Source organism: Aulonocara stuartgranti (assembly GCF_965226115.1).
Source record: "Aulonocara stuartgranti genome assembly, chromosome: 3".
NCBI lineage: Eukaryota > Metazoa > Chordata > Actinopteri > Cichliformes > Cichlidae > Aulonocara > Aulonocara stuartgranti.
The window spans coordinates 63,803,217-63,875,305 of NC_138941.1; the positions used below are offsets into that span (position 1 = coordinate 63,803,217).

Genomic DNA, 72,089 nt, shown 5'->3' on the forward strand with positions numbered 1-72,089 from the left:
ATTAAAATCTTTTTTGTCATCTTTAGAATTACTGAGGGATTCATGTAAAGAGGCTGCTTTGATATGCGACAATGGGACTCAATCTCTATCCTTTTAATGATTGTGTTTTTGGTGTACTAAGTAAGCCACATGTATGTTAAAGTGTTCGCAGAAAGGAAACTGTTATATGTCATAAAAATGGCCTTCATATATTTATGTATATGTATATATGTGTTTTTGTTTTTCTTTGTTTTGTTTTGTTTTGTTTTGTTTGTTTGTTTTTTTTCGTTTGATTTCTTATTCAACCTTTTCAAGATGTTGTTGCATAAATGTTGTCTCCCAACGAGAGATTGTAATATGTGCATAAATTTAATTAAAGTATTAAAAAACAAAACAAAAAAAAAACAAAAACTCACGGGCAGCAGCTGGCCCGCCCCCTCGCTCAGTCGCTTAGCGCCTGAGCTCGGATCATACCAATATCAGGGGGGATTCACACACAGTCGTAAATTCCCACAGTGTGCACTATGTGCTTCGAATATTGTGTGTACTTTTTGTTTTATACAGTTGTCAGCCAGGCATCTAACTATGAAAAAATTACACTCCAAAATACCCCGGGCTTCTGACAAAACAACCCGGGCTTAAGCCCAGTAAGCCACCCCCACGCTCCGCCCCTAGCTGAGTGGCAGTAAAAACAAATACGTGAGACAGAAGTGTTATTTTCCATGAAGACGGCACAGAGTGCAGTTGTTCGGCTGTGGTAAGTATTCGTCTTCATTTTGTTAAACATTGGGGAACAGGGGTTTTATGCGAATGTATATTTATTTCAGGTTGACGGTGTCCGTGTGAAAAATGTTTAAAAGAAGAAGAGACCTGGTTAAAACTCCGAATTTTAACCATCCCCAGCTGCCGACTTATTACGCCTTTTTGGTGGCTTCATAATCTGTTTAAGCCGTGATGATCCTCAGAATCACCTTAGACCCAGTTAACACAAAAACAAAGCCACATAACGAGTCAGTGGCGTCATTTCACAGAAACTGGTCCTCGTTTATCACGTTTGGTCACGCGGTATTCTGAAGAACGACACGAGCTTTGTTTGGATACGCCCCCTTTGCTCAACGCATGCTTCGTTGCTCATTGTGATCGAGCTGGAACAAAGGATATCCACGCTATACCAAATCCAGGGGGCTGAATGCGAACTTGACACGATCCTCCTTGGCAAAGCTCAAACCACCGCTACTAGCGCTGAGCTAGCCGACACAGTGCACCATCCAGCTGCTGTGTCCCAAGATCCCGCCAACAGTCAACACAGGCTCTCAACTTGCGTCGCTGGTGCTTCTGCCAAGGACGAGAACTACAGGTTTCAGCTAGGGGCCAGACCCAAGGCTCTGGTCAGCTCCACTCCACTCCAACCAGCGCCATGGACCGTGGTTGAGACGCGTGGTGGCTGCAGAGGGGGCAGGAGGATCCGTCTCTCGCACCCTCACCCCTCTGGTGCGGTAGTATTGGAGAATAAATTCAATGTCCTGGATCCTGTGGACTTTCCTCCTCTGACCGCTAGCCCTCGCGATCCCGCTGTGTCGCTGAGGTCTGCGCCATCTCCACCACTACGCCCCCGGAGCCGCAGCGGGCAACCCGACGCTGTGGTGCAAACTCACCGCGAAGAGCTATGCTTTACCCTGGCTCCTCGGAGAAGAGGACCCACGGCGCGGCTACCTGGGAGTCACTCACGCAGTCCGGCTGGTGCATCTCCATCTGAACACCCCCGGTGTCGCGGCGCGGGCGTCTCAGATGGCCAGCAGCCCCCGGTGGCACCTCCTCTCTCCACGCTGGTCCTCGGGGATTCCATCGTCAGGAACGTGCGGATGAGGGTGGCGCTCACGCTGTCGTTCCCGGGAGCCACTGTTGTTGACATAGTGGACAGAATTCCCAACATTCTGGCATCCCACCCACAGGTTAACCAGCTCATCATCCACATCGGCACCAATGACATCCCCAAACAGCAATCTGAGCTGTCGAAGTTGGACTTCCTCCAACTCTTCAGCCTCCTTGGTCAGTTGCAGGTGAGTGTTTTTATCTCTGGGCCCACCCCCACCTGTGGCAGAGGGATAGGCCGTTTCAGCCGGCTGCTCAGCCTTAACACCTGGCTTTCCTCCGCCTGTGTCTCCCACGGCATGGGTTTTATTAACAACTTTGATGCCTTCTGGGAGAGGAGGCATCTTTTTGGGGCAGACGGGCTCCACCTCAACGCCTGGGGACGCCGTTTGCTGTCCGCCAATTTGGCATTTGGCATACAGCACTCCCGCACATCGCCCTGTCACTACCCCAAACTGACATTACCTGCTGATCCGTCTGCCACTGACTGATGTTCCCCTGGTCCCAGCTCCTATATTTGTTCCACTTTTAACAGTAATACACAAAACTCTGGACTAGGACCTCTCTTTCCCACAGTCAACACAATACCCGTCATAATCACAAACAGAGAGCAACAGAATTATCATAAATCCAGTAACTCCAAAAACATTAATAATCTTTAGCCAACAACACACTCACCACCAAACAAATTTTATTTGATCATTTTACCACTTTTGAATTCCATGCTATTGTTTTCAGCAGCCCTCCAGTTTTATCTGTCACAGTTTATAGACCACCTAAAGACAGCGCTGCTTTTATCAAGGAATTCTCAGAATTTTTAACAAACATACATTCAAACTATAATATGATAATTTTAACCGGTGATTTTAACCTGCACATAGATAATCCTTCTGACCCTGCAACAAAAGAATTCTTAAACATTCTTCACTGTTTGGATTTTATCCAGCACGTCACGCAGCCGACTCACAACAGAGGACACACTCTGGACCTGGTCATCACCCATGGGCTGTCCACCAGCGTCGTCTCTGTTGTTGACTTGGCTGTCTCTGACCACTACTGTGTGTTTTTTAACATCACCGGTTTTATTCAGCGGGAGACCTCGGTGCGAACTGTGAGGAGGCGCTATCTAACCTCTGAAGTGGCTGCAAATTTTACCAGGGTTTTAGACGAATACCCCCCTGTGATTTTACCTGCACCCTGCGATTTGATTTTTAATTATTTCAACAGCAAACTGAAGAAAAGCCTTGACTCCGTTGCTCCACTCACCACCAAAAAGATTAACGTAAAACATGCATCACCCTGGAGAAACGAAGAAGTCAAAAAACTCAAAAGAAATTGCAGGGCAGCAGAAAGGAGATGGAGGAAAAATAAAAACACTATCAATCATCAAATATTTTGCGAGCAACTTAAAATGTACAATAATACATTAAGGAACTCAAGAAATTCATACTTCGCCAAAATAATCAGTATTAACAAAAATAATCCCAAGGTCCTCTTTTCCACCATAGATCATTTATTTAACCCTGATTTTAAAAGCTCCAAAAGAACCCCCACAGACTCGCTCTGTGAGCAGTTTGCAGAAAACTTCAGGGGAAAGATCAGCGCCATCAGATCTGATATTTTATCTAATCGCGATATGATTTTAAACACATCTGAGGGCTCGATTGTACCTGAGGAGACACTGGACAGCTTTGTCCTGGTTAATGCTGAGAACCTTCAGAAAGTTTTCTCCACAGTGAGACCCACCACATGTCTTTTAGATCCAATCCCTTCTTCACTCTTTAAAACACTTTATGGATTTTTTGAGGCTGAGCTTTTATACATGATGAATTGCTCTCTTCAGTTGGGTGTCTTCCCTGCTGCCTTTAAAACGGCGGTGGTGAGGCCCCTTCTGAAGAAGAGCAATTTGGATTGTAATGATTTTAATAACTACAGACCTGTATCCAACTTAACATTTTTAAGTAAAGTCTTAGAAAAACTTGTTTTTACTCAGATTACTGATTTTCTCAATGATAGACAGATCCTGGAGATATTCCAGTCTGGTTTTAGGGTGAACCACAGCACAGAGACTGCTCTCCTAAAGGTTTTAAATGATCTTAGATGTAACTGGGACTCCCAAAAGCTCTCAGTCCTGGTGCTACTGGATCTAAGCGCAGCCTTTGATACAGTAGACCACGCTATTCTTTTAAACAGACTGAAACACATGGTGGGCCTCTCTGGTGCTGTACACAACTGGTTCACTTCCTATCTCTCTGACAGATCTTTTATGGTGAGTATGGATACATGCTCCTCTAAGATCCATGAAATGACATGTGGTGAGCCTCAAGGGTCGGTTCTAGGCCCTGTACTTTTTAATTTGTATATGCTCCCTCTCGGCAGTGTCATCAGGAGGCATGGAGTGAACTTCCACAGTTACGCTGATGACACGCAGCTGTACATCTCCGTGTCTCCTGATGACACCAGACCAATGGATGCCCTTTTTAACTGTATCTTGGATGGCAGAAAACTTTTTACAGCTTAACCAGGACAAGACTGAAGTTTTAATCATCGGTCCTGAGGCTCAGAGAGAGAAACTCTTGTCTAAATTAGAGGCATTTTCACTATGTCCTTCGCTACAAGTGAAAAACCTGGGTGTTATTTTTGACTCTGAGCTTGGTTTTATCCCACATGTTAAACATGTAACCAAAATTGGATTTTATCATCTAAAAAATATAGCCAGAGTCCGCCCTATTCTCTCTCGGGCCAACACGGAGATGCTGATGCATGCTTTTATTACCAGTCGCATTGATTACTGTAATGCCCTGCTCTCTGGTCTTCCTAACAAGAATATTTCAACTTTACAACTTTTGCAAAACTCGGCAGCTCGTGTGCTGACGAAGACCAGAGGGCGGGCCCACATTACACCGGTTTTAGAATCGCTGCACTGGCTCCCCGTGTGTTTCAGGATCGATTTTAAAGTTCTTTTATTGGTTTTTAAATGTCTTAATGGTCTTGGGCCTTCTTATCTCTCAGATCTGCTTTTACCATACGAACCCTCGCGGACCCTGAGGTCCTCTGGTACTGGCCTTTTGATTGTCCCTAAAGTCAGGACACATACTCACGGAGAGGCAGCTTTTCAGTGGTATGGTCCTCGTCTGTGGAACAGCCTGCCGGAGGAGCTCAGGGCCGCAGAGAACGTACCGTATTTCCCGGACTACAAAGCGCACCTAAATATTAGCCGCACAAGCTAAAATCAGGGGAAAATCCTGTTTTGTACATACATTAGCCGCACCTGACCAAAAGCCGCAGGTGTTTCAATGTTGACTCATCATATGTAAGAGAATATGCACAAAGGGAATTGTCAGGAAAGAGATGGCTGTTTGGAGAATCACTTTTATTAATATTTTGAAAAACAAGTTATGGGTACATATTTGCACATGTAGTACATAACAGTAGCCTACAGCACACCAGAAAAATAGATTCGGCCTACCTTTTAGGCTCAGGTGCAGTGACACAGCTTTAACAAGAAGAAAAGTCAGTCATTCACCACCATCTTTCTCTTCTTCCTGCGCACTAAAACCACCAAAGTCCTCTTCTCCAGTGTCGGATACAAACAGGCTCATGATGGCTTCGTCATCCACTCTTCTTCTCTCCTTCGTTGTCACTTTCAAAACCAAAGAAATCCTCATTGTCAGTGTCAGAGTCGAACACCCTCAGAAGGGCCGTGGCGGTGTCCTCCTCTCCATCATGCAGCAGTCCAGCCCTTCAAAATCCGTTGGTGATCGTGGATGTTTTCACACTTTTCCACGCTGTCAGAATCCACCGGTGGAGTTGGGCATAACTTGCTTTTTGGGCATAACTTGCAAGTTTATCGCCGCTCATCATCCACGACTCCCGCTGAACGTGTAGCGCTACTTTGAAGTTTGTTTTTCGCGCTACTTCGTACGGCACTACGTTGCCTGGCGGACGGACATGTGACTAACATACCACTCTTGAACCCCGATCCTTCCGCCAGGCAACGTAGTGCCGTACAACAGCGGAACACACAAAACAAATCGTCTTACGATATGACAAAAATCACGGACAATCCATAGAAAAGCCGCACCTGACTAAAAGCCGCAGGGTTCAAAGCTTGTGCAAAAAGTAGCGGCTTATAGCCCGACATTTACGGTACATGTTTTTAAGAACAGGCTCAAGACCACCTTTTTAATTTATCTTTCACCTAACGTTTATTTATTTTATGCTTATTTATTCTATCCTGTTCTATTATTAATTTAGGCTTTACCTAATATTTATTGATTTTATTCTTATTCATTTTTTAATCTTCTTACTCTATTTATATTTATATTGTATCCTGTTCTTATTTATTTTATCATTTTACCCTGTATATATCGTATTGTGTCATATCTCCAGTGTTTCCTCGGAGGGCGCTCTCTGCACCGGGGCTGTGATTGACCGTGGCTGCTGGGTCTCTGGGGGTCCTCTCAGCCTGGCTGGGGGGGCTCCTTGGCCTCCCTCCTGCTGTGTGCCCAGCCTGGAGGCTGCGGTCTGTGACCGGCTCCCGGTGCAGACGGCTCCCTGTTATAGTGTTTCCTCACTTGGCTCATGCGAGCCCAGCCCAATTTTTACTCTCTAAGTGTGCGCGTATGTGTGTGTGTGTGTGTGTGTGTGTGTGTGTGGGTGGGGGGGATATATGTGTATTGAGAGTGTGGGGAGTGAGTTGGAGGGTGGGGTGGGCTGCTTTTAACTATGTAAAGCACTTTGTGCTACCTTTTTTTTTTTTTTTTTTTTTTTTTTGGTATGAAAAGTGCTTTATAAATAAAGATTGATTGATTGATCGTTGCACAGCATGCGTGACCTACGTGATGTGAACATGGGACAGAAAAAGAAAGACAACAAAGATCCAGGTTCATCAAAGTCTTATTATTAAAAGATAGAACATTTAAAGGGTTCCCACGCTTCTCAAATATTCTCAGAAAAGATTTTAAAAAAAATGGGTAACAATAAATAAAACTTGTTCAGGGGTAACTGACCTCCAACATGAAATTTTACAGAGACAAACTCCAGGCTTGAGTGTTACATTTCAATAATGAGGAACGCCTATGTAAAGATTATATTTAAATACAGCTTTATGTCAAAAGTTAAATATTTCTTACAAAATTTTAAACGTACTTTCTAAAAAGATTATTATTAATGTAGGATTATTTGATTATTATTTGATTATTTTCAAATGGTTTGTTCTTTTTGCTGTTTCTATGGTTAAACTCAGATTACCATTTGTTTTTCTCTTTTAAAAGTAGTTTTTTTTTAATTTGAAAGCTTTGAAGTTAAACATTAAAAAATAATTTTATGTTATGGCTGTATAAATGTGTCAGTGCATCAGTAAAGGTTTGAAATATTAATCAAAAGCTGCTTCTAATGATTCAAATTTCATTTTGCAGGTGACAGAGAACTAAAATGGCAACAACATCTGTAATGCTCGACAGCGGGTAAGAACCAGTTTCCCCACTCTGTAATCTCACTAAGTTTTGTTCTAGTGAGTCATGTAAATAGTTTTAGATCTCAGGTTGGAACCTGCTCAGCACCAGTAGCGGTTTTTGATAGGGCGACATGGGGGGTTGCCCAGGGAAGCATCATGGTAGGGGTGGCATCACGGGCATCTCCAAAAAAAAGTTGCTCGTACTCATGCATACATCAGCCAGCGCAATTTGGAGATGTCATAGGCACTGATCGGTCTTCTGCCACCCATTTGCTGGGAGTAAGGGCGCCCTCCGTTTGCAAGGTGCGCCTGCTGCTTGCGGCAGAGTAAGGAGAGCGCGGGGCGGTGGGGGATTCTCTGGCTGGCTGGAGCAGCATCTAATATCCAACCCGCAAAATGAAACAAAATAAAAACAAACCAACAAACATGAAAACACTGGACATTATGATACAGACTTATAATTTGTACCTATGTGTGGCGGAGGCGTGGCCCCGGGCGCAGCTGCAGGGGAGGAGTGGAGCGGAAGGCTCAACGGGGCGGCGCCGCGAGGCTGGTAAGAACAGCTGATATTGTTTATGGACTAATGATGGTCTCCTCCGCTGTGTTTATAGTGAGACGAGGAGGAGCGGCCAGAGAAGATCAGCTGGGCTCGAGCTGTCAGACGGTGCGACTGAGTCAGCTGTCAAAATACAAATATATCAATAAACGAGGAAGTTGGCTATACCTGCCTGTGTGTGCGTGTGTCTGTGCTGGGTGTACTCTACAAGTGGTGCCGAAACCCAGGAAGAGTGCCGGTGGGGACATGTCCGACCCACAGGCCACGCCACCCGCCCAGCCTCTGCAATTCTTGGCGCAGATGCTGGCGGAGATGGCGACGATGAGCCGGGATCAGGCGGCCGACCAGCGTGCCCACCTGGCCGCGCTGCGGGAGCAGACGGACCGACAGACGCAAGTTCTGGAACGGCTGGTCGGGGCCGCTGCCGCGCCGAAGCCCTTGCCGCTGTCGGTGTCGGTGCCCCGGATGGGGGACGGGGACGACCCACAAGTTTTTTTGGAGACCTTCCGGGCCACGGCGGAGGCTTGCCAATGGCCGCGGGAGGAGTGGGCTCCGCGGCTGCTCCCCCTGCTGTCTGGGGAGGCACAAACAGCGGCCCTGAGTCTGCCTCCGGCGTCGAGGAGCAGCTTCCCGGACGTGAGCCGGGCGGTGGTGGACAGGCTGGGGCTCACCGCCGAAGACCATCGCCGGCGGTTCCGGGCCTGTCGGCTGGCCACAACAGACCGACCATTCGCCTGGGCCCGGCAGCTGCGCGACGCGGCGGTTCGCTGGCTGCAACCGGGAAAATCGGAGGGCGAGACGAAGCTGGTGGACAAGGTGGTGCTGGAACAGTTCACGGAGGGATTGCCAGCGGAGACGGCGAGATGGGTCCGGTGCCACCGGCCCGCAAGCCTGGAGGTAGCGGTGACGCTAGCGGAAGACCACCTTGCCGCTGGAGCAGGGGAACCCGGGGACGCCGGACGGAGGCCGAACAAACAGGCCCCAGTGCCGGCCCCGAGACGCCGTGTGCCGGCACCAGGGCAGGCAGAGCGGCTGCCGGCGCTGAGCCCCACTAACCCTTTCGCGGCGTTGGTGCCGTCCAGGGCAGCCGAGCCAAGTGGAGCCGCCCCCGAGCCACGGAGAGCAGCACAGACGCCGGGGCCGGAGTGCTGGAAGTGCGGGCAGCCGGGGCACCTGAGGAGGGATTGTCCGCTTATGGAAGTGGGGCAGGTGTTTCGTGTTGCTGGCGCCCCAGCACCCTCCCCCGGTCCAGGAGGGACATACAGTATTCCGGTAAGGACTCGAGGGGGTATACGCCAGGCGTTGGTGGACACGGGCTGCACGCAGACCCTCGTACACCAAAGCTTGGTTCGCCCCGGGGCATTGCTGGAGGCAGAATGGGTGGAGGTGAGGTGTGTGCATGGTGACGTTCACAGGTATCCCATTGTGCCGCTGTTATTAAAGTATAAGGGCAAAACGCATAGAGTAACGGCGGCGGTTAGCCCGCGCCTGTCGCACCCCCTGATTCTGGGTACCAATTGGCCGGGGTTTCATCAGCTACTGGGGCAGTACGCGGGGGTGCGATCACGACCGGAAGCGGGGTGTAGCGTGTGCGCGGCATTCAGCGGTGACGCGGGGTCGTCCGACACCGACTCCGGGGGGGAGGAGCTGGCGGGTCCCTCACGGGACGTCCCGCCGGCCCCGGAAGTGTCCCCCATGGGCGATTTCCCACTGGAGCAGTCTCGTGACGGCACCCTACGCTCAGCCTTTGACCAAGTGATGGCTATTGATGGTCACGTGGTGCGCCCTGAGGCCGCGCAGACCTACCCGCGTTTCGTCGTATTAAACGACCGATTATATCGAGTGAGTCGTGACACTCAGACAGAGGAAACACACACCCAGTTGTTGGTGCCGCAGGGCCGCCGGGAAACGCTTTTCCAGGCGGCCCACTATAACCCCATGGCAGGGCATATGGGCTATGAGAAAACTCTGGAGCGAATAACGGCCCGATTTTATTGGCCGGGCATCCGAGCGGATGTGCGCCGCTGGTGCGCGTCCTGCCCGGACTGCCAACTTGTTAACCAGCCGGCCATACCGAAGGCGCCGCTGCGCCCTCTCCCCCTCATTGAGGTCCCGTTTGAGCGCATCGGCATGGACCTCATCGGGCCGTTTCACCGGAGTGCACGCGGCTACCGCTTTGTGTTAGTCCTGGTGGATTACGCAACGCGGTACCCGGAAGCAGTTCCGCTGCGCACCATCTCTGCAAAGAGTGTGGCGCAGGCACTGTTTCAGGTCATCTCCCGAGTCGGAATCCCGAAAGAGATACTGACTGACCAGGGCACGTCGTTTATGTCTCGTACACTGCGGGAACTGTACGACTTACTGGGCATTAAATCTATTCGGACCAGCGTCTACCACCCGCAGACTGATGGGCTGGTGGAGCGGCTGAATAAGACTTTAAAGTCCATGATTCGGAAGTTCATTAACGAGGATGAACGCAATTGGGATCACTGGCTAGACCCTCTGTTATTCGCAGTGCGGGAGGTGCCCCAGGCCTCCACGGGATTTTCTCCCTTTGAACTGCTGTTCGGCAGGAGGCCACGTGGGGTGCTCGACCTGATTAAAGAAAGCTGGGAGGACGGTCCGAGCCCCGCCAAAAATGAGATTCAGTACGTGTTGGACCTGAGAGCAAAACTCCACACTTTGGGGAGGTTGTCATGGGAGAATTTGCTCCAGGCTCAGCAGCGTCAGCAACGCCTGTATGACAGAGGGGCTAGGCTCAGGCAATTTTCACCGGGAGATAAAGTGCTTGTGTTACTCCCTACCTCCAGCTCGAAGTTGCTCGCCAAGTGGCAAGGACCCTTTGTGGTCACACGGCGAGTCGGGGACGTGGACTATGAGGTCGCTCGGTCGGACAGGGGAGGAGCCACGCAGATTTATCACCTCAATCTCCTCAAACTGTGGCGAGAGGTTGAAACCGCTTCTCTGGTGAGCTTGGTGAAGGAGAGAGATGAGTTGGGGCCGGAGGTGCCAAATTCTATCGTTCCCGCCTCCCTCCCTTGTGATGACCATCTCACACAGGCCCAGAGAGCGGATGTTGTCGCGTTGCAACAGCGTTTTGCGGACGTGTTCTCCCCCCTGCCCGGCCGGACGTCCCTCATCGAGCACCATTTCGTGACGCAGCCTGGCGTGACGGTGCGTTCACGGCCCTACAGGCTCCCGGAGCACAAGCGAAAAATCGTGCAGAGGGAATTGGCGGAAATGCTGAGGATGGGAGTAATAGAAGAGTCGCACAGCGCCTGGTGTAGCCCCATCGTTCTGGTGGCGAAGAAGGATGGGTCTATCCGGTTCTGTGTCGACTATCGCAGGGTGAACGGAGTGTCACGCTTTGATGCCTACCCCATGCCTCGGGTCGACGAGCTCCTGGACCGGTTAGGCACGGCCCGCTTTTTCACGACACTGGACTTGACCAAGGGCTATTGGCAGATTCCCTTGTCTGCCGAGGCCAGGGAGAAAACGGCCTTCTCCACTCCGTACGGTTTGTACCAGTTCGTGACACTTCCGTTCGGCCTGTTCGGGGCCCCGGCCACTTTCCAGCGTCTCATGGACCGGGTACTGCGTCCGCACGCAGCGTATGCTGCCGCCTACCTGGATGACGTGATCATCCACAGCGACACCTGGGCGGAGCATGTGCTGCGGGTGGCCGCGGTCCTGGAGTCCCTGAGGGGGGCGGGGCTCACGGCCAATCCGAAGAAGTGCGCGGTTGGACGGAGGGAGGTGCAGTATCTGGGGTACCACCTGGGGGGCGGGCAGGTGCGTCCACAGGTGGAGAAGACGGCGGCTATCGCATCCTGCCCGCGCCCCAGGACGAAAAAGGAGGTGAGACGGTTCTTGGGGTTGGCGGGTTACTATCGTCGCTTTGTGCCGGGGTTTGCGCAGCTAACCAGCCCCCTGACCGATCTCACTCGAAAGGGTGCCCCGGATCTGGTCCAGTGGACGGGGCCGTGCCAGGCGGCGTTTGTGCAGGCGAAAAAGGCTCTCTGTGGGGAGCCGCTGCTTCACACTCCTAACTTTTCCCTCCCTTTTGTTCTGCAGACTGACGCCTCGGACAGAGGGCTGGGAGCCGTTTTGTCCCAGCAGGTAAGGGGGGCCGACCGCCCTGTCCTATACATCAGCCGGAAGCTGGCAGAGCGCGAGCGCCGGTACAGCACCGTGGAGAAGGAGTGCCTGGCCATCCGGTGGGCGGTCGGCTCCCTGCGCTATTACCTCCTGGGACGCTCATTCACCCTCTGTTCGGACCACGCCCCGCTGCAGTGGCTCCACCGCATGAAGGATGCCAACGCCCGGATCACCCGGTGGTATCTGGCGTTGCAGCCCTTTAAGTTCAAGGTGATCCATAGGCCGGGGGCGCAGATGGCAGTGGCCGATTTCCTCTCTCGCTCGCGGGGGGGGGGAGTTGGCTCGGCCGGACGGCTCCCCGGCCTCGAACGGGCGGTGGGGGTGTGTGGCGGAGGCGTGGCCCCGGGCGCAGCTGCAGGGGAGGAGTGGAGCGGAAGGCTCAACGGGGCGGCGCCGCGAGGCTGGTAAGAACAGCTGATATTGTTTATGGACTAATGATGGTCTCCTCCGCTGTGTTTATAGTGAGACGAGGAGGAGCGGCCAGAGAAGATCAGCTGGGCTCGAGCTGTCAGACGGTGCGACTGAGTCAGCTGTCAAAATACAAATATATCAATAAACGAGGAAGTTGGCTATACCTGCCTGTGTGTGCGTGTGTCTGTGCTGGGTGTACTCTACACTATGTTTTTTCGAAATTCTATAAAGTGAGTGCGAGAGCCCTCGGTGAGCCTGCTTGCTGCTGTGCTAAAGTCAAAGTAAACTTTATTGTCATCTCCACTGCATACAGTACATTATATAGAGAGACGAGACGACGAGGCTCCAGTCACAGCAGTGCAAGTAAACAAACAATAAATATAAGAAGAATATATAAGGAAAATAAATATACACTTTAGGACTAGGGGTAAGAGGGATCAATAACTATTTAAAATTTACAGTTTGATGATTTAATATCTCACACACAACCTGTCGACAGGGGAGGGGGGTGCCGGCTTTGGGTTGGGGGATGGGTGTTCTGGAGCGCAAAATTAAAAACAATGGAAGATGTTCAAGAACAGTTCAAAGCCATCAGGTGCTCAATTTAGAAAAAAGAGAAAAGAAGAGGAGAGAAAAGAAGAGGAGGAGAAACGAGCAAAAGATACCGGAAAGCAGATGTGTCATTGGATAATGGCAGGTCATGTATCCTGAAACAATCAGAATCATATTCAGAATACTTTATTAATCCCTAAGGAAAGTATGTGTGTTACAGTTGGTACAGGAAGAAATTCTAAAAAAAGTAACAGTGACAGAGTAAACTCCAAACAATACATTGCGTTACAGATTTTGCACATTTAAGAAATAGCACTAATATATACAGATCACTCAGTTATAAATATCAAGGATTAACAGAGGTGATGATAAATAAATATCAAGATTTTGGGGCAATCAATTGTATGATATTGTGAGAACGAAGGCTGCATTGGTTGTGGTTTTTACACATATAAACACATAAATAAGTTGGAACCAGCCCAAGGAGATAAATAGATAAAGATCAACCAATAGGAGAGTCTGCGGATATGTAAAGATGGACATTTAGCAGCAGCATACAAAGAACAATGATGTACACGATTTCCATAGCCAGTGATAAAATGTAAAGCAAAATGGTACACAGTATCCAACCTCTTTAGGTAGTGAGCAGGTGCATTCATAAAAAGCAGGTCACCATAATCCAATAAAGGTAAAAAAAGTTGCACGAATCAAGTGTTTTCTCACTTGGAGGGAGAAACAGGACTGATTTCTAAAAAAGTAACTTAGTTTTAGTTTTAACTTCGACACAAGCCTTTGAATGTGAGTATTTCCGATATCAGTACCAATAATTTTAAGTTTTTCAGGTCTAAAACCAGTCCTCGCTGTTTCAGAGACCCATCCGTGTAAACAAAGCAAAACCACAGATCTTTTATCTTTAACTTGTCACAAGAGAAGCCCGGCCAGGATCTTGCAGAGAGTTATTCACTCGTCACCTGAGCTCAGCCAACTCCGAACCTGATTCCCCTTGCAGCTCCTTTTATTTGAGTGAAAACAGTCATACATTCAAGGCAAGCATATGCGAGCAACGTGTGTGTGTGTGTGTGTGTGTGTGTGTGTGTGTGTGTGTGTCATTTCCTGACACCATATATGGCTTGGCCCTTCACAACATCTCCAGTCGGTCCATATAGGGCATGACCTTTTAACGAATCAACATGTGTACTAAGCATGTAAAAAGCAGAAGTGAGCAGCCCAGTTAAACTTATAAAAACAGGAACTTGTTGAAATGACAATCTTAAAATAATCAACTCTATCAGGAAGAGTTTCTGTTTCCAGCTGTGTCCAGAAATCCAGCTGTGGATGCTCAGTATCTGAGCTACGTGAGCTGCAGCACAAGAAAAGTGGAGTTTGTGCTGCTCAAACATAAACAAAAATTACATTAAATATTCTTGATGGAAAATTAAAGGTCCAAATGTCAAAGAAAGGTGACATTTCTGAGTGCACCAGAGAGCATGTAGCACACTTTCCAGGGGCTGCCATGTATTGGCTGGACGTGGACACAACGCCTCTTATTAAATGCCGCCTTTAGCTCAGAGGGAGAAGAGACGAGAAGGAACGGGATAAAACGAGTCATTCTCGACATTATATCTGTATAACGCAATAACATTTACTCACAGTAACAAACATGGGGTGGCTGAGGATAAGAACCTAACTCACTCTGAGATGTGAAAATGAATACAGAGTGAAGCCTCAAACCAAACTGCCACACAGCACAGGATGTATGGACCCAGGATGGTTGATGGTTCAGTGCAGAGACAGCAGCTTGTAACCCCAAGCTCAAAGCTGTTGAACACACACACCAAACTACTGTGGTGCCATGACTTCAGGAGGACAGACATGAAATGTCATGATTTTGGCATTAAGCTCTATACAGTGAGGCTCACAGGCTGACTGAGCACTTGGGTAAAGGGAAGGCTGTTGTCACAAACTCTGTTAACATCATTATGTTTTCTGTCTTAGTTTGGGACATAAGGAGTCTAATGTGTCTCTTGACTCTCTGTCCAAAGGAAGGAAAGGTATGCTACAATCATCTTTGGCTCATTTAAAACAAGTCATGTGTTTTCCATCTTTCAAACACCTTTCAAATGTCTGCCTTGTGTTGCAGATGAGGACTTACCAGCAGCTGTTTCACAGTTTGAATCTGCAAACAAAGGCAAGTGTTTCCCCTTAGAGAAGCCAGCTGGTGCAATTTTGAGGAAAGCAGAGCTTGAGGACACCGTTTACAAAGATTATCCTGCTGATGTGAATGGCTGGGGAAAATTCTACCTTCCAACGACTGTAACCATGCAAATTATTGGCGTGGTGGAGGGCATCTCATGTCTGTGCGACCAGCTCGTTCTGATGACCTGCAAGGACAAACAGGTGTATGGCTATGATGGAGAGGAGCTTCATCTGGTGGCTTCAAGCATCAAGCAGCTACTTGATGAAGGAATGGAGTATCCAGCATCCAAGACCTACTACAAGGGGGAGGCCTTCAAAGACATGGTGAGAAATTACATTTGTTTGCTGGGAATAACTAAGATTTCATGGTTGATTATCCTTATTAGTCTGTTAACTTTCTGTGCTTTTCTTGTTTGTTTGTGTTTAGACCAAGAAGGACTGGGAACAGGTGTGGAAGAGCCCTGTGGGGAGGAGGTTGGATGAAGAGCATAAAAAACTTGTGGCAACAAGAAAGCCCAGATTACTGGACTTCATGAAACGCAATCAGATACTTAAAGGCTGTTGATTGTGCTTCCCTAACCCTGTGATGATTAGGGCTCCCTACACTGAAAAAATGGGAATTGGGAGGCTTTTGAATTTGCACAAATGTTTCATGTTTCTCGTATTTAAATGATTAAATAAAGTACTATTTACTTGATTATAAACAATACTGAGACTACTCATTTTTCTTGCATTGATTTAAAGTGACTAAATTACACTCAACAAAAATATAAACGCAACACCTTTGTTACTGCTCCCATTCCCCATGGGATGGACATAGAGACCTAAAATTCATTCCAGATACACAATATAACCATCCCTCCCAAACAGTGGTCACAAATCAGTCCAAATGTGTGGTAGTGGGCACATCTGCTATATTGAGATAATCCATCCCACCTCACAGGTGTGCCACATCAGGATGCTGATCTGACATCATGAGTAGTGCACAGGTGTACCTCAGACTGCCCACAACAAAAGGCCACCCTGGAATGTGCAGTTTTTTGCGCTATTGGGGGTCTGGGGACCCAGAACCGGTCAGTATCTGGTGTGACCACCATTTGCCTCATGCAGTGCAACACATCGTCGCATGGAGTCTATCAGATTCTATCACACGTGAGAAGTGAAACAAAAATCATACATCATTCCAAACATTTTTTACAAACAAATAACTGAAAAGTGGGGTGTGCGTAATTATTCAGCACAGGAGAGATGTTGCACTTTCAGTGTAAGTAAAGTAAGTAAGACAAGCACTTTATCACCTACTCTGTGTCTTTTGAGAGAAGCCTTATCCTTAGTGCATTTCAATATGAAGCTGTGTGTAAATGGATGAAAGGACGATCTGATATCCTCGTGTTGGCGTTGTTCCCACATCATCATAATTAATGTTTTTCCAGGGTCCACATTACAAGTGACCAATCACCTTCTTGTGACGTCATACTTTTGCGACTTCGAAAAATACCCGCCTTCAAAAACAAATGTTCTTCCAGAAACCGCCTTTTGTCCGCCGATCCGCCGATCGTGCGTTATAATAAGTAGCCTTGTTGTGCAGGGAGTCACTGTTTTACAGAACAGCATTATTACGATGTGGCCAAATTGGCCAGCAGGTGTCACCCTGGTGATGCGCTTCAGATTGTTCCGAAGCTTCAATACATTTCAGGTGTCAGGCCAAGGTTATTGTTTCCCTGCAGGGGGACCAACTATGTCCTGTCCGATAACAAGTGAGAGCAATAAATAGATAATTTTCTGTTGTAACCCACAAACTGAATGGTAATGGTGTAACGACACTCATCTTTCACTTTTCAGTGAAGCATAACGTCACTATCATTAATCTGAATTTACTCCTCACCAAATAACACATCCATAAATGTAAGTTCTCAAGAAACCACACTCTTTCACTTTCAGGAAAGAAACATGTGAATACAATTTTTTCCTGTCACAGCAAAAAAGCTTTAAAAACCATCAATATTTGTAATATGTCCTTGTTTTATGTCACTGCATCTCTCATTTTTTAAGCTAAACTTTTCTGTTTTTGTTTTCTCCCTTTTAATCGTACTTTCTATTTTATTTGGTTAATTTTACACACTCTTACACTGTATTATTCTGTATGAATAAAGTATACATTATTATTATTATTATTATTATTATTATGCAGTACAATTGTACATTGTCTCCTCCATGTATTACATTTGTTGTTATTGTTCCGCCTGAGATAAAGTTAGAGGAGAAAAAAAACGTCGCTACTTCCACGTCGAGTTTGTTAGACTGGAGGCGGAGTCAAGTGGATTTGCTTTTTCTGCGGTGCGCGCTCCCGACGTTAGGGAAAAATTCAGTGGTGTAGGCGGTGTCACTCCCGATCCGTACCGCGCATGCACAAATCTTACGTCACCTCGTAGCTTTGCCTTTTTTTTTGTTTAGCTTTATTGAGGAACAGTATACAGAAAATGTATACAAGTTTGAACAAAATTAACATATGCCATGGGGTTTAATATAAAAAGTTACATACATTCAAATAATTTGTAATTAGTACAAAAAGTAATAGTTTTCATATCCTTTTAATTAAGTGATTCATGAATCAATTTTATGTAAGATAAAGTATCATTATAGTAGTGTTTACAATTAGGCTTTTGGCTACCGTATTTGCATTTGTGACAATAAAATTAAGCTAAGATAACTAACAGGTTTATAATAAAGTAAACATCTTCTTCTTTTTTTGCCTTTGAAAAAAACACAATACAACATTTTCCCATTTCAAAGCAAAGTCCTCGTAGAGCTGTCCAGTAATGAATCTACTGAAGTCTTTCCAGAATGTTCTAGCTTGTGAACAGATCCAGAAGAGGTGCCGCACAGTCTCAGGATGGCTTCCACAAAATCCACAGTTCACATTTGTGTCCCTTTTTTAATTTTGTCATATAATGATTAGCAGGATAATATTTATGAAGTATTTTAAATGAAACTTCTTTCACTTTATTCGTTACCAGATACTTGTTAGGAATTGTACATACTCTTTTGCAGTTAATGTCACTGACAAAGGAATCCAATAAGACATCACATGTGGAACAGTTAGATATTCTCTCTGGAACAAAGCACAAATATTCTTATTACCTTTACTGTGGTTTGTTAGACAGATTCTTCCTATGTGTGAATCCACAGGGTTGGGGAGAGAAAGAGGTGATATGCAAGGTTGAATACCTTTAAATAGCATTATAATACCCGTAGGTATCGCATTAAATATTATGGCATATTCTTTGGATGTGGCTGGAAATTTCTAAGCGTTTAAGAATTCTGGATAAGACAAAAGCTGCCCATAGGATTAAACAACTCTTCACTAAAACAATTTGTTTCTCAACACAACTGGAGAAAAATAATGATTTATTTTTATGCATTATGTTCCCATTATTCCAAATTAAATATGTTTGAGGTGTAAAGTTGTGTTTATATACTAGGGAACAAGTTAATAGAACTTGTTTATGAAACATCAAGATGTTTTCTGGAAGCTTATCTATATTATAATCACAACCTAAGATAAAACTTAGACCACCAAACTTAGAGAAAACGTAGTGAGGAATAACATTTCAATGGGGTCAAGTTTTGCCGTCCACATGCAGAGAAATTGCTGCATAAGTCAGTCGAGACAGACCTTCTGCTTTTGAGAGCAATATCCTCCATCTTAAGCTTAAATCTCTCTGCAACCACTGATTTAATTTGGTTTGAGGTTTTTAATAATTGGGAGAAATTTTAGTGAGATTCTATTTTTTTGATCTCTGCAGACAATCAGACCTAAATAAGTTGCTTTGTTTTTAACTGTTATATTACAAATACTCTGATCATTACACTCTTTGACAGGTAATAACTGACATTTATTTAAGTTTAGCATCAATCCAGACCCTTTTGAGAAATCATCTATAACTTGTAAAGCAATTGGCACCTGGCTGGCATTTTTAAGAAAGATTGTGATATCATCTCTGTCTGCTATGTTTATACTTTTACATGGCTATTTGAGCTATGAGAGGCAAGAATTTGAGTGCAAAGAAAAAAAAGATAAGGGCTACTCGGGCCTCCCTGACGTACACCTCGATTAAGACTAAATTGAGAAGTGGTGCCATTTTTCATTCTAATAGCGCTATTTGCATTGGAATACAGAGTTTTGATAGCTTTGCAGAAGATATCACCAAAACCAAATCTCTGAAGTGTGAGAGACATAAATTCATGCTCAATTGAGTCAAAGGCTTTATAGAGTGCCCCTTTCAATATAAACCTGCAACAAAAAGCGTGCAAGCTGAGAAGAAAATGGTTTATAAAATTCAGCCACCAGCCCATCTGTGCTTGGAGATTTGTTGTTTTTAAGAAATTCAATAGACATTTCAACATTATTTACAGGGTCGATAAATTGGGTAGCGACCTTTGCGTTATAATTGGATTCATACAACTTTGAGTAGAAATTACAACAAAATTGAGAGACAATTATTGCATCATCAGTGACCGTACCATTTATATTCAATTTATGAATAGTATTGGCTTTAGATCTATGTTTTTCTAAGCGGAAAAAATAATCAGAATTCTGCTCTCCCTCCTCTATCTATCTTTTTCTTAAATGAACAAAAGCTCCTTCAGCTTTCTGGCGGTAAATCTCAACATATTAGATCTTCTTCTTCTGCTGCCCTCGACTTAGCTATTTTTGCCCCATACTGTCTCAACCTTTTACTCGTCTGAAATTTAAAAATTTCCCAGTTTGTACTATAGGAATTCTCAATATTAGCCTTGTGTATAAAGGGTTTTAACATTCGTGTAATTTCAGATTTTACAGCTGTATGGCTCAAAAGCGAACTATTTAATTTCCAATATGAAGAGCTATTAATGGTAATAGTAAGAAAGAGTTGCAGGTTAATATATGTGGTCTATGGTCAGTAAGTGGAGTTGTAAGGATATTGACCGTAACGCTGTCCTTTGATAGTCTACTTGATATTAACCAGAAATCAATACGTCATTTTCTTGAACCAGAACGGTTACTCCAGGTAAATGATATATCATCAGGAAATTTGTCTCTCCAAATATCAGTTACATTAAATTTATCCATAAATGTTTCCAATCTCAAATTATTGCTAAAATGTTGTGCTGGGGGCCATCTATCTATAGTGTCATTTAATGAAACATTAACATCTCCTCCAATTAATAAGTTTGAACTGGGATATTTAGAGAGCCCAAAACTAATCCTTGTATGTAAAGAGTCAATTAATTTATCATTTTCAGGTTTAGTATATTGGGCAGGACTAATGCTCCACTGCACTCTGCTTGTATGTCTTTTTTTGCGCCTGCTCTACGTGTACTAGATGCGCCTGCTCCTTGTCGTTTCAAAACATATCTCTCTCTGACTTTATATCCTCTACGAGAGTTTGTGTTGTATTATGTTCAACAACCCAACAAACTGCTTTCCTCCCGAGGTCCTTGTAGAGAAATCCACAAGCTTCCAGCTACTTGTATCCCTCCTCCTGCATGTTTATATGTGAGTTTCCGCTGTTGGTAAGTGCATCTATCAAATGTTGCATAAACGTGACTACAAATAAGGAGTCGGAATATAGAAGTTATGAACGGAAGAGGCCTCCGCAAAAAACTTATTTTTTTGTATTCATATCTTGTATGAGTTCTCTAAAATTTATCAGACTTTCTGTCCTTCATAGTTTGTGTGTGATTAACAAAGGTGATATCTGATAACAACCTAAAGTTCATCATGAAGATGACACTGCAACCTTTTGCTGCTGCAATTTCTAATCTTTTCCTCATGTTTTCTGTGGATCTAAGCTGAAGTGGTTTGTTGTGATCTCCCTGGAACAGCATCACCAGGTTTTTAGCAAGATTAGATCACCTGCTACCAACACCTATCTGATTGACTTGTACAGAAAATAGTGGCAAAGACAATGACTAATGACAAAGAAACTGCTTCAAAAATAAACACAAAACAGAAGCACTAAATAATGATTTTAATTCTTTGTATAGTGCATAAAAGACAAAAGAATTCAAGCATGTTTAACAGATTCAAGAAGAGCCATGATACAGTTTATAAAAAGTGGTTGGATGATGTTGGTGGTTGCTGTTGTAAAACCAGTTGCAATGAAACTGCAATGAAAGCCTCCTTTGGTCACTGGCAGGTTGTAGTGGTTACCAGCAAATTCCATGAAGGACGCAGATTTGTCTGCAAACACTCACCAACTACTCAAACACGCTCGACATCTGGTTTGAGTCACATTATCCACTTTTTCACTAATAGTTTCTTCGACAAGTAGCAAGTAGCTGAAGTAAGTAGCATCAAACCTTTAAAAAAAAAAGAAGGAGAAAATAGCAAGTATTTGCAGACAAACTGTCTTCCATGCAAAATGTAGTCAGTGGCCAAGGAGTTTGGGTACCCACAACACCTCCATTATCCATGATCAAAAATACAGAAATGGCCAAAAACATCCACAAAAATACATGAAGAACTAGCAAAAAAACACAACATCCACATACATGTGCATCTGTGGTTGTAAACATGACAGTAAAACTAATGTTTAAGCCATTATAATTAAAATAATAAAAAAAAAATCCTAACCTTTCCTTTTCAAAAAAACCACCTTTATTTCAGGAGCTAGAACATCAGCCAACATCTGTACTGACATCTCTGCTGACCTCCTGGCACTGTCGAACCACATATTTCATCTTAGTACCTTTTATACTCATCTCTGTTCAATATTCAATCCGATGTTTTACCATTATCATTACTGTTATTCTTAGTATTGTATTTAATTAGTTTGATGTATTTAAGTATGTAAATGATTGTCCTGTACTTCACCTGGTTTGATTCTGTTTAAAAAGCTACTTTGTGATTCAGGATTAAAGCTCAGTTCTTCATGAGGACATTTTGTGAGTTAAGTATCATTTGAAAACAGTTAAGGGTTAAAAGTATATTTTTGGTTAACTATGGAACTTGTGAACACCTACAAGTGAATGCTAAATAATGTTTACACTATACGCATATATGGCTTATAAAAGGAAGCATAATATATGAATATTATTGATCAGGTTTAAGAATACTGTCAGTCTGCAAAGCCAAATATTCAATCCACTTGTTCCAGACTCAAAGTGATGCATAATCAGACTGAAACAACAGACTGAAACTTGAAACAACAAGATTTCCAATTTCTTTATATTTAACTGACATCACATAATGTTTACTTTCAGGTTTTGTTTATTCTCATACAATAAGCCAACAATTAGAGTGTATATTACTCCCTTTTCTATTAGTACCTACCTGGATCAACTCGCCATGACTCGACTTGACTGGTGTTCCCTTACAATTTAGTACCTCTTAATGTGTGTGGTGTTGTCATAGCAATGTGTCCGAGTGTCCTTTGACATAATTAATAGGCATATAGTACCCAGGACTTTGACCTAATAGAAAACCCTGAACTGTGCCAAGTCGATCCGAGTAGGTACTAATGAAAAAGCGTTCTTCAAAGACACCCCTTAATCAGCAGAATCCTAAATCTGATGTTCACGTCTTCTGTAAATCAGAAAACCAGCAACAGCAGCAACCAGAAGCACAGCTGAAACTGACAGACCAACAATCAGTCCAACAGATCCATCCTCCTTCCCTCCATCCTCTGTGTCTCCTCCTGTCTGACCTGCTGGTGAGAAACAGGTGTGAGGTGTTGGTAGACATGATCAGACATGATCAGAGAGAGTCACTAAAGCACAGCCCCCAGACCGCCAGAAGGATGAAGCCCACTTGCTGGCTAGCCATGAGTATCACACAGGTAGGCACTTATTTACCTAATTGCCTACATAGTGTTTAAAAAAATGTTTTTAAACACTTGCCAACCCATTTTATTTGCCTTTTCTCTACAGTCCTCAGGGGAGCGCAGTTGTTTCACCCTCTTGTGTTGTTCCATTAAAAGACTTCGGTGAATTCCAAATATAACCGAGAACTTTAATCTCTGAATCTAACTTTGTGGTGTTTTTACTAAACATATATAAAAGAAGCACCGACGCTGCTGGGAGCTGTTACACTGTCGGAGAAACTTCAACTGCTTGAGTAGTTGCATAAATTGCAATTCAACAAAGTCTAGAGTGATATATGAAATATTTTTGCACATGTACAGTCTGTGGCAGGGATAACATATAGACAACCATTCACACTCACATTCACACCTATGGGCAATTTAGAATCAACAGTTAACCTAACCCCACTAACTGCATATTTTTGGACTGTTGAAAGAAGCCAGAGCACCCAGAAAGAATCCACACAAACACTAAAGGAACATGCAAACTTAACACAGAAAGATTCTTTAGAGTAGAAATGTGCTTTTTCTTTCTTTTTTCCCCCTCACAATTCTTTGTTTATTATGTTTAAAGAGAAGAACTGTCCCTATCTCCTCAATAAAGTGAATGCACCTTGGGGTGAGTCACACTGTAAAGTGTTTTGTATAAATGCAGCCAGCAGGTAGCAGCACAAGCTCTTCAGTTTGTCCCATAGAACATGGTGGCTTCCACTCTTAACTTTTGAGAAAATAAAAAAAAACACGTCTCTGCTACCGAATACTCAATTTATGTTTTTGTGTTAAGACATAGTACAAAACGACAGAAAGAACACCAATATTGATTTTGGTTTCAAGATTTCTTTCTTTCTTTTATTCTTAGTGGAGACTCTTCACATGTGACAACCGTTGGCTGTACTTCACTAAAATGCTTTGCTTTTACAACACAAAGAAAGTCAGACATTAGTGAGTTTGGACTGTGGGAATATTATCATTATCACAGCTACACATGAGAAGTGAAAGCCGGGACTTCCCAGGTTATTTTATGTTTCCACACAGCAGGTGCTGCATTAGGCTAGATGAAAAGTTTGTCTTATTTTCTCTGTATAAAACATGACGGTAAAGGAGAACTGCTCTGATGTCTTTTGAAACCATGGTGAAGGTTTTGCAGACATCAGAATAGCTTCAAACTACAGATACTCCTGTATAAACCTTCAGTTTTGTCGTCTTTGCTGTGTTAGAGGAACAAACACTTTGGCTCTTATTTAATTGTTTGAATCTAAACTGTCATAGTTCAATAAATATTTTACTTTTCTTGGTTATTTGTAAGTCAGCACATAACTAATAAGAAGTCTGATTTACAAGCCTGTCTTTACTGAGTTTACATGAAACAGATCACATTTTTGTGACTGTGCGCTCCAATAATAACTCATTGTAGTTTTCCTGTGTGCTCTTTCCCACTCATTCAGCAGGATTACAGAAAGTTTACTCTTACTCGCTGTGGGGAGGAGGAAGAAAAAAAAGGCTGTTAAACAGTCGACAGTCTGGTTTTTCTTCCTGTTCCTCTTCAAAGCAGTGCGGTACTGCACCATGACGACTGGCCAGACGAACCAATGAAAAATCAAACTAAGTAAAATAAGTAAACCAGAGAACAAAATAAGAAAGACTATGTATGTCCAGCTTAAATATTTCAATCTACAACTAAATCTAACAAATAAGGAAATAGTTCTGCAGTTAGTCCCACCCAACACCCCTTATGTGTGTATATCTCAGTGACTCTTTCTGCTTCAGGAAATAACAAGTGCGCATCAAATAAACATAAAATGAACTCACAGCAGTGATCAGTGTTTCACTCAAACACAATAGACAGAATGTAGCTGCTCTCTAAATGCTTAAAATAAACACATCAGGTAAAAACAAAAAGTCGCATTTGTCACATCTCTCCCTCCAGTGTGGGAGGTAAAAAAAAAAAAAAAAGGAAGTAACGTCTCTTTCAGTTCTAAGGTTACACATATCAGGATATAGTTAAAAACATCTGGTCCTTAGCAGGTCTTAAAATTATGTCCATACAACCTCTGATGAAGACAAACACACAGCCAGTGTTGGTCAAGTTACTTGAAAAAAGTAATCAGTAACTAATTACTGATTACTCCCCCAAAAAAGTAATCCCGTTACTTTACTGATTACTTATTTTCAAAAGTAATTAATTACTTAGTTACTTAGTTACTTAGTTACTTTTTAAAAACACGATTTACAACCTGAAGAGGTGATAAAGTGATAGATCTTTCAGCCCAATTCTACTTTTTCTACATAATCCATCATACAAAATGTAATCAAATGGAAAAGTCTCTTTTTAAAACTTGTTTTATCAGTTTTAATCTTTTAACTTTATGCATCAAGCAAAACATTTAATTATATGCAACATTCTCTGACTTGAATAAATTAGTTTAACATTTAAACCTATTTTCTACACATTCCAGCACATAAAATAAAATATTTTTTGTGTTTTCACTCACTCTTTCAAACAGATGCAAGTAAAACACAGCAGAAAATAAATAAAGTCAAAGACTCAGCGGTCCTTTTGCTCTATTTTCACCTGTAAAGCAGGAGCAGGGTAGGCGGAGGGTTACCCTGGTGCAGGTGTGCTGCGGTCAGTTGAAGAATCCGCGCGAGTGTCTCTGTGAGTTTCCCATCACGTCGTAGCTACTCGGTGCTTGCTCGGAAGTTTAGGGGTTTTTTCGCTGTAAAAAGAAGTTTTCTTCCCACGCACGATGGACGCTAATGTTTTTGTCACTTTTTATGGAATCAAACTCAAAGTAAGGTCAGTACTTCCACGCTTTAAACGCTGCACGCTCATACTCTCTCTGCACTCGATATATTATCCATTGTTGATCTGCACACAGCTGCTGTCACCAACGTCGCACTTGCTTACGTCACTGTCATGAGACATTCTCGCAAAAAAAATCACGGTTTTAGTAACGCAGTAACGCAGCGTTCCTACGGGAAAGTAACGGTAATCTAATTACCGATTTTGCAATAGTAATCCCTTACTTTACTCGTTACTTGAAAAAAGTAATCAGATTACAGTAACGCGTTACTTGTAACGCGTTACTGCCCATCTCTGCACACAGCTGTGCAGCAACAGTCTTTCAGCTGCTCTCTAGCTGATTATAATCAACACATCAGGCAAACTCCACCGCATACCACTCTTGGTACTTTCCCAGCATAAATCTTTAACCCCGAAACGTCAGCGCTGCTCTAGGGGATTTCTTTGTCTTTTTTTTTTCTTTTATTCTATTCATGTAAAACAGAGCGAAGTAAAATCCACCACAGCTGTGTCGACAAAGTACATGTCCGTGTGCACAACTGTGCATCAGCAGTCTGTCAGCTGTCTACACTCAGATAAAAAGTCTACACTCAGATATTCATCAACTTTCAAACTGCCGAAGTTACTGCTGAGACTTGCACAACTGTCAGCCAAGACTAAAAACTGTTTCGCAATACAGCCTGCAGCAGGCATGTTGGTAATATTCATGGATACAGAGTTGACGTATGTTCATGATGCCAATAAATATGATCCCTGCTCAGATTAGCACCAATGTCACGTGTTGTTTTAGTACTCTGAACCTACAGGGGTAAATGTGACACTCATACTTTGTGTCAGCAATAAAGAGGCAACAGTTTCTGTGGTCTGAGCAGCAACACAACTCTGAGCTGTTCTTGTTACACAGAAAATTCAGTGGGAGGTGCAGCAAAGTATGAAACCGCTACGAACCACAAACTTCTCATTTTGTTTTCTGAGCTGTCTTAAACAGGAAAACCCAAGTATTTAATTTCTGATTCTTAATCACAAAGTTAAAGATGTTTGGTTTAGTTTTATTGTTTTAATCTGTGAGTCAGCAGATTCAAATCAACTCATTTTTATTTTAGTATTTATCCCAGAAAACCTTCAGCAAAGCTCCACTTTCTGCTTCCTTACACACAGTCGGTCTTAGAAAAACGATGAACCAAATTTAAACAGACTCACTGAGTTTCTGTTTAACAGTCGAACAGAGTCTGTTAATGAGTCACACAGAGGCCACAAATATCACATGACATTCAGATTTAACTCCTTCAGGCAGGTTACATCTACTCTGAATCTCTCTGAGACCTTTTCAGTTCAGATGCTTCATCTTCTGTGAACTAACAACAAGCCGCTCATCTAGACAGCACTCGTGCAGATTAATCAGGACTTTGTTCACTGATATGAAGCCTGATTTATATGTTTCTGTTTCTGCTGCATTTTAACATGAAATACAGTTTCACCTCGTTTACAAGTTAAATCAAATGTAAGAGACTCTTTCACAAACCAAAAGTGATAAATCAGTCAAATATGAGCAGATTTACATAAATCTATAAGTAAATAACTCGTGTTTAAGTCAGACTCTTGAGCTCCAGCGCGTCCTGAAGCCCATCAAAAGCTGTGTTTAGTGCAAACAAAGATCCAGGTTATCGTTCTGACAGACTAACCCTCTCACATCCTGCTAGCTAACAGCAGTAGTAGTAGTCCCGAAGTAACCCAATTTAAAAAACATCAGTGGAAAACTTCTTAACTTCAGGTAAGGATCAGAGATGTGATATGTGTGGACGTGTTTACTCTGAAAGTCAAAAACAGAAATGTAAAATTCACCTCTGATTCATAAAGTCCTACACAGAACAGTGAGCGTCAGACACACTAAGACCCACAGAGACACAAATATCTGCATGAGTACACACACACACACACACACACACACACACACACACACACACACACACAGAGGAGGGGGGTCAAGAAACTTTAAGTTTAACTTAAAATCCAGACCTCTACATTTGAGTAACTCCTATAGCACATGCGGAAAAACAGTGCATCATGCTGAGACCTTTGGAGGACTCCAACCTTTGTGTTGTCTGAGCTGCTTGTTATCTCCAACTAAAATTGATGATGGACAGATAATCTAATACGGTTTTATGCATATGTGTAAGACAGAATAGAGACAAAAGCTGTGTCCCAAAACGTCGCCTGCATCCTTCGGAGGCCGCATTTGAAGGCTGATTACATCTCAGCCAGGCGACGTATTCAGTTCAGCCAATTTCAGTTTCCAACAATGGCGGCCACTACTAAGTTTTAAAATTACTCTTATTAATCTTTCTGGGTCACAAAATAAACGTTTAACATATTTTCAGGCAAGAAAGTAGCTGTTTAAATTTCAAATATCTGCTTGGTTTATCAAGACATCGCATATTTGCAAAAGTGCTCCGACGTTTTTGGAGACGTCTGTTACCCACCCGCTCGATAGCAAGCCGGGGGGTTCAATGGTCACTCGAGCCGGTGAGAGCAGTGGACTATGTGGACTGTTTGGCATTATTTGAATACAGATTTAAAAGAATAGAAACACTAAAGTTTCAGTGTTTTTGATTTAGTTGCTGAACTGAACAAGAGAAGTAATTCTGCTCCACCTCCACCGTGTTATTCCTGTTCGGTTGGATGAGCTCCAAACAATGACAGTCATTGGCTCCAACAAACCACTGAGAGTCAGTGTGTGAGGGAGACTTGTAGCAGAAAATGAAAGCAGCCTGTGAGTGGGACCACATGTACACCTGCTCGTGTTAGTTGCTCTGATGTTAATACAGTACCCAGTGATTGCCAGTGTATGACTATATAGGTTGAGAGAAACACAATTTTTAATACATTTTTTTTCCAGTGTGCTTTTTTCAAGTTAGTTCAGCATTTTTGAGTAAAGTCTGATTAACCAAGTTAGGTGTAATTATTTGGCATAAGTTGAAATAAGTAAATTCAACAATGCATTTTAGTGCACTTGACAGTAAAACATTAAGCTCTGTATAACTTAGATTATATAAAAGCTGTTTAACAGTAAACTATTCACCTTACACTAGTTTTAAAATGTTAATTTAATCCCTGGAACTGAGTAGCAAGCAGTGAGTGAGTTGGAAATAATTCTTTTTTTTTTTTTTTTTTTTTTTCTAAATGACATCAGAAACAGCAGTATGCGACATTACGTGATGGCAGAGCTTCAGTTCATCCTTTGTCATTTTTTTTTTTTTTTTAATAAATAGGACAGGGGGAATGAATGAGAGAAAGAGGGGGAGAGAAAGAAAGAAAACCAAAGAGGAGAAGAGACGGTGAGAAGGGGGGGGAGAGAGAGAAAAAAAAAAAGAACTCCTGGGTCACCTGTATGGAGAAAAAAACAAACAAAAAAAACAAACAAAAAAAACAAACAGAGGAGACAGCAAACAACAAAGAGCAACATAATAATAGAGAAAACAAAGCACCATCACAATAAACTAGCTAGTCATAGATATCAATATTTACTAAATAATAAACGATATTGTGCAGCACGCAAGATAGACAGCGCACAGTGTGCTTTGAGGCAGCAGCCAAGAAAGCTTTAGTCCGCGTCTGTGAATACCCATGTGTGCATACCTGTGTGGATCAGCATGTTTGCATTCCAAAGGTTTCTCCATGTAATGATCTGCTAGGGAGTGTGGGGGGGCCACAGCCCCGTCCTCCAGGGTGTGAAGCGGGTATGGAGGAGATCAAAACTCCAGACATCCAGAGGCCCCCAGAACACAAGAGACCATGGAAGACCAACAGAGGGGCAGCCGCGCCACTGTCCCAGTAAGAGCTGAGGAGAGTCCCACATGAGGGCTCGAGTTGGAAATAATTCAACACTGAAGTACTTACACGAATTCTCCACTGACTCAGCCCCTGCACTTTGTTTTCTCCACTGTGTAACAGGAACAGGACGTTTAACACTCAGTTCAAATCTATAAAACACAAAAATGTAAACTTTTTTTGTTTTGTTTGTGTTGAATATAATTATCAGTAAATCATTTTGAACTTCCAAAAGTGAGTATTCATCAGGGTCACAAAAATCTCTGAATTCCCACCTCTGACACACAATCCTGTCACCGCACTATATTTGTTGGTGCTACACTTTACTAAATCTGGCTCTTAGAGTCAAGCATATTATATTTTTCATTTTTTTGCCACACAGATAAAGAAGGTCTTTTAAAAAGAAGTTTAGCAATGAGGAAATACTAAATGAATAGCTTAGTGGTGAAACTAAAAAGTCAAAGTCAAAAAGTCAAAAAAAATTATCTTACCAACTTTAGTTTTAGTTTTGTTTTTTAGGTTAAAAACGGCAACTCATTATTTATATGTTGTAGTTTAATTCTCCGCCTCTCACCAGCTTAAGAAGCAGTTGTGTGATCATCCACATTAGAAACAGAAATAAAACGTCTTTTATTGTCACTAAACACATGAACAATGAGAACAATGGAGCATCTCCTACTCCCTGCAGACTGAAGAGAAAAGGGGTGGTGAGGTGTACAGTTCTGCGGCACTATATACATATCAACAGTAAATGTACAAGTATACAATATCAGAGAAAAAAATAATAGTGATATATATTTACAGTAACGGTTATTGCACGCAAGTTAAATAGTTCACAGTCAGCTCTTCCCATTCACACACATGGCAGGTGGGAGTTCCTGCTTCAAGTAGAAAATTTTAGTCAGACAATCGGGTGCCGATTGAAGCTTCGGGTGCCATTAAATTCACGACTATGAACGAAACCTCGCAGTTTCTTCTGACGCGTTTCCGTTTCGCATGCGGGGAAACTGGCTGCATCAGGTTACAAGTTGTCTCTACCGATGTATGACAGAATGGGAGGAGCGAAAACACATCCGGCTGTCGGGCGTACTTGGCTGGATGCCTACTTTGAATTTGAACAGTGTGACTCACAGACTTTGAGTCTAGTACAGTCAACAAGGACTTAAGTACATACAGGTCCGCAGCTTCAAACGGACCATGGCTAGGCGACACAGACTCAGTGCTTGTTTCGAATATTTTATTAAACTTTTCGGTTTTATTGGAATTATAAAATATTTGGAACACTTCATAATGGACAAGGTGGGTAAAACAACTGCGCCACGTTAAGGACGATGGAGAGGGATTAATCATGAGGTATGTTGCTTTTCCCCCATCTGTTTTCATTCGTTATTAGCATTTTACTTTTTGGCTAACTCGATTAAGAGCGTACTTCCATGTGACTAAAAACTAAAAACCACTACGTTCGGAGACAAAAACAAACTTGTGACTGCGTCAACAACCGACTCTAGCACGCAGGCTTTATGTTGAGGCGACCCCTTGTGGAAATGGCATGGAAGTAGTTTGTTATCTTTGCGGTATGACAAATTAAAACCGTAGACGGACGAATGATGGCGCTCTGCATGTATAACAGAAGTTTAGTCGGACGAAATTTGTTGAGGTCACCCAGCGGTTGTACACGGGCCGTAACACCAAGTGTTTTCCTACGTGGGTAGGATATTATTGCAGAAGTATTAATGGTGGACTCACCCAATCGATATGGTTTTTGGTCACTTTTTTTTAAATAATATTTCCAAAACAAAAGTTGTTTGAGGGCCTTTGAGTAACTCTGTGCGGTGTTCACTGAGATGCAGAAAAAATATAGCAATTCACAAGATGAACAGTTTTCTGCAACGTATTCGGAGCAGCAGCAGGGGTTGCAGTACCCACAGCTACGTGTGGCGAGTCCTGTAATTAATATCCAAGAACAATAGGTGGCGATAAATAAATACATTTTGTGTAATCAGAGGTCTCTAAGAAAAAACCCAGTTTACAAGTATCAGTTGTACTCACTAACAACGCGACTGAAGCTAAGCTAAAGCAAGCCATGGCTACCTCGAGCTTATTTCCTCAACTTCTCTGGCTGCTGTTCGCCATTTATGCTCAGATTTCTGCCTCCAAAGGTGAGCTCTGTAGGAATTCACATGTTTAAATAGATGCAGCACTTTGTTTGATCTACTTTAATCGCTTAATGTAGGTTAAACTGACGTGAACAGTAACAGCGCTAAAACGTTTATTTAGTTGTAAACTTGATCAACTTTAGTTTTAACTGTACTTTTTAAATAAAAAATAAATAAACCTTTACCGTGATAAAAAAAAAAGGAAGAAAGGCGTCGACCAAAACCCCTAAAAAATTAGCCGGATGAGTCTCCGTCTAAAGCCATTACACCATGTTATGACGGGGATTTAGGAAAAATGAAGACACAAAATAAACAGCAGCGACGTCTGTAGCGTTCCTGCTAGCTGGCATGTAGAGGTTAAGTTAACCGGGAGCAAGGTTTATGCATCATCACTCTACAACCGGGTTGTTTTTGTCCACATGACACAACAGTAGTTGCAGTATTAAAATCTGCTGTTTTCTATAAAAACAAAAAAAGTATTGCTTTGTTATTTAATTCATTTATTTGTTTTAGGGTTTCTTAAGTATTTTTCTAATAGTTTGTACTTTTATGTTATACATCTGAACACTTTACAGGTCTTTACATTTCATTTTCTTTACATTTTCAAAACATTCTCATTACTTTTGGTTTAACATGTCTGAGGGGTCAGTTTGTTGTGGGGAGGGTAACTCCCCACAACAAACTGATCTCAACAAACATTCATCAGCAGCACTTAACACACACAACTGACGTTGATATGAAAGGAGCTAATAAATAGGTCGTCACTGATTTCTACAACGGATTCAGTTCTGATTCACAAGATCCCAAATCAATTCAATTTTGACTAAATCAGGAATATTATAATTCTGATCGTTTATCAGTACATATCCATGTTTTTATATCTACTTGTGAGACTTCATTAGAGGTGTAAACATCACAGCAGATGCTTTTGTGTCAAAGTAACGACATAATTTCTAAAAGTTTAAATTTCTTCAGTATTGAACAGCAGAAATGAGGTGTTTACATCATTTTGCATTATCCATGTACGTGGCCTTTAATGGTTTGCTGCTTCAGCTCTTTGGTGGTTGTTGAAATAACCAACATATTATGTATGATGCTATCGTACATCATATTGTGACACACTGTGCTAATCTGATATTCTATTCAGTTGAAGTGCCAATATACAAATCTACATGATTGTTTGTTTGTATAGAATATTTGTATATGCTATATTGATACTGGTACCCACCCTAGGCAGTGTTCCTGCAAAGCTTTATCAGGATTTGTCCACTCATCTATAGGAGGATAGTTTTGCGACGTTAAACAAAAACATAACAAAATAAATAACAATATCTTAACCTGAAACCCAGATCAGCACGGTCTCCTTGATTGTTCTTCAGCGTAGCATTTAGCATGTAGCATTGGGGGTATTGTGGCTCAAGAGTTGGCAGTTCGTCTTGTAATCGGAAGGTTGCCGGCTCGAGCCCCGTCTCGTTGTTGTGTCCTTGGGAAAGACACTTCACCTGTTGCCTACTGGTGGTGGGGCCAGTGTCCGGCAGCCTCGCCTCTGTCAGTGCGCCCCAGGGCGGCTGTGGCTACGATGTAGCTTGCGTTCACCAGTGTGTGAATGTGTGGATGACTGAATGTGTAAAGCGCTTTGGGGTCTTTAGGGACTAAGTAACGTGCTATACAAATACAGGCCATTTACCACTGCAGTGATTGTCTTTTTGTCAGAAACAAAAGTGTCAGCATATCGTTGAGTCATGTTAAAAAACAGCAAGCAAAGAAAATTTTAAACCCCAGCATTTATTTCCTGGTTTGTTGGTAGGGGCGTAACACACTGTTGACCGTCGACAGTTAATCAGAGAAAACACTGGCATGGTCCGACGTGGTGATTCACTCTTAAGTATCACTCTTTTGAATCCGTTTCCTTGACTCCTCTCTCCTTGTGTCACTTCCTGAGCTCCTTGGTTCAAATCACCTAAAACACAAGTAGAAGAGGGTTTGTGATAAAAATCAGATTGTGATCAATTTTAGCATCTAGTGTTCTGTACTCCCTCTGGTAAAGTGACAGTGGTCTCTGTTTGTAGCTTCTTTTAATGATTGGTGCTGTAAAAATGAGTAATTGCACCTTTTTAATCTCTCTGCTTTGTGTCGTTTCCTCTATCAGACCAAGAAGTCATCACAGCTCAGTCTGGACAGAACATCACTCTGACATGTCAAGCTCCAAACAACAACAACAAGAACAACATCATAGTTGTAGAGTGGAGCAGACCTGACCTGGGAGAAGAATATATCCTTTTGTACCGAGATGAGCAGCTTGACCCAGATGACCAGCATCCATCTTTTAAGAACCGGGTGGATCTGCAGGACAGACAGATGAAGGGTGGAGACGTGTCTTTGATTCTGAAGAATGTGATGATTAATGACACTGGAACATACGAGTGTCGTGTTGCCCAGAGAAAAGCAAACCGCAAGAAGAGAGCTCATCTAAAGTCTCACCCCATCAGCATCATCTACCTGAGAGTTGATCCTCCAGGTGAGTGAGTAGAGTTGAGTGTGTGTGTGATCAGCAAGCAATTTATTTATTTATTTATATAGCACTTTCAGAACAACTCCCAGCTGAAAACAAAGTGCTGTACGCTTGACATATATCTTGAATAAGATAAAAAATTAAATATAAAATGATAATTAGAATTAAACTTAAAATAATAAAATCAGCACACTATCAGGGTCAAACTGTGTCATAAGCCAAGAAGTAAAAATGGGTTTTAAGACTCTAATGTGCTGGGGCAGATCGCTCCAGAGATCAGGAGCAGCAATCCGATTGTTCAGTGATGATGTGACGAATCCTACTTCCGGGTCTAAAGTAGTCTGTGTTTAATATGGCTTTTGTGTTGTTAACATGTTTAATGTTATGTATTTTCTTCTATTTAATCTCAAAAAGCTCCTAAAACAGTCAGCGATCACTGTTGACCTCCCTCGGCTTTTATTACCACTAATCATTTATTTAAGCTCAGTTTTTAAAACCTGGGGATGTAACTACAGCCCAGCCCATGCAGCAGTATATGAATGACTAACCTCGTATTGTGGATGGATTATCTCAGTTGTTCTCCTGGCTGAAGTTTGGTCCTTTTACAGCATCCTGCCATGCGATTACATTTGTTCCTGACCACCGAGAACACTCACGTTAACTTTTATCGAGTGTAAAAAAAAAAGGTAGCTTGTTTATATTATGCTAACATAGCTGTGTCGCTAGCGGTCACGTAGCACATCATTATATACCAGCTAGCCCAACTTCAGTAACCCTACAAACGTCACTGCCGTTTAGTTTTCTGTCTTCATTTATGCTGGAAGTGATAGCAGAGCTGTACATTTTAATTTGTTTCCAAAACCCCGCAGTCAGGACATGCTATATTGTATTTAGATAGAAACTAGCGAGCTGACTCCCTGCTAACTAGAGCTGGGCGATAGAACGATAACGATATGTATCGCGATATAACTTTTACTCGATAGAGAAATTAAACTATCGCGATAGACCTCGCCGCTCTTGTCCTCTTAAAAAAAAAAAAAAAGGTCAGCCAATCCAAATTAAGTAGCGCAGAACCGAACCAATCACAGCCGCAGCGTCACATCACATGACTTGTTACATACAGCACAAGTGCCAAGCCGCACATGTGTATTTGTTTGGGAAGCAGCCAGCGACCGTACCGCCCGCGTAATGGAGGAAATGAGTGTGCTGACTAGAAAAATCAACCGAGCGTGACCGAAGGTTACCGAAGAGAAAACAGATGATGGTTCCAATGCCGGAGAGATTGTCAAACGGAAGAGCCATAGAAGTTCTGTAGTGTGAAGGTATTTCGGCTATTTCAAGTCTGACAAAAAACAGAGTAGCGTGCACTGTAAATTGTGCCGAAAACAAGTCTGGAAATACAATAAACTGGTGCATGCGTCACACTGTGCGCCACGTTATTGTTTCGGTGAAATGAATTTCTACAATACTGTTACTGTTAATGCTACTCTCTGCAGTGTTTAAATGCTTACATATACACACAGTTACTGTCCGTCCACACATACGACTCTGTTCTGCTTCTATGCCCCAGCTTTGTTTACTTTTTCCCACCGAGGCTTCTAGACTTCTGATTGGCCAACATTTCTGCACGGTTAGGAATATAGCTCCACCTGCTGCTTTGGCATGTTCATAGCAGCGTTTTCCTTCATTTCTGCCTTTATGTGTGGACGGGATTATTTTTTAAAACGAAAACGGAAAATCTCCGTTTTCAAAAATACTCGTGTACGTGTGGACGTAGCCTCAGTCTCTGACTGGAAGCGCTAATTCGTCATTCGGCTTTTGTCAGACTAAAGTAACTGTTAAAACTGTTTGAAAAGCTCAGCTATACAACAAGGAGAGATTGAGAATTTCCTTTTAGTTCTCAGTTTATTTGATATTGACAAAAGTTAGTCAGTTTTGTCTGTTCTTCTGTAAAACAAACTAAGATTTATTTTTAGAATTAATATTTTGTTTCTAAGTGGAATTGACAATTTAGTCTGTTTCGTTTGTTCTATTTTGAAACTTAAACGCTTTAGCGGCTGCCTTTTGTGTAGTTTGCAATATTTGCCTTTATTTATCTGAAAAAGTCTCATGTTCCTTAAGTACATCTACCCTGTTGAACTTATTATGGGAAATAAATATTTAAATAAAAACAAGCTGCTGATTATTTCACATTTTACTTGTGAGCAACGGCACATTTAAATCTTACAAATATAGTTATGTGGCTTATATCGTGATAGATATCGTTATCGCCTGAAATGAAAAAAACATATCGTGATATGAAAAAATCTTATATCGCCCAGCTCTACTGCTAACTTCTAACTCCGTTAAATGTCATAAATTCCATTTTCATGGATGCCTGGATGTTAAACTCAATTGTTACACCTGGTAGAGCAGAACGCTGATCATTTTATTAAAGATGGAAGACTTTAGACAGTTTTTCAACTCTCAGTAATGCCATAGTGATCGTTTGATATATGGACCTGCAGCGGAGTTTAGGCCCAGACACGGCTAGTGACGTCAGACTGAACAACCAGATAGAGAAGGCCCTGTCCCCTCTGAGCTTCCTTTTGGACCTGGGTATCTCCATGAGCAGCTTGTCAGCTGACCTGAGAAACCTGGGGGGTGAGTAAGGATGAAGAAGCTCAGAGAGGTAAAGTGGGGCAAGATTGTGAAAGCATTTAAAAACAAACATGAGAATTTTAAAATGAACTCTAAGATATACAGGCAGCCAGTGGAGTGACGCAAGGACGAGAGTGATGTGCTCTCTTTTGCAAGTTCTGATTAAAAGTCTTGCAGCAGCATTTCGGACCAGCTGCACAGGAGAGAGAAGACACCGACTAACTCCAAAATACAGAGCATTACATCCATGCAAGCAAGATGAAATAAAAGCATGGATTACTGTGTAAATGTAGCCTGGATAAAAAAAGTCTTACCTTTGCCTTAAATGCGAAGTGAAAAGGTGAAGCTGCTACCCGGTTGTTGATTCTCCAGGTGAGTGAGTAGAGGTCTGAGTGATGTGATCAGAGTGCAGTAGATAATGTCTGACAGCAGTTTGAAGAGGAAATGGATTCTGTTCTGTTCTTCACTCATCACCTACCTGACAGCTGACACCTCACACCTGTTTCTCACCTGCAGGTCAGACAGGAGGACAAGAGAAGGATGGAGGGAAGGAGGAACGGGGAAGTGAGAAGATAGGGAGGCATAGCTCTGTCGGTGTGGCAGTTTCTGCTGTCCTTCTTTTGGGTGGTATTGTTGTGTTTTTGATCTACAGAAAACATAAAACAACACATAATCTGGACTCAAATCAGGGTCCTGCTGAACTACAAACTGTTTAAAATGTGTCACATGTTTCTACAGCTGAACTGTCAGTGCCTCTGCTGCTGTTTCCTCAAACCTTATTTATTTGTTTTTTATACTGTTTTGCATATTAGAAGGTTTCAGCTCTATTTATGGTTCTATCTCTGTTCTGCCGCTACAGGAAGCTGAGAAAGGCATAATGTGGTAACTTTATCTCTGACTGACTGATGTAAAAGTCCCTAGCATTACATTTTCCCTGCAGTGTTACGAGTCAAACTTCCAAGATTAAATTTGAATAAGATTATCAATATGTGTTTTTTAAGCTTTAAACAGTTTCCAAAGCTCATGATTGAACTATGGATGTTACTTCTATTGAGTTTGTGTGGTTTTATATTTACGTAATGATGAGCTTAACTGACATTGGAGATACTGAAAGCTTTTAAACAGGAAAGATTAAATTGCATTAACAGGGAGAGAAAACACGAGTGTTTCTTTTTTTTAGCCTTTGTAATGATTGTTGAATAAATCTGCCTGTAAATGTTAATATGAACTGCACTGTAAGAACTCATGGGGTGAAGTAGAGAGGAAGAGCTTGCTGTGCGAGTAGTTACAGCATGGTTTAACTACATTTATAACATCCACCGTCACATTAAGGAGCAGCCCAGTGTCAGAGCGGTCAGATTTTAATGATATACATTAATACATATAAATACATACCATACATACATTTTTCCTTCACCCTGTGATTTATTTTCTTTAAAAGAAAGGCAAAATGACTAACAAAAGAAAGCAAAGATGAGCTTTTTGATAACTATCTTAGTCTGTTGTCTATTATCTCATGCCTCGACCTTCTTAATGTCAGTCACTTCTCATTTGTCTTTCAGTTTCAAACAATGAAGTGTATTCTTGCCACAGAGGTCTTTATATAACATACTGTCCATATAAGAAGGGAAACCTGCTGCTGTTAGAGGAACTGAAGTCTTAAAACACAATGACTATGAGTCCACAGACCAAATCCTGAGAACACAGGAGGTGAAGGACTAGTTAAAAACAGGCCACGTACCTCAAACTGATTTGTTTACAAAATTACAAGTCCAAGTTATAAGTAACTTGAATTTTAAAAAGAGAGAGTTTTGTTTAAAGAAGGATCGTAGCCAAAATAAAGACCCCCAAACAGATTTGAATAAATGGAAAATAATCCATATTTAACCACAATTTAGTTACCTGACGAAAAACAAACAAAAAAGTGTACAGAGAGAGAGAGAGAGAAGAGAGCAAGCAAACAGAAACACGCAGGTGAAACCCCCGAGCTGACAAACAGCACTATGCTGTTTAAAACATATGTTATTTTATGACCAGTAGTCAATGTAGTTGAAGTAGGATAACAGCTGTAGGACATATATTATCCTTTAGTTTAGATGGTGTGCTGTGTATGTAGTTTAGTCCTTATTATACTCTTGAGTAAAAGAACATAATCATTTTGTAGGTCATTAGATAAGTGTGCATCACTCTGTATCCTTGATCGGCTGTGAATGTCTTACACTGTTTTCTTGACATGCTTTATTGTTGAATCATAGAAGAAGGTTGCAAGCAGGAGGCCCGGTGTCTGGGGAAAAGAGATAAAACCACCATACAACCACCATGCCCCCACCTTCCTTCACACAGAAAGACAGGGAGCCAAGGTCAGGAGCCAGTCTCGCTAAGAATTAGAAAAACGTGTGAAGACGCAGCTTTTATGACTAGGTGGGGGTCGTCACTAGCTATAAAAGGCTGTGTGATCCGCTACCATTTTGAGACATGCGGTCGAACCTCTGACCTGGCATCTCTCCCGTCCGGACGTTCCAATGCTCTGTATTGTTGAAATGTATGGAAATAAATGATTGTTGATTGAGCATTTATACACCGAGTACTGTCCTTCCTTCAGCCCAAAGATTAAAAGGATTGGGAGATTTCAACACTATAATATTGCCAAAGAAAATGCCAAAGCACTTTAAGCACTGGCACTTTTTCAGTAACTTATCTCTCTTGTAGAAATGTGCTCCAAATAAAGAAATTTGTGTTGACAAGATTGTTAGTTAATCTTTACAAATAAATATTGTCTGTATGGATGGCAATTTTAAAAAAAAAGAAGAAGATGTGAACAAACAAAACAGTGCAAAAAAAGTGTAAAACTGGGGTTAAGCAATGCAGTTGAAAAATGTGGGTGCACCTAAGAAAAAAAAAAAGTTAGGCACACCAGTGCAACCGTGGCAAAAGGTTAGTTTAGAGTTAGTTAGAGTTAGTTTAGTTTAGAGCCCTGATCAGTATATGTTGGGCTGTGTGACCAAAGAATGGAGTGATGAGTTTTTCAGACAGGAAATGGTTTTAATCTGGTCCACACTACGGTTGGCCTTTTAAAAACAGGACTTGCTAAACGTGCTCCAACAGCTAATCTAAACACACAAACACATTTACACATACCTGTGGCCATCACTGCCACCTGAGACTGGACAGTGGAAAGCTGTGATTAGGAAAGCAGAGGAGTCAGTGTTTGCACAGTTTAATTTTCCAATCTGCAGTTTGACTTGTTTTAGTCGTCATGTTAATCATGTTTCTTATGACTCGTGTTTGTTTTTTTGAGTTTAAAAATGTAATAACGTTTTTGTTCTTAAGACATGCTGAAGAATCCTAATTAAAGTTGTATTCATCTCAAAACAAGACTTCATGAATTATTTTTGTTTTCTTCATGGGTAATGTTTTAACAGCAAAGAAAACCAGCTTTAATGTTTGGTTAGATTTTAGGATGAATTATAATTATCATTTTATAATGAGCTTGTATAACTGTGGGCACTTTGTGCTACGGACAGAAAACAAAATACACATGAATAAATTATTTAGCCATGAAATAAATTTACTGCATTGAAGTGTAGAGTCAACACAAAATGGAGGTGAAGACAAAATGGAAGTCTGGCGTGTGGAGGAGGAGCCTCCTGCATACTTTCTGCGTGAAACATGAAGGCTACTTTCTGTTTGAGACAAGAAGGCTGTAAATAAATATAAAATCGTTCATGTTTTTTTTTGTGTCTTTGAGCGCAGCATGCAAAGTGATATCTTTGTTTCTAAAGCTGACAAAGAAAGTGATTCACCTTCCTGGAAATTACACTTAAAGGCCACTTGGCAGCCTGCCAACTTAAACTAAAAAAGTTGTTCCCATCTCACAAGCATTAAACTGTAAAAGATCAGAAAGCAAAATGAGAGAGCAATGGATGACAGAGCTGACCTGCTGCAAATTTTTCTCAGTGTATGAAGATGTCACATAAGGACCTTTTGTTTGAGTGTTGTGCAATCAGCTTTTCAGTCTGAGTCATCATCATCACATCATCACAACTTTTCCATTCTCGTTTATGGACAGTTTTTTTTTTAACCTCAGCTGTAAAACAGCTGTTAGATGCAGAGATACTGTAAAATTGCATTTCTTTCTATTTATTTTATTAATTTCAATATTATGAAAGCACATTTACCAAACCAAAGAACATAAAGTTCCACTGTTTCCTTTCTGTTAATGTTTTGTTTTAATCAGTAAAATTACTCTTAAGATAGCAGAGAAAATAGTTTGAGCAAAGAAGAAATAAGGAAAGATGATCTCTGTCTGTGCAACACTTCCTGTTTTATTCATGACTAATAAAACAGAAAAATCTCACAAACTACTTTTGAATTGCCATGCCATAGTTTCACATGTCTTTTTAGGCCCATACATCACAGAGCTTCTTCTGCTCTCATACTCACATACAGTTTGTTAAAAAAATGCAAATCCTATTTTTTAAAACATTTGGTGCATTTGTGCTTGTTGAACTTCAGGTCCTCCAACACAGTTTACATATTTTCATAGATTTCTTAGTGTGACCAGATGGCACAGATGTAACTTCCATTATTTAGGCAGACTTTTTGTTTCCACTCACCTGCATAAAAATCACAGCCCATTGTACAGCAAACAATGCTTCAATATCAGCAGAACAGGCAAAGTCATCATGTATTTCAAGGAATTGAATAAAATCCTTCTCAAAAAACTTATAAAAAGAGAATTTGCGTTCTGGAGCCAGGTTTATCTCACTTAACCTAGACCCACTCTACTACTACCTTTCTCAGATCCAAATCTTTTGGAGATAATACATCTGAATTGCAGGAACCCCTTCAGGTTCTATATATGTATATAACATATTTGCCCCCCCCCCCCCCCCCCCCCCCCGACTCTAGAAGCTGTAAGTTCTCATTTTCATGGCCCACCCTCCCTTTTTTTACTTCTCAGTAATACACAGAGATCTGCCTGGCTCAGAAGCCAAATTATTTACCTCTGGTTGACTGAATAACTGGCAGACAGAGGCGCTAATTGAACATCAAGCTTTGAAATCCTCAACACTAAAATGTTGCATCTTAGGATGAAACATCTTCAGACTCTTCCCTCTCATCAGATAAGTCAGTAAAAACAGGAGGTGGGATTTCATCTGAATGTGGGGCAGGTCTCATTGCTGATGGCAGGTTCGGGTAACAGAGATGTTTGCTTTTGGAGCTGTGTTGAAAAATAGTGGTTAAACAGAAGTGATTCTGTGGCTCCCTCCATACCACTGCAATAGCAAAATCCAATCCCTTTCTCTTTCCTTTAATGCTTGGTTGTGGCAAAATGCCGCCCTTGTATTACTACTTTGGTTGGAGGTTTTCCACACATGCCCAGGAAACTGAATGAGGTGCCCACAGCTTGACTCGGTCACCCAGTTTCATATCAGAATAAACAAAATCTGTTATGCTGTGTTTGTTTATAGAAATGTAATAAGTATTTTCTGATTAATAATTTATCAATGTATATATTTTGTTTTCTGTTGTAGAACCAAAGCTATACAAGCCTTCATGTTAGAATGAATCTGTAAATCCCATCTATCAAACAGTTTCAGAGTTAAATGGCCTGTATTTGTGTAGTGCTTTATTAGTCCCTAAGGACCCCAAAGCACATCCAGTCATCCACCCATTCACACAAACATTCACAAACAGGTGATGGCAGCTACATTGAAGCCACAGCCACCCTGGGGCGCACTGACAGAGGCGAGGCTGCCGGACACTGGCGCCACCGTGCCCTCTGACCACCACCAGTAGGCAACGGGTGAAGTGTCTTGCCCAAGGACACAATGACCGAGACTTTCCGAGCCGGTGCTCAAACCGGCAACCTTCCGATTACAAGACGAACTCCCAACTCTTGAGCCACGATCTCCTGCATCGCTAGATCGGAGCAAAAATGTTGTGTAAAACTGCCAAATCAAACATGGAGCTGTAACAAGCTCCTGTGACACATGAGTTGTTTTACTCAAAATAATGTTTGGGTAAGTAATAATAAATAAGTAACAATAACGTAACTGTGTGAGTGGAAAGATTGAGTAAGCATGCATGGTTGCTCTCTTATCTCTTATCATGTCACAGATTAAAATAATAATAATAACAATAAAAAATAGGCAGTGAAAACTTTCAGTGTGGGTTTGTCCACACAGACTGTTTGTTAGGTGTGACCTACGTCATTTTGTTTATAGGCAAAAAAGGAAAGTTTTTTCAGGGTCAAAGTGTCTCTTTAGCCATGAGTATGTATTTCACAGACAATGAGTCACTCTGACATCTGTCAGGTCTTCACTACCATCAGAGGGTTACCCACAGAAATTATGTTGCATGTTACAAATGTTGCCGTTGTTTAATCATCATCATATTGTCTTTGATAGTGAAAGTAACTCAATTGTCTGTATGGTTTGAGGCTAAAAGACGTGAAAATAACACTAACCCTGTAACACGAAAACTTTGTGTTATTGTGATACCCACTAATGTGTGATCACATTTATGTGAATTAATTTAAGTAATTTCACTTTCAATGTAAGTGATATTTCCATTTGGAAATGCCCTAAATAACTACAGTAATTGTAACAGGAAACTTGGTAACTACCCTGGGATATTTGTAGTGGACGCTTCATTTTTATACCAATAGGTGGCAGTGTGAGACCATGGTTTGGCCTGTTGTTAGCAGCCTGAAGCGCATGCTCCGCGCTGTTTTCTCATAATGGCGGAGTATTCAGGAAACGGCAAGCCACGTCTCCCTGTCTGATCATTTCTTTCCTGTTTACAGGTTCGTATCGTGCCCGAAATAGAATATAATAGCAATCACATCCATTATATAGCATAGACTAACCATTACGGTTGGAAAGTGAAAGCGTACAACATTGTGTAGTACAGTAAATTACACTTTTGTAAGTATTTGTTTACGGCTTTAGCAGCATGCTAAGGTTAGCATGTTAGTTTGGGTCGCACACCTCCTATGCTCTGTGATGTTAGTGATCGGCTCCACCGTTATCCTGTATTGTTTTAGTATCTTGTTTCTGCCATAAAGTGTTTCCGTGAATTCAGTGCACATGTCAAGATGGTGCTGATTATACCATTCTTTCAAGCTATTTGAGATTTATAGATTTGTCTTGTTGGAATTCATTTTGAACCAAGTCTTACAAGAAAATTGGTCATGTTTATAACATTGGAATGTGTTATGGAGAATGTGTGTGTGAGCTATGTTAAGAATAAGTAAATACACAGTTGTAATACTGTAAAAGTAATGAAAGGAGTGCATAATTGTGAATTTGAATAAATAATGGCGGAGTATTCAGGAAACGGCAAGCCACGTCTCCCTGTCTGATCATTTCTTTCCTGTTTACAGGACACATATATAGCTGTCTACAGGTGCTGCCACCCGGTACCTGTAACAGTTTTCTGGGGGCTCGTCCGGGATCAGTCCTGCCTTTGAGGCTGGGAGCTGATCCAGTAATACCGGTACTTTGGGCCAAGAGTGGCAAGAAAACACCGACAAGTCCAGTCTGCTGGTTGTTACCTACACCTGCTGCTGCCTGATGGAGAATAGATGCTACTGATTGTGCAGGAAATGCATTGGCCATGTGTCACAACTAGCGCAATGGACAAGTAGTAAGGAAAAAAAGATAAATAAGGACTGCTTGGTGCTGCTTGGTGCTGCTTGGTGCTGCTTGGTGCTCGGACCATCGCCCATCAAGGCAAAAACTGTACGAAAGCTGACATTGTGTGACCCACTGCAAGGGATAGGGAAGCAACCATGGCGGAAGGTGAGAGGAGGAGCTTGGTGTGGGCCATCAAGAAAGACCTTCTCACCCTCTCTGCTGATGAACTGTTCCAGATTGCCAAGTCTCTGGGTCCAGTGCCAGGAGTGGATCAGTCTTGCCTTAAGTCAGGGGATGAAGACAGCTGCTTCGAGTACATCAGTGGTTTCATGTGCAGTAAGGCTTTATTAGAGTCAGAAGATCAGGGCATGTCACACTTATTGTCACTGAAAGATGTTGTTGATGCTGTTACCCAGGGTCATGTTTCTGATTTGCAGATACAGGCTGCCACTGGTAATGATTCATGTGATCTATGTCCAAATGCTCAGCCTCATGATGTCAGTGTTGAAATGAGTCCAACTAATGCAATGTTTTTAGAAGATGGTCATAATAGTGGTACAGAAGTAACTGACAGTGTGACCCAGAATACCAGCTCTACTGCTGTTTCCCAACGTGATATAGAACTACAAAAAATACTCTTCAGTTACGAAGAGCTCTCTAAGAAAATTAAGCAGTACATGCCCACATCAGGTTCTCAACTCACCTCTCAGACACCATCACAGGCTCATTGTAGAAGCACACCACACAATGACAGCTTAGTTGAAACTCAAGCACCCATGAGACATGACAAGGTGGTGTCCCTAAGAGACTTGTCTTACCTCCATCGCAGGGAGTTTAAGATTCACGGGGGCCAGATTGGAGACCAGGGATCAGACATCAGTTATAACAGCATCTGCCGCCAGATTGAAGAGGGTCTCAAAGAACAGTTTAATGATGCCGAAATTGTGAGGGCTGTCATGAGAGTTATCAAACCTGGTAATTTCAAAGACATGCTAATGAACAAGGATGAACTGACAGTAGAGGAGCTTAAAGACTTCCTCCATTCTCACCTTGGTGAGCAAAACAACACAGAACTCTTCCAGGAACTCATGTGCACCAAACAAAGTGACAGTGAGACACCACAACAGTTTCTGTATCGAGTCATAGGTCTCAAACAAAAGATCTTGCTCACCTCGAAGCATACCAACTCAGATGTAAAGTACTCAGCCAGTACAGTTCAGGATGTATTTCTTCATACTGTGTATCAAGGACTGGGCCACAAACATAGTGACATTCGTAGAGAGTTAAAGCCACTCCTTGCAGATGCCAATGTCACAGATGAGACTATCCTTAAACAAATGAAGAAAGTAATGAGTGATGAAAGTGAAAGACAGCGTCGTCTAGGATCAGTCACCCGTCAGAGAAACACCAATGTGCACAGCACACAAGTTGAGATTAACGGTATGCAGTGTCCTGTATTGAAAGAGGAAAATGCAGGAAAAAGACCTAAGGTGGATATGATCCAGCAGCTGTCAGAGAAAGTCGAAAAACTTGCAAGCATTGTTGAACAAATGACACAGTCACTACAAATAACAGCTGAACAGAGCAGCCAGTACAAGAAAATCAAAACCGATCACCACAGAGAAAGAAAGTATGGCTGTGAAAAGTGCATAGAACAAGACCGCCCCGACTGTCCCCACTGTTTTCACTGTGGTGAGGAAGGCCACCGCGCAGTTGGCTGCATGAAGAAAACAATACGTCAGGGAAACGGGAGCCGGTCCCTGTCACGGGACAAACAGTGACCGTGTCCCACTCTCCGTCCCAATCTGACCTATGTAGTACTAGTGAGACTGTTGCTGTAAGTTTGGCAAAGTGTGACGCTGACACCAAACATAATGTAGTGCCAACCCAGAGACAGAATAACCAAGAAAATAAATCTGCTATACTTCTTGGCAGTTCACCCAACAGTAAAAGTGAAAAATTAGCCAAACTAATTGGAAAAAAAGCGCTCACCCAGTGCCATCTAAATGGTTTAGCAGTTAGTGCTTTGTTGGACACGGGAGCTCAAGTGAGCATGATTGACAGAGAGTGGAAAAATAAGTATCTACCAGATACACCTGTAAGGTCACTTGATGAAGTCATTGATAATGAAGAAGAGTTAAAAGTCCGTGCTGTGAATGGTGACACTCTCCCATTTGATGGCTGGGTGCCAATCACAGTTAATTTGAGAGGGAATGAAGACCCTAATTTGTCAATAACTGTGCCTTTTCTTGTAAGCAGTTTTGTTTTGGAGAGACCGCTGCTGGGTTTCAATGTGATGGAGGAACTTGTGCAGGAACAACCAGGACGGTTCATGCCAACTCTCGTCACCCTGCTTTGCAATGCCATGTCAATACCAACAGAAAAGGCAGAGCTCCTGGTAAACCTCATCAAGGCTGATGAAGCCCCTGCACAATGTGGACGCCTGCGGACTGGCAGGTATGACACCCTTATTCCAGCGGGTCAGGTGATTTGGGTTAAGTGTCCAGTCTCACCTGCCATGAACCTGTCCGAATCTGTTTTCCTCTTTGAGCCTGATGATAACAACACACAGTTTGCTGAGCTAGATGTCTGTGAAGGACTGCTTGAAGTGCAAAGCACCAAGAGGCCCTTTGTAGAGGTACCTGTGGGCAACAACACAAAACATAACATCACACTACCAAGGAAAACAGCCCTTGGCAGTATTCATTCTGTTGAGAAGGTGATTACAATGGACTCACTAGGAGAATCTAAGCCCACAGTGACAGCCAATAGTGCCACCTCTACATCTACTCATACCAACTTACCCCTATGGCAGCCTCCTGTCGACATCAGCCATCTTAATGAGGAACAACAGGCAAAAGTTAACAAAATGCTTTGCGAGGAAGCTGGGGCTTTTGCTCGTGACAGTAGTGATATAGGATGCATACCCAGTTTGCAAATGGCAATCAACTTGAAAGATGATATCCCTGTTCAGAAAACCTACTCATCCATCCCTAAGCCACTTTTTAAAGAGGTTAAAGAGTACATACAAGAACTTTTGGTAAAAGGCTGGATAGTAAAGTCTCAGTCCCCGTACGCCGCCCCAGTCGTCTGTGTCAGAAAGAAAGATGGCAGTTTACGCTTATGCATAGACTATCGCCTTCTGAACAAAAAGACTGTTCCTGATCGACACCCACTGCCCAGGATACAGGATCTGATTGATACTCTGGGTGGGTACTCGTGGTTTAGCATCTTAGACCAAGGAAAAGCTTACCACCAGGGTTTTGTAGCTGAGGGCTCTCGCCACCTCACTGCCTTCATAACACCATGGGGTCTTTATGAATGGGTTCGCATTCCATTTGGTCTCACAAATGCCCCAGCTGCTTTTCAGCGGAGCATGGAAGAGATGCTTGGCTCTCTTAGAGATGAATGTTGCATCCCATACCTCGACGATGTACTTTGCTATGCAAAAACATTTGACGACCATGTTGAGACCCTCCGCAAGGTTCTCCAGGCACTCCAAGAACATGGAGTAAAATTGAGGCCGGAGAAATGTGACCTCTTCAAACAAGAAGTCAGATATGTGGGTCGGCTTGTGTCCGCTGAAGGAGTCAGAATAGACCCGGCAGACCTGGAGGCTGTCAAAACCCTGACATCTAAGACACCTCAAACAGTTGGTGATGTGAGGAAGCTGGCAGGCTTTCTAAGCTACTACCGCTCGTATATCCAGGATTTTTCCCGGATAGCTAAACCAATCTATGAACTCCTTCAGACCAAGCCAGGCAAAACTCAGTGTCCAAAATCTGTGAGAAACAGCAAACACTCACAGCTGTCCTCTCGAGAGCACGTTGAGTGGACTCTAAAACACCAGAGAGCGTTAGAACAGTTGGTAACCCTCCTCACCAACCCCCCTGTTCTGACATATCCTGATTTTAGCCTGCCTTTCACATTGCATACAGATGCATCTGACCAGGGCTTAGGAGCTGTCCTGTATCAGCGTCAACATGGGAAATTGAGAGTAATTGGCTATGGATCTAGGACTCTGACACAAGCAGAACGCAATTACCACCTGCATAGTGGAAAATTAGAGTTCCTTGCGTTGAAATGGGCTGTATGTGAAAAATTCCGTGACTACCTGTACTATGCCCCACACTTCACAGTTTATACAGATAACAACCCCCTAACCTATGTAATGAGTACCGCAAAGTTAAACGCAGTGGGACATAGGTGGGTTGGAGAGCTCTCAGACTTCCGGTTCGACATCAGATACAGGCCAGGAAAGTCAAATGTAGACGCAGACACTCTTTCTCGTCTCCCCTTGGATATAGAGAAATATGAAACTGCTTGTACAGAGGGATTTCCAGATGAGGCAGTGAAGGCAGTCTGGGATGGAAGCCAGGTGGCCAGACAGAAAGATGTTGCTTGGGTAGCCATGCTCAATATCTCTTCTCTGGACCCCCATCAGCAGCCTCATATCAACTCGCTGAGCATCAGCCATGATGATCTAGTTAAAGCTCAAAGAGAGGATCCAGCCATTGGCCAAATCCTCAAGCTGAAACTAGATGGAGCAAAACTGACAGATGAAATACGCAAGATGGTAAGAGGAACTGCCCATAAACTCCTCCACGAGTGGGGTAAATTACATCTTGAAAATGACCTCTTGTATAGATGTACCAGTGACAGAAGACAATTAGTGCTTCCTGCCAAGTACAGGACTTTAGCATTAAGACATTTACATGACACGATGGGTCATGTTGGGACAGACCGAGTGCTACATCTCGCAAGGGACAGATTCTATTGGCCCTTTATGGCTAAGGACATTGAAGCCTATGTGACCCAGAAGTGTCCCTGTATCATGTCCAAGAAACCAGTAACACACGTCAGGGCTCCCATGGGTAGTATAAGATCGGACTACCCTTTAGAACTGGTGTGTATTGACTTTTTGCATTTGGAAGCCAGCCGTGGAGGGTATGAGTATATTCTCGTGGTAATTGACCATTTCACTAGATTTGCTCAAGCATACCCCACAAGGAACAAGAGTGGGAAAACAGCTGCTGAACGGATTTTCCAGGATTTCATACCCAGATTTGGATACCCATCCAAACTACATCACGACCAGGGTCGTGAATTTGAGAATGAACTGTTCAGGACACTACAGAAATTATCTGGTGTCGGACATTCTAGAACATCACCTTACCATCCTCAAAGTAACCCTTCAGAATGTCTCAACAGGACAATACTCCAGATGTTGAGAACATTAACCGAAAAGGAAAAAGTACAGTGGAAAGACCACCTCCCACATCTTGTACATGCGTACAACTGTACTCGACATGAGTCCACCGGCTACTCACCATTCTATCTCCTCTATGGACGACACCCGCATCTACCAGTTGATCTGCTGTTTGGATTGAAGGGGGAGAATGAAACATACTCACCTACAGGATATGCCAAGAAATGGGCCGAACGAATGTCGGAAGCTTATCGGATTGCTAGTGAAAATAGCAAGAAGTCTAGTGCAAGAGGCAAAATAACATATGATAAAAAGGCAAAAGGAGTCATGCTTAAGCCAGGAGACAGAGTTCTGGTCAGAAACCTCAGTGAGCGGGGAGGACCTGGCAAGTTGAGATCATATTGGGAGAGGACTATTTATATAGTAAAAGAGCAGCTAGCAGATAGCCCAGTTTACGTAGTCCATCCTGAAGCTGGAGACCCAAAAAGAACCCGAACATTACATCGCAATCTGCTGTTACTTGTAAATGACTTACCTGTTCAAGTCACTCCCCCCCTGGCAAAGCCTGCGATTGGAAAGACAACATGCAACAGACGAAGGATGGAAAGATCTGCAGATGCACAAAGACAAACAGACATGTGGGATAACATGAGGGATGACAGCGGTTCTGAGAGTGATTGCTCGGGGTACTGGCTAAGAGCACCTGTTGAAAGGACCGTGAGAAGGAACCTGGACCATGAGCAACACCCTGCATCTCAGTCATACCAGACCAAAGAACCTATTAGAGTGACAACAAACACAAAAAATGGACATTCACCTGTGCAGACGATGGAAGACATACTGACTATGCCTGAGCATTCACCATCCGTCAGCATTGAACAATTCGAAGAGGAAACTGGGAGAGAATGCTCACACCTGCCATGTTCTCTGAGAGAGGAGATGGAAGAAATGGAAGTGGGTAGTGACAACCTATCTGAACCCAGAGGGTCTGGTGAGGAGTGTGAAACTCATTCGCAGTCTAACGTACAGGTTCAACCACCGGGACATACTTGTACGGACATTAGAAGATCTACCCGTCACAGGAAACCACGACAGTTTCTGACTTATGAATCACTGGGTAAACCCTCAGTGCAGTCACATGCGGCAGTTAATCTAGTTGGGGAACGCACAGCACCACAGTTACCTGCCACAACCATACCATCATACACTGTATTTCCATACCCACCATTGGCAATTGTGCCGCCCATGTGTATGTCACAGTCACCAATGTACTGCACCCCAATACCATACTCACCATACCAGTATCACGCATCACTGACCCCATCTGCATACACACCACCCCCACTGCTTGTTTCATAACTAGTTCTTGGACTGATAAGAGTTAATAAGAATGTGAGAAGCAAAAGTTCAAAATGTCATGATTTTGTGAATGTTGGGAGCCATTTTATTTTTGTCAGGGAGTGTGTGATACCCACTAATGTGTGATCACATTTATGTGAATTAATTTAAGTAATTTCACTTTCAATGTAAGTGATATTTCCATTTGGAAATGCCCTAAATAACTACAGTAATTGTAACAGGAAACTTGGTAACTACCCTGGGATATTTGTAGTGGACGCTTCATTTTTATACCAATAGGTGGCAGTGTGAGACCATGGTTTGGCCTGTTGTTAGCAGCCTGAAGCGCATGCTCCGCGCTGTTTTCTCATAATGGCGGAGTATTCAGGAAACGGCAAGCCACGTCTCCCTGTCTGATCATTTCTTTCCTGTTTACAGGTTCGTATCGTGCCCGAAATAGAATATAATAGCAATCACATCCATTATATAGCATAGACTAACCATTACGGTTGGAAAGTGAAAGCGTACAACATTGTGTAGTACAGTAAATTACACTTTTGTAAGTATTTGTTTACGGCTTTAGCAGCATGCTAAGGTTAGCATGTTAGTTTGGGTCGCACACCTCCTATGCTCTGTGATGTTAGTGATCGGCTCCACCGTTATCCTGTATTGTTTTAGTATCTTGTTTCTGCCATAAAGTGTTTCCGTGAATTCAGTGCACATGTCAAGATGGTGCTGATTATACCATTCTTTCAAGCTATTTGAGATTTATAGATTTGTCTTGTTGGAATTCATTTTGAACCAAGTCTTACAAGAAAATTGGTCATGTTTATAACATTGGAATGTGTTATGGAGAATGTGTGTGTGAGCTATGTTAAGAATAAGTAAATACACAGTTGTAATACTGTAAAAGTAATGAAAGGAGTGCATAATTGTGAATTTGAATAAATAATGGCGGAGTATTCAGGAAACGGCAAGCCACGTCTCCCTGTCTGATCATTTCTTTCCTGTTTACAGGACACATATATAGCTGTCTACAGGTGCTGCCACCCGGTACCTGTAACATTATCTTAACCCTTTATGTTTTGTGTTTTGAGTTAAAGAAATGCTCTTAATTTCAGGAACAAAAAGGAACTTTTAAAAAAATATTGTTTGCCTTTTGGAGCTGTGGGACCTGGTTCTGTGCAAAAAGCAGCTTCCTGATTCAGACTGTGGTGGAGGAGACGTAACAGAAAGGGAATGATCCACACAGTAGGGGTCAGAAGGAGTGTGAAAAATGTAAAGTTCCTCCTTCACTGTGTGAATGTTTGATGATCTGTGGAGAAATTTGTCCTGACATTTAAAAGAACAAAGTCAACTAATCGGCAAATGCATCAAACTGCAGTTAACATGCAGTCAGATCTATAAACAGCACAACATAAACAGCAGGAACATCAGAGGTTAAAATAGCCTACATCAGTACTGGTCCATGTAAGACTTTAGGTTTTGTGAGGCTGATGTTTTATCACTCTTGTGACACTGGTATCAGAAGAGCTGTCCGCTGTTTCATCAGAAGGAAGATGGTTGGAAAAATTCTTCTTTGACAGTGTAGCAAGAACAATGACAAACACAAGAAGGAATAACAAAACAGAAGCTACCAGTGCAGAACGTCCTCTACTGACTCCATCCTCTGTGTGTGTCTGACCTGCAGGACAGAAACAGGTGTGAGGTGTCAGCTGTCAGGTAGGTGATGAGTGAAGAACAGAACAGAATCCATTTCCTCTTCACACACACTCAACTCTACTCACTCACCTGCAGGATCAACACTCAGGTGGATGATGCTGATGGGGTGAGACTTCAGATGAGCTCTCTTCTTGCGGTTTGTTCCACTCATGAAAACACGACACTCGTATGTTCCAGTGTCATTAATCGTCACATTGCTTAGAATCAGAGACACGTTTCCATCCTTCATCTGTCTGTCCTGCAGATCCACCCGGTTCTTAAAAGATGGATGCTGACCATCTGTATATAAGTGACCGTCCCGGTAGATAAGGACATATTCTTCCTTCAGGTCAGGTCTGCTCCACTCTACAACTATGATGTTGTTATTTGGAACTTGACATGTCAGAGTGATGTTCTGTCCACACTCAGCTGTGATGTTTTTCTGGTCTGAAAGAGGAAACGATACAGAGCAGAGAGGTTAAAGGTTAAAGTACAACTGTTTACTTCTACAGCAGAGTGAGATATATCGACTGGCACTCTGGGATTGGTCTCTGACTGTTGTAAAAGATCTAAAAAAAAAAAAGAAAAAAAAGCTAAAGTTAAGAAACATTGTTATTATGCTGTATTCATAGACTGCAAACTGCCTTTATGCATCATTTGTATGACATTTAAGAGAAAAGCGTTTTTTTCTCCTTTTTATTCCATTTCATATAACTAAAAGTTCTGCTACACTACTTTATGTGATCTATGGAGAGCTTATAGAGACTGTGCTGCTACTACCTCGCATGATTGCACAGAAAGCCCATGGTGCATCTGATTGTGTTGTTGTGTTTAGGCTTTTGTGTTGCTGCTTTACTTATGAGGAATTCTGATTGGTTCAAGTGAACCAACCAGGAGTGAGACTCCATTCCTTCCTTCCTCAAAAGTTTGCAGATCTTCTTCCCAAGTTCTCATATAGTGGCTTGCAAAAGTATTCGGCCCCCTTTAACTTTTCCACATTTTGTCACATTACAGCCACAAACATAAATCAATTTTATTGGAATTCCACGTGAAAGACCAACACAAAGTGTTGTACACGTGAGAAGAGGAACGAAAATCATACATGATTCCAAACATTTTCTACAATAACTGAAAAGTGGGGCCACTGTAATTACATCATTTCTGTTTTTTCGGTAACTGCAAGGGGCTCACGGTAACTTGTGCTATCCGGAAAACGACGCAATTTGTCGAAGATGCCTCGGAGGTCAGTGCACAGATCGTAGCGAGTGTAACGGTGTTTATATGGCATTATTCCACTTGCCTTTAAGGTCACTGCAATAGGGAAAAAGCGTCCTCCCCCTTGGTGTGCCCGGTTATGTGAGGCTGGCTGCAGTAATCACTGCCAGGAGCTGTATGACGAGCCATACGCCGACACGGTGATGTTTTTGGTTAATCGTTGCAAAATAAATCTGCAACGATTAACCAGAGACTCGTTGTCTTTTTTAAAGATACAACACAACGAAGAGTGTTGAAGTTTATTTGGGCCGGCTTGTTAAAGCAGGGTGAAGCAGAAACCGATAACACGAGGTGACGGCACCTTTCTGTGTTTGCGTGTAATAATCCGCACTATATCATCCTAAAAACTGTACTTGTTTATCGCATATTACATTTGCACACAGACTAATATGTTTGAGTTGTTTGTTTGCACGGTGTTTTTTTATTTACTTGTTATCAGACCATTAATCCGAGACCAGATTTAAAACTGAAACAATAATTTAATAATCATCTACACACAGAGCGATCAACAGATTTGAATAACTTGTAAATAAAAGTTTTCAAAAATTGTGCAAGCACTTGAACATAAAGCCGAAAGTCATACATACACACTTCACCTCCAGAAGCAGCAGAACAGAGGTATCCAAAAACAATCCACCAGCGTGACAAACACAGGGAAAAGGCGTCCATTTGAGTCTCGAGGTCCGCTTTTCAGGCTGGAGAAAGTAACAGTGGCGTTTAGAGTCGCGCGTGTCTGAGTGTTTGCTTCTGTCTACTGTCTCCCTGCAGAGGAGCTTTTTCTACGCTTCCCTGCAGGGGAGCGTAGAAAAACACGTGACTGTTTTTTGCAAAAAACAGTCACGTGTTTTTCATTCACAAATGGGAGGTGAGCGGAGGTCATCCGGAATGCGAGCGGCGTGAGAAAAACTATAAAAGATGAAAAATTAAAGCTTGAAAATCAGGGACGGTGCAATGGACACTTTTCATTTTTGCTAACACTCCCTTTCACTTCAGATCTTTCTGTGTTGTAACTTTGCACTTTTCCGCAGCTGGCTGACGGACCACAACTCTTGAATGAGTCAGCTGTTTTACAAGGCGGTTGCGTTTCATGTGGGCTTTTAATAGTCCCGAAAAACACAAGCTCCGTTTTTCAGTAACTACTGGTCAATAAGAAAAATATCGATAAACAAGGTTTCTTTACTTTTAAAAATTAAATTGTTTATTTGTTAAAGACAAAAATGAAATCAATAATTAGCAAAACGCTAGTCCTATAAATGTAATATGTTTGACTTTTCACCTAGTAAACTTTTTTTATTCTCCAGAGTTCGGTGGAAACAAGAAGAGAGGTCGCAATCCGTTGCCTGATGGTGTATCTGAAAGAGAAAGAAGAGGATCTCTTCAGAGAACAGCTGGTAGGTAAATATCACATTGTTTTGTGTTATATTTTTAAATGGCACATAACATAACGACATGTTTCTTTTTAACCTATGTTGAAAACACGCAGTTCTTTGAATCTTTGGGCTGAAGGAAGGACAATACTCGGTGTATCAATGCTCAATCAACAATCATTTATTTCCATACAATTCAACAGTCAGAGCATTACAACGTCCGGACGGGAGAGATGCTACCAGAGGGTCAGGCACATGTCTCAAAATGGTGACGGGTTGCTCAGCTTTTTATAGTCTCTAGTGGCCCCCAGCTAGTCGTAAAAGCCAAAACATCACATTTTTTCTCTGTTACAGCGCCTAAGTTATGACCTCGGCAGTTGTTTCTCTGCTTTCTGTAAGGTGGGGGTGTGGAATGTGGTCTATCTATCTCCCCTGTCTTTAGACACAGAGTCTCCTGCTTACAACCTTCTCTTCATGATTCAACAATTAAGCATGTCAAGAAAACAGTGTAACACATTCCCAGCAGATCAAGGATACAGAGTGATGCACATTTATCTAATGAACTAATATGTGAATATGTTCTGTTAACTCAAAAGTATAATGAGAACTAAACTACATACAGATCACACACTCTATTTTAAAGGGTATAATATGATCTACAGCAGTATTCTAATTCAACTACTTTGATTACATATATAAGGTAACATATAATAACAGAATAATATCACAATACCCTCTTTTGATCTCTCATTAAAGAGATCACTAATAACAAGCACTTCAGCGTTGCAAGGTCCAGGTTTTCTTGATCCTGAGGCCCTCTGTCCCCCTTTAACGGGTGGACCATATGGGGGATGACCTCTGTGTTCACGCAGTTCAGATGCAAGCAAAGTTAGATTTACAACCATAACAGCAGTTACAGATGACACTCCCATCACTCCCCATTTTCCCACAGCTTTATTTTGGTGCTCCAGTTTTCCACTCCCATTTTAATGCCCCCTTATACCTTTCAAATGTACTTAGACTAGAACCTCTGTCTAAGGAGCTTTTAACCTTTATTTTTATTGCTGCAGCTACCAGTGTCTTCCAGTTGGGTGATTCTCAGCTTCTTTCTTCGACCTCCGGGGTTAGACCACCCTTTAGTCATTGCACAGTTCTGGGGATTATTCCGCCCCGATTTCAACCAAGGATCTGTGTGTTTTGGGTTCACCGGCGTGTCCCCCTTTTTGCCAAGAGCCTCTCGAACCTCGTTGGTCTGGTGTTCCTGGTTTTCGCCAACCCCTTCATGGTTATTGCTGTGTCTGTGGGATCCATCTTCTCCAGGAGCCCAAACGTCATGACACTTGACCCCAGTTGCTGTCTCGGCTGTCCCTACATCTGTCCCTGCTGTGAAGGGTCCTCACATCTCCGGGTCCCCGTCTGGTGTCTGTTCCTTTCTCTGCAAGAGACAGAAAACCAAAACACCTCTCTCCCTAGCCTTGATAATCTAATATTGTTATCCATTGTTCTTCTAATGATTCAAATTTGGTTTAAAATATTATGTTCAGGACTTATTCTAATCATAATCTATGTGTGTGTAAAAGAAATAAAAATTAGTGAACCCTTTCTAAGTCTAACACATTATAAGCTTAAGTTTTACCATAGCTAAATTATTAAACACAGAAATAACGTCATAAGATGTTCATAAAACCATTGTTTGATGTTCGGACTCAACTCCCCCTTTTTGACACACTCCCATGTGTCAATTCATTGGAGCTAGACAATTAAAAGAGAAGGTTAGTGACATCCTATCTCAGAAAGTATCAGAAATTCTTCTCTCGAGTACCGTTGCTCCAGCCTTGTCATCCCTGAGGATCTTCGATCCCGAAAATGTCCCTTCTCCTCATGTAATAAAGTCTGTCATCCTTCCATGCCCTGGTAACTGGTCCATCCAGAGCTGTAACATTTTGAAATGTACATACAACAAGCCAAACCACACCTTGGTCACACCAACCCTTTTCTGCCCCGAAGATGTCCAATGCCATCCTAGTATGGACTGTCAAAAGTGGCTTTAACGCTGACTATCCTGACAATCCATTTTATAACGTTTCCTGGTCAGATTTGCCAATCTCTGCACCAGGGTTGTAATAGTTTTGCAATTTTCATCAGTTTTTATTTTTATTTAGCTTCGACTTCAGATTTTCAATTTTATATCAGTTTTAATTAGTTTTTACCAATTCTTTGCTAGTTTAGTGTAGTTTTTATTTTCTGAAAATCCTTAGTTTCAATTTAGTTTTATTTGTGTTTTGCAAAAATTAAGTGTAACAAAATCCCAGTTCCATCATATCAGTCATGCTCTTCTGGTTATCCTTGGGTGTTGAGACTAATAACTATTAACTCTTGCCGCACCGTGTGGTCCTAATTTTGGTTCAAGTGAATTGATAACCTTTTGAAGGCGATTGTTTCACACCTTTATTTAGATGTCCCAGTCCTGTTGTCTCGGGATCCATCATGCTGCCTTATCTGGGGTTAGCTGTTTTCTGGGGATGCGGGTTGAGTGGGTGAGCTCTTCAAGGAGGGGGAGTGTGCTCCCCCTGATGAGGTCTTCTAGGTAAGCTAGGTTAACCTTCTTGTGTGGGCTTTTCAAGTGCACTTTAAGGTTAGTGGGACTTTTAGTTTTATAAATGTCCCTCATGACCCCCTGATGACCCAGTATTTCATTTTTGCACACTGTAGTACACATTTTAGTTTTTGCTTGTAGCTCGCATACTCTACTTGCCACTCCTCTAAGTCCTGATGTTTCTTAGAGAGGGCAACAGTACCTTTAAAATTATATCACACGTGTGGGGGTGTGGCCTTGCCAATTGTTTTGCCCACCTTTTCAAAATGGCTGGCGTGCCCACAAGCACATTTCATGGAAAAAGAAAGGTAAGCTTGATATTTATATTTAAAATGTTTTGTTAAACTCAGATTTTTATTTTATTCTTTTTGCAAGTACCCCTCCTCGGTGGCGAGAAACTGTTGGTGTGGTCAAGTGGGTGCTCTGGAAACAAACGCTCAGGACAGAACAGTTATCAGTCATGTACTTCCTACAAATTTTGCATATGTTTTATTCCATATTGATCCTCTGAGTGTAATGGTACATTTTAATTTGAATTTATCCAAACTAAACACAATATTTTCTTTATTTACTTTGCTCTTGTTCTTTTGCAGTACCACATCCTATCAAATGTCCCTGTCGATTATATTCTACATTTAATAACTTACTATTTCAAGTGAGAACCTAAATCATGTGGACCAATGTTTATTATTGCATATCTCTATTCTGAATGTGGCCAGTCATTCATAGGTATTGTTCAATTTTGGCGATTTTCCTCTATAAAATTTAATTGACTTTTTACAGTGGCCTGCTATGGTTAATAATAACATATTCCAGTCATGAGTGGTATCAAAAGTCTTCTCCACTGTAGCATTTGGCATCCCCAATAATATAACATGATACCTTAATCAAAACACAGCTAATATAGCACAGTTTTCTTAATGCAAACATCAGTAACTCAAAATCAGCAACCACAGTGTTAAGTCTGCAGTTCATACTTATGTGAAGCTAGAGTCTCCTCCTCCAGTCTCTCTTATCCTCCTGCTCCTGAAAAAACAAAACAAAACAAAGCGAAGCATCCACCCTTCTCTTGTCGGCTGGGTGAATTGTTTATTGGCATTTACTAACCCTAAAGTGGGTGCAGTCATTGTCTCAGTATCAAGTCAGTCAAAACTTTTAGTCGTCAGTCCATCACAGTCCATTCGCATGCATACCTCCATACACATTCATACCAGATGTTGCTGATAATGGAGTCTCCCGCGCAACCTATTCGAGCCTCCATCACCAGCAAGATGACGTCATCATTTTAAAGGAAAACAATTCCTTGTTGTTTTTTGGGCCGGATTGACTCGGTGCAATCCTTTTAGACTCAGAACTTCTCAGTGTTCCCTATAAGTGAATTTCTCCCAAGCCAATTACAATCATGGAGAAGCACACTTTGCAACTGTTTACAGTAATAATATTTTATAGCGCTTTAAATTTCAATCTTTCAGGCCTTGTTTAAAGAGCTGATTGTTAAATCATGAACTCACAAAATATCAACATATCACCATATCACCACCGGTGGATCACACCTCTCAGATGTTTTTTCTCCAGTGCACTGTAACAAAAACGAAAACAGACATAACCAACAAAATACTACTAAAATAACACAAACTAGGGCCCGTTGCAGACATGTCCAAGCATAAAACTATCCCTCTCTCGCTTACGAGAAAGAACACAAGCCAAAGCTCACTGATAAAATCAAGCTAGCGCTAAGCAAAACCAAACAATCAACCAGAAATTCACAGGAACATTTTGCTTCCTGCCGGGACAATATTGTGTGGGAATGAGAAGCTCAGGTGCCGTAACACCTTTTGTTCCTCCTTGAATTAAAACTCAATCACAGAAAATGCCGTACTCCAACCTAAACTTACACTATTAATTCATCAATTTCACTCTGTGCCACTGTTCCTCATCAGGGCTGTGTGAAGCACAGCAAAGAATTCAGTCAAGGCCTTGAGCCATAAACAGACATCACGCACAGACATTGTTTTCATAACCAAACCGTTTTAGAGCTTATTCCTAAAATCTACATAAATGCCCTCTGGGTGACATATAACACATTCTAAGTTTTTAATGGTAATCAATGGCTCCTCATAAAAATTATGTATTGGGATGTTTCTGTGCAGCATTTTGCATATCAGCATAAGCAAAGCATTCTTCATTGCATCAGCGTGTGTGTGTGTGTGTGTGTGTGTGTGTGTGTGTGTGTGTATATGTGTGTGTGTGTCATTTCTCACTCACTCAACGAGTGCGCGTGTTCATGTGTGTATTTCACTTCATTCTGAATCTGTGTGTTTGGAGACGTGTGTGTGTGTGTGTGTGTGTGTGTGTGTGTTTCTCTTCATTCTGAGTCAGTGCATGTAGATGTGTGTGTTTGTGTGGGTGTTTGTGTTCATCACTTTCCTGTTCTGGTGTTCTGGGTAAACCACGGCCTGAAGCGTGCCCTGGGGTCCTGCCCCCCTCCTTTTTTTTCAGTTTGTTTGCGACCATTGCTGCTGCTGCTGCTGCTCAAAATTCAGTCCGTCCTGTTTCTGACCCCAATTGGGGCAGTCCTTTCTCCAGTGTCGATGTTCACCGCAGGTGAAACCTGCATCTTCTTCTGTGTTTTTGTCCATTCTGAGGTGCCTTCTGTCCTCAGTTACTCCTCTTGTCTCGGTCACGCCCTTTTTCGCCACCCGATCATCCGTGTTGGTCCATCACTGTCCTGCACAGTGTGAATGCAAAGTTATCAAGGTCAGCATTCTTTCGCTCGGCCTTACTTTTCATTCGGGCTTGGCGGGCGTCTCGTCACAGCTCTGTCAGCTGACGCAGTCTGGGAATTTTCCCCCGTGTAGTGAAACGGGCCTTAGGTTTAGTGCTCTCCGTCTCGGCTGCATGAGATCACATTCCTGCAGGTCTGTTGACATTCTCAGGTCGTTGTTGTGGGTCCAGCTGTTGCAGCATTTGGTCAGTGTCACGTATGGGGGAGAGCAGGAGTCCAGTCAGCCTCGGCTTTCAGGGCCGGCAAAGCAGCCTGTAATTAAATATGTATAGAAAAAACAAAAACAAAACAGAACAAAAACAAACAAAAAACAAAAACAAACGAACAGGAAAATGTTGTTGTGTTGGCTGTGTTATTCAGAGGGGAGGCAATGGGGCCAGGCCCTGTGTCAGCCTTCTCTCCCCCTTTTTTTTTGTTTTTTGTCTCCCGATATAATCAACTCCTAACCCACCAAGTTGACAGGACAACACCGGTATATGTTAAAATTCTTAAGATCATGTTTAAAAGCCCAAAAAAGGAATTTTCTTTCATTCAGTAATCACTTTTATTAATCAATCAACAGAAAACATGTCACAATTTGAATCTTTTAACCACTAAATTTGTTGTGTCTTGCCTGGTTGGTTAGACCAGTGTTCCTTTTTTTTTTTAGTTAAATTGTTGTCCTGCAACCCAGAGGGTTTCTTTGTCAGTAATGTATAGACTTCATCATTTAAGTATGTTAATTTTTCTTTAACCTTGCTGGAAAATCTTCACGTGTTCATGAGTGTAAGCTGTTTCTTCATTGCGTGTATGTGCATTTGTATAAAAGCAGGTTAATTTTATCTTTTCTCAAACTAGGCGTTACCTTAAAAGGAGCCTTTCTCTCAGATTTCTCTGCTTGTGTGTGTTTTTGTTTCACCTTTTTGTTGTGATGCTCCGGACGCCTTCCCAACCTCCACAAGTCCGTTGGCCCCAATTTTATGTGTTAAAACTTCTCTTAATTTCTCCTCTAATTCTCTCCTCGCTGCTGTCTTTTTCACAGCTGCTGATTCGTGCTGGGTGTGGTTCCCATTACCTATAATTTTGCTTCGGCCGCTGTGCTTGTGGGGGCAGTTGGTCCAGGTCCGCAGCTTCCTGTATTAACACACTAAGAGATTTATTTTAATTTCATTTTCATCACTTTTAAACCGATAAGCAGGCAACTCGCCTACCTTGACAGCGTAAACTGTACGCCAGTCTCCCAACACATTCCTCTCTCTACTCCTCTATAATTCTCCACTGCACACCTCTTACTATCTCTCCTTTTTATTTTTATTACACCACAGAGTAATACACCCAATTATGCCCGTCTATCTCTATGTGGCTCCAAATTCCCTCTTTATTTCAATTTCACACTCGTCAGGGGACAGGCACACAACAATTTCAACCACTGAAACGAGGAATTCAACCTTTTTATATTTCTTTACTAATCTAGACTCAACGTTTGTTCGCAAAATGTGTCTTGTTCTAGTCCGGAAATAAATGTGAACCCGTGATTACACGGCCGTTCCAGTGTTATTTCCGTAGCTATGCGGGGGCCCTCACCTCCCCAAGTCACCACCTCGGCACCCGGACAACGCCGGTCCTGGCCACGCGTCCACGGACAGGAGGGTCGCCACTCCTAGGGCAAAGTTCCACAGGTACACTAGGCATCAACCTTTGATCCTAAAATGTGTATTTGCTCTAATGTCCTCCTAATCAAACACATTAACCGTCACTGTCACTGTGTTCACGCTTCACACTCCACACACTCAGAGCGCGCCTCACTCACACTCTCACTCAGTGCGCGCTTTACCCACAAGACAGCACCCAGAGCGCGCCTCGCAGCTTCACACACACTCTCTCACCCAGAGCGCGCTTTGACACTCACACACAACACTTTTCCTCAGCGGGAATTTTACACAGAAACCTCTGAGCTCAACTGTTAGATCTTCTTAAAGCACACTGCACCATAGACCAAAATACCCTTTTCTCTGCGCTTATGACCGCCACAACGGAGCAAAGTCGCATCATAAAAGTGATGCTTGCATCCCCGAAGTTATACCAGACATCATAAACCAGGTTTTGCTCTATGTACTTCTTGGCAAGTAAAATTTTACTTTGTTTTATGACCGCAGCCCTTAAAAAAAAAACTCGACTGATGCCACAAACCACCGTCAAACCTCTGTTCAATGTACTAAAATTAGCACCAACCACTACTGCACTTCACGGCCGCATATCACCGGAACACGGCCGTATCATAAACCAAACCTACGGACGTGTTTCGCTCTCGCGTTGCCAGTGTTTAACCGCACCGTGAAGCCAGCATCTGCTTTTCCTTAAATCAACTTCTATTTCATAGCCGGCAAGAGCCAGGACGTAACCGACACCATAAACAAACTTCAAACCTCGACTTCAATGTACTGAACTAATGGCCGCGTCTTCAGAAGAAATTCTAACGTATTATTGCTACAGAAGCCAGTATTAGACAAAATTAAATGTGGAAGGTAAAGTGGCTGCAACTAGCTCAACGTAGTATCTTATTAGTTTCTCGGTAGAAGCAGTTTACTGCAACTAGTCCAACGTAGTATGTTATTAGTATCTCGGTAGAAGCAGTTTATTTAACACACTGGAATTCAGCCTCAACTTATGTTGTTAGTATCTTGTGCCAAAAACCAGACACCGACAAATTTACTGTGAAAATACATGTGACTCAGCGAACAGATTAATTTGGAAAGCCCAATATGCACATTTGGTATTTATAATACAACAGGCTGTGCTTACCTTTTTATTTTTGGACCGGTCCTCTGTTCACCTCGCCTCACGATCTCACCAAAGGTCAAATCTACACCTCCTCAGCACACCAAAGATCCGGGTCACACGGCACCAAGTTGTTGAAAACACGCAGTTCTTTGAATCTTTGGGCTGAAGGAAGGACAATACTCGGTGTATCAATGCTCAATCAACAATCATTTATTTCCATACAATTCAACAGTCAGAGCATTACAACGTCCGGACGGGAGAGATGCTACCAGAGGGTCAGGCACATGTCTCAAAATGGTGACGGGTTGCTCAGCTTTTTATAGTCTCTAGTGGCCCCCAGCTAGTCGTAAAAGCCAAAACATCACATTTTTTCTCTGTTACAGCGCCTAAGTTATGACCTCGGCAGTTGTTTCTCTGCTTTCTGTAAGGTGGGGGTGTGGAATGTGGTCTATCTATCTCCCCTGTCTTTAGACACAGAGTCTCCTGCTTACAACCTTCTCTTCATGATTCAACAATTAAGCATGTCAAGAAAACAGTGTAACACATTCCCAGCAGATCAAGGATACAGAGTGATGCACATTTATCTAATGAACTAATATGTGAATATGTTCTGTTAACTCAAAAGTATAATGAGAACTAAACTACATACAGATCACACACTCTATTTTAAAGGGTATAATATGATCTACAGCAGTATTCTAATTCAACTACTTTGATTACATATATAAGGTAACATATAATAACAGAATAATATCACACCTACTTGCCAGGATGGTGAAGAACAGTTCCCAGAAGAAGTGTTAAAGATAGTAGTCACCAGACGTGCAGCAGTGTCTCTTCCAGCCTTCGCTAAAATTGTGATTGAAGGAACAGCTGTCCTGGAAGACATTGATGTGCCCAGAGCGTGTGCCTTAATGATGGGACTTATATACGCTCTCAATCTGAGCTACCCCAAACAAGTAAAGAACACTCTAGAGGTATTCCAGAAGGTGCTTCTGGAACTTGATGGGCTTAAAGCCAGCTCATGGGTAATGTCTCTTAAGTACAAACTTCTGTCATAAAACAAATGTAATTTAGGCTGCAATATTCAGATGTGCTGATGCTTGTGTTTTTTATGCAGTCTTAGACAAGTGTAGTTTTGAGAGTTCATAATGCGTATAACCTTACCTTTGGATTGTTGTGTTGTTAAATATTAAAATGTTTTGTAGTTTTCTTGATTCTGTGATATTTACCAAGTTGATAGGTTAAAGTTAATGTTTAATAATAAGCAGATTTGCAAAAACAAATTGCCTTACGTTGCAATGTTTGTTTTCTGAGGTATTTTAGAAGGGTGTGATTTAAAATTATTGTTATTTGGAAGATTTTATAAATATATATTTGCTGCTTTATTTCATATACCTTTACAAATCTTTATAGTGGTTCTCAGGAAAACTGTGTTTTATGAACTATAAAATATTTGTTTAACTGTTGTAGCTGTTTAAAGCCTAAAGTCTGTGTGAAATGAGTTCTTTGTCTGGTGCCTGAAGCAACTTCCTGATTCAGTCTGCTGTGTGCAAACTCGAAACCGTGCAACAGCTCCAACCACAAACACTGTGTACGCGTGTATGTGCATGTGTAGGCCTCCATTTTCTTATCTCTGCTGTCTCCCAGGGAAAGGCCCTGACATGACATGTCATAAAGTCAAACACATTTCAGTTTGGATTCTTACAAAGTTAAAAGGGGTTTTACTATTTTTATTTTCCCAATTATATTATTAAATAGTGTCTGATTTTTTAGCTTGTTTTTATGACAGATTTTTTTTCAACATTTCTGTTTCATCCTTCTGAGTCACTGAGTGACTAACCATACAAACCAGCCCCAGGCAGCAGGCACTTGTGGGCCAAACCTGGCCGACATTGTGTGAGCCAAAAGTGATGAGGAGGGTCTAAAATGAGTGCTGTGTGGGCCAGATGTGGCAGAAATGTCAGAACACAGCTGACGACTAACCTATCAGAGGTAAAAACATGGCTGATTTGAGGCAGTCTGACTCACTCAGCTTGTGACGCCCAGAAAATACACGCACCCTGCGAAGGACGCTCTCTCCGATCCAGCTGAATCATCTGTGCTCTGAAGTTTATTGGTCGTGTTTTTCTTTCAAACACATTTCAGTCCTTCATCAGCAGTTTTATCCTGACCACATGATGACTTAATGAGGAACTGTCAGTTTCTGTATGTGTTATTTTAGGGTCTACCTTACAATATAAAGCACCTTGAGGTGACTGATGTTGTGATTTGGTGCTGTATAAATGTTAAAGGAAACACCAAGAGCAAAGCTGCGGGAAAAGGAAAAAACAGGTTCAAGCTGACAACGCAGCACTGATTAGACTGATCTGATCACATTTTTAACATTCAGTTTGTGCTCAGGCAGTTAGATGTAGGCTCTGTAAAGAAGAAGGAGGAGAAAAAGGGGATAATAAATGAAAATATCTCCAGCAGAGATACACCGGTGTATCCAAACTAGTTGACTCAAGTGTAACTTAATACCATATCATTCAATGATGAAATAAACACATATACACCTTATACATTGTTCAAAGGGAAGTTGGAGCCTGTGAAATAACAAACATATGAAAACCACAAATAAAATAAAACAACAGAGGAAAAACTGGGTTGGTTTTCATTTTATTGTGTTGCCCAAAAAAGGAGCCTCAGATTTTTCCTTGTTTTATGAATTCATGAACTAACCGTACTTCAACTGTTTCATGTTGTTTGATGTGACTTGTTCAGACGGAAGATTGTTCTTTGTGTTTTACCTCCAGTTACTTTTGATATTCGTGTAATAATCTGTTAGGGGATGAGTGAATGTTTTTCATTCCTGGGAGGAAATTTACAAAATACACAGCACACCTCCAGATTTGAGTGATGAACATTGACTTCATTGGGTACACCCATTCAACTGCTTGTAAAAGCAACAATTTAACTTTAACATATTAATTTAATGTTGGTAAAGGAAAATAATTCATTTTTAGAGATTCTGTTAAAGGAAACAGGTTCAAATCATAAAGTTCTCTTTTTATTGGGAGCAAGTTCTAAATAAAGAAACTGGTACTACACTTTTAATGTACGTCAAGATACTTTCTGTTTTTGTGTGGCTGGAGGTGCAACAGCCACACAAACACAAGAAGTGTAAGTGAGTCATGTTTTTCTAAAAGAGGAAAACTTTTTTAAATAACCAGTAAGAGTGCTTTTGTGTATCATGTGATCTCATATCCAAACTGGAAAGGTGTCGTAATCTCAACAAACGTCTCACAGCAGCATCTGTTTGCCCTCTGGTGGTCACAGTGATTAAAAACAAATAAGAATGATGGGAAAAGTGATGCAATTTGGATCCTGGACATGAGAAGAGTTTGATTCTACGTTCTGTGACTCACTGCAATGTTTAACTCCTGACCTAACCTGACCATTAAACTTTAAAATCAGGAAACAGGAACAAGCTCTGGGGAAATTTTCCAGGTTAAAAACTTTATTAGGTACATTTGTTCAACTGCTTGAGGATACAATGTCTGATTACCTGTCACATGTTAAAGAGTCGATGCATTTACGCATGTAACAGCTTCTGATGCTTGTAAGATTCTCACCTGGAGTTTAGAGGTCAAGATCAGGGCAAACTTTAACATGAAAGCAAACTTGTGTAATTTAATTTGTTTAATTTACAGAGAAATCCTGTCACTTTGTAAATGACACTTTGCAGGAAAATGAAAAAAAAAATCCCAGACCTTCAAGCATTAAATTGTAAAATTATTCGAGTTACTGTTAACATAAGAGAAGCGTTTTGGTATAAAAGCTCTATTTTTACTTTAACTGCGTGTCCTGTATCATAAATACGGCTCTAACAAACCAAACGCTGAAAAATCCAATTGATCACCTTTGAGATATGTTGGATTCACATCATGGAGAGCCGTTAAATCTGCTGCAACTGTGTGATGCTATCATGTCAATACTGAGTGAATTCAGTGTATGAGGTCAACAATCAACAATGATAACAGCCAATAGGGGGCAGCAAAGGATCTTCAGTTTGCCCAACACTAATGTTTTTCATCTGCCCTTTGACCTTAAATTTGGCAGGAGGGGGAAAGTGAAAACAAATCAATCACTGTTGTAATAAAAAAGTGTATCTAAATAAATAACAGTGCTTTAATCCATAAATGCATCAGTGGATACAGCACCACAGTCTAAGAGCTCCAAACAGCATTTAATCCTCTGTTTGACTTTAGACTTTATCAACATCTCTGAGAAAAAGAAATGATAGTTTTAGCAAAGTTTTAGTTAAATGTTTCAGAGAGGACTGATACAAACATGCTTTGTGTCAGGGAAATGGGGCTGGAAGAACTCCTCAAATTCCCTGCAGGAAGAAAGTGCTAAAATTTTCAGTTTCTACACTTCTCATTCAATTTCAACTTCCCACATTTAAGCTGAACAAGAGAGTCAGCATGTGTGGCTTTGTGGAATTGGGTTTAGACAAGAAAGTTAAGACAGCAGGGCAGCAGGCTTTTTTGTATGTGTTTTTTTTGGGGGGGGGGCAATCGGTGGACATACTTTGAAGTCTGTCTAATGGGTAAAATTCTCAGATAATGGACTGGATAATGACCATTTTGACGTTGTCCCTCCTTCTACAAGATGTGGTGTGTGTGTGATCGATACCACCCATGCTTATGCCCACGTCTCCGACCGAACCAGGCTTTTATGTTTTACCGCGGGAGCCAGGGAAAAGAAATGATGGAGATGTGGAACTTGGATTTCAGCTTTCTCTCCTTTTCTCTGCTGTTCTTCTGCAGACAGGTTTCTCCCTCAGAAGGTATAAGCTGCAGAGCTGTGTAGCCTCTGGGGTCCGGGCCTGCACAATAAAGAAGGTGCGAAGTAATTTCCGTAACTTACTTCAATTGCAAGTTACAGAAATTTATTCAGTTTTACATGGGCATGTGCATTGTTTTGGGAAATACCTCTTATGAACTTACTTCAGTGGAAAATAAATCATACATCTTACAGCAAACTGCTCTAGATTTTTTTTTTCATTATTGCTACTAACTCACTGCAGTAAAGCTTCTGATAATCTTTCTGGGTCATGCACAATGAGGTTTTAAATTATTATTTTTTTCACATTCATATCTAAAACAGCTGTGTAGTGATTAATACATTTGCCTCACCAGTTCAATGGCTGCAGCCTTTACTACTGTTAGTGCAGGATGATGTTGATGTTTGTTGATCTTTAACGATGGCTGATCACACCAAGAAGCAAACATCCACAACAGGCCCATGAGAATCCTCTTCACCATGAAGGAGACTCACAATGACTGTGTGGTGATGATGATGAGCGGAAACAATGAGGAAATACAACAGAGTAAACGCACAGCATAGACTACACACACCTACACAAACATTTGTCACGATTCCAGTCAGTCAGAGGTACGGAGCCTCTTTTATTCAGACCTCTGTGTCACTTTTAACTGTCTACTCCTCCACCCTCTGCTCTCAGCTTGTTGTCTCCATGGAGATTTCGCAGTAAAATATGAGGAACTTTATTCAGCACCAGCAGCAGATTTCCTCTGGTTGGTTTCAGAAACTTGATTGGTCCATTCTGCTGACAGGAAGCATCAGAGCACCTTTCTTTGTAGACAGATGCTGTTTGCAAAATAATTAAATGGCATTTCATATAATTATTTTGTTTTGCTTATAATAACTTAATATAAATGTGGCTTCATGCTTGGCAAATGAAAGGTTGCTGGTTTGATTCCAGCTATAGACACTAACCTCTCTGGGATTGTGTCAGGATGGGTATTTAGTTTAAAACTGCCAAATCAAACGTGGAGCTTTAGCACACATGAGCAGCTGAGATTGTTTACTAATACTTAAAATAATGCTGTAAGAATTAAAAAAACAACCACAAGAACAAACATTTCACAACAGCAAGAAAAAAAAACAAAAATGTTGCTTCTATGTGTAAGGAATAAATGATGTGAGTTGAGCTTGTGTTCTCTCAGAGTACTCCACAATCACATCAGACACTTCTGGATCTTTTTCAAAACCTGATATTAGACTCTGACAGAAAGCACACATTCATTTAGTCACAGAGTCAGATTTGACTGATTTCAGGACTCAAACAGGAAACTGATTTTGAATTGTTCTGTCTGTCTCATCATCCACAAACAAAGCAGAAAATAACTCTTCTTTTTGAAAGGAGTAATGATAATGCTGATGATGATTAATATCTTTATCTTATTTTATCTTATTAATACAGCCTGAAAATCAGGGACAGTGGCTGCACTGGACACTTTTAGATGGTGTTAACACTCACTTTCACTTCAGATCTATGTTATAACTTCGCACTTCTCCGCAGCTGCTTACGAGGCAGCTGCACGTATTTCATGTGTGCTTTGAATAGTTCCTGGAAGTGTTTAATAGGTAATCTGTGGAGACACAAGCTCTGTTTTTCAGTAACTACTAGTCAGTAAATGCTTTTATTATTTTTATATTATATTATATATTTATTATTTTATTTTATTAGATATTTTTTATACCACATTGAAGTGTATGCAGTTAAATATATTTATAAGTAAAATAAGGATCAATGTTAAAAGAAACCTTTTAAATGGGTTCTAAAATCAGGGTTAATCAAATACAAATTGAAAGAGTATAAAAATAAATGTCTTGGAGTGATAATTAATAATAAGCTTGGAATTATAAATGAATTGAAATATATAGAACCAGCGAACGTTTTGTTTATTAATTTGAATACCCTGAAATTTAATGATTTAGTTGAATATAAAATGACACAGAGTCAATAAGGGGAACAGATTAAAAAAAACAAGATAAGGTCAAATATAAAGCAGAGATGTGTTTCTGTTAGAGGAGTTAACTCGTGGAATAGTTATGACAGTGATTTAAAAATGTGTTGTTCATTTTCCTTGTTTTAAAACATGTTTAAAACTAGAGTATTAGAAAAATATATCAATTAAGAATGAAAAGAGCAAAAATATTAATACAGCAAGTGTTGGTTGTTTTGCTTTGATTATTGTTATGAAATTAAATTTAATGTATTTACTTATCTAAGGTGGAAGGGTCTTTTGTTTTGTTTTGTTTTTTGTTTGTTTTGTTTTATTCTTTTGCTTTGAGCCCATATGCTTCAGCCAATACTTTTTGATTAGCCTTGTCTTGTGCTTTCTTTCTTTGTGATAGATCTTTATTCTGTATTCATTGAGATATTTGAATGCTAATCAAATAATAACCTCCACAATAAAAGAAATGTCTGCAGAAACCACACACACACTTTCTCACACCCTACACTCTCGCCAACCTACGGGCACATGTTCAACTGGAAATATACAGAATGACAACTTTATTCCTTGACTCTGTTTGGTCCTCCCTCATTTGAACATCCACAAGTGTCCTGACCCGACACCCTGAAGTGATTGCTGCCAGTTCATATTTCCTGAACCCTTCTAAACAGGAATTACATCACTCGCGTAACAGTTTAAACATGAATTGTCCAACAAACGGGACACGAACTGCAGACAGAAACAACAATGGGATGATATGCAAAAATTTAAGGAGTCAAGCAGCAGACTAGCTGCCAAGAGCAATGCAAATAAGTGAGTTAAAAAATCCAGTGTAAGCTCAGAGTTCACTATTTTTTTCTGACTGAAAACAGTGCAATAATGCAGATAAATGATAGAAGTCATTATTATGCTTTTATATATGAAATTATTCAACATTTAAATGTTTCCCCCTACGTATAGAATTAAAAGAAATTAAATAACCTACAACAATCAAGGGCATCATTATTGTTTGCTGCACACAGCTGCACTTCCAAACATAAAGGAAAGTGAGATGATACTGATAAATGCTAGTGTGTCCACACAGCAGTGCTGTGTTACACTGAGTGAAAAAGGTGCCCTATTATCTCTTTCATAAGACATTATGTCTAAAGTGGAAGCTCACTGTTCTTTGTTGGATCCACAAGGATGGGGGAGGTGTAGCAGAGTTTAGAGTAACGTCAAAGCATAAATACTTCAAACTATATTGAACGGTTCATTTTGTTGTCTTAGAGGAACAGAGTGAGCTTTGTTTCTAAACTCTTGTTTATCAAAAATCAGCACATAATTGAGAAAAAGACTTTTACTAAGTTAAAGTAAACTCAGTTGTATTCACTGGTTGCTCTAATAATGAATTATGCCATCACCAGTCACTGATGAAAGATGACAATCCATGACTAAATGATAGATGGGGAAACAGTTTCCATTTCAGACCCTGCCATCCTGATGACTGCACACAAACCTGTCTGAATGTTAGGAGTGTGGCACCTTGGATACAGAAAGTTGATCACTATGTCATGTGGGTGGGTGTGTTATTCAATGTTTTCTAGCAGTTATCTGTGTGTGGGTGTGTCTTAACAGGAATCAATTTGATTTAAT

General features: G+C 41.7%; 3 protein-coding genes and 1 long non-coding RNA gene across 4 annotated transcripts; 2 read left to right on the forward strand and 2 right to left on the reverse strand.

Annotated features, from left to right (window-relative positions):
• The first annotated feature begins 458 nt into the window (after nt 1-458).
• On the forward strand, nt 459-15,889 carry LOC309695554 (uncharacterized protein). The gene is made up of 5 exons (XM_082516276.1): nt 459-736; nt 7,272-7,319; nt 14,982-15,037; nt 15,127-15,506; nt 15,610-15,889. Exons 2-5 carry the CDS (start codon nt 7,288-7,290, stop codon nt 15,745-15,747), a joined length of 606 nt encoding a protein of 201 aa, XP_082372402.1. The 5' UTR covers nt 459-736; nt 7,272-7,287; the 3' UTR covers nt 15,748-15,889.
• A 6,777-nt stretch (nt 15,890-22,666) lies between these two features.
• Nucleotides 22,667-54,855, reverse strand: LOC309695668 (ICOS ligand-like). The gene is made up of 3 exons (XM_082516464.1): nt 54,731-54,855; nt 52,950-53,306; nt 22,667-22,876 (listed from the first exon to the last, which is right to left on the reverse strand). Exons 1-3 carry the CDS (start codon nt 54,801-54,803, stop codon nt 22,731-22,733), a joined length of 576 nt encoding a protein of 191 aa, XP_082372590.1. The 5' UTR covers nt 54,804-54,855; the 3' UTR covers nt 22,667-22,730.
• LOC309695335 (coxsackievirus and adenovirus receptor-like) lies at nt 31,726-39,544 on the forward strand. The gene is made up of 3 exons (XM_082515899.1): nt 31,726-31,819; nt 33,966-34,334; nt 37,485-39,544. The coding sequence occupies exons 1-3, from the start codon at nt 31,744-31,746 to the stop codon at nt 37,682-37,684; spliced, it is 645 nt and encodes a 214-aa protein (XP_082372025.1). The 5' UTR covers nt 31,726-31,743; the 3' UTR covers nt 37,685-39,544.
• Nucleotides 54,856-55,660: 805 nt separating the features above from the next.
• LOC309696368 lies at nt 55,661-60,218 on the reverse strand. The gene is made up of 2 exons (XR_014273445.1): nt 57,324-60,218; nt 55,661-57,253 (listed from the first exon to the last, which is right to left on the reverse strand). It is a non-coding gene; the product is annotated as an uncharacterized lncRNA (long non-coding RNA).
• Between the last annotated feature and the right edge of the window lie 11,871 nt (nt 60,219-72,089).

Excerpts from the sequence above, each read along its gene's own strand:
- LOC309695668 (XM_082516464.1), bottom strand. The coding sequence starts at position 54,803 with ATGGACGCCTTTTCCCTGTGTTTGTCACGCTGGTGGATTGTTTTTGGA. Across the intron at positions 53,307-54,730 it reads CTGTTCTGCTGCTTCTGGAG|ACCAGAAAAACATCACAGCT; the intron begins GTGAAGTGTGTA and ends TTCCTCTTTCAG. Across the intron at positions 22,877-52,949 it reads CCTGAGTGTTGATCCTGCAG|CAGGTCAGACAGGAGGAGAC; the intron begins GTGAGTGAGTAG and ends GTTTCTCACCAG.
- LOC309695554 (XM_082516276.1), top strand. The coding sequence starts at position 7,288 with ATGGCAACAACATCTGTAATGCTCGACAGCGG. Across the intron at positions 7,320-14,981 it reads TCTGTAATGCTCGACAGCGG|TTTGGGACATAAGGAGTCTA; the intron begins GTAAGAACCAGT and ends TTTCTGTCTTAG. Across the intron at positions 15,038-15,126 it reads TCTGTCCAAAGGAAGGAAAG|ATGAGGACTTACCAGCAGCT; the intron begins GTATGCTACAAT and ends CTTGTGTTGCAG.
- LOC309695335 (XM_082515899.1), top strand. The coding sequence starts at position 31,744 with ATGGCTACCTCGAGCTTATTTCCTCAACTTCTCTGGCTGCTGTTCGCC. Across the intron at positions 31,820-33,965 it reads TCAGATTTCTGCCTCCAAAG|ACCAAGAAGTCATCACAGCT; the intron begins GTGAGCTCTGTA and ends TTCCTCTATCAG. Across the intron at positions 34,335-37,484 it reads CCTGAGAGTTGATCCTCCAG|GTCAGACAGGAGGACAAGAG; the intron begins GTGAGTGAGTAG and ends TCTCACCTGCAG.